The sequence below is a fragment of the Colossoma macropomum genome, unplaced genomic scaffold (assembly GCF_904425465.1).
Source record: "Colossoma macropomum unplaced genomic scaffold, Colossoma_macropomum, whole genome shotgun sequence".
NCBI lineage: Eukaryota > Metazoa > Chordata > Actinopteri > Characiformes > Serrasalmidae > Colossoma > Colossoma macropomum.
In genome coordinates, this window is record NW_023495761.1 from 273,625 (window position 1) to 345,713 (window position 72,089).

The 72,089-nt window shown below is 38.3% G+C and overlaps 1 protein-coding gene across 3 annotated transcripts; it reads left to right on the forward strand.

Annotated features, from left to right (window-relative positions):
- Nucleotides 1–1,409: 1,409 nt before the first annotated feature.
- Nucleotides 1,410–42,565, forward strand: lmo7b (LIM domain 7b). 3 transcript variants are annotated; one of them, XM_036563417.1, is made up of 32 exons: nt 1,410–1,568; nt 2,529–2,617; nt 5,476–5,546; nt 6,798–6,867; nt 7,683–7,789; nt 10,611–10,641; nt 11,931–12,044; nt 12,454–12,652; nt 13,842–14,013; nt 14,571–14,885; nt 15,323–15,643; nt 19,767–19,796; nt 20,418–20,610; nt 21,985–22,133; nt 22,502–23,144; nt 25,184–25,456; nt 26,668–26,782; nt 29,184–29,345; nt 30,807–30,979; nt 31,132–31,195; nt 32,787–32,828; nt 33,087–33,112; nt 33,203–33,310; nt 35,223–35,312; nt 35,980–36,176; nt 36,889–36,933; nt 37,115–37,170; nt 37,273–37,438; nt 38,096–38,362; nt 38,970–39,078; nt 40,390–40,495; nt 42,345–42,565. In XM_036563417.1, exons 2-32 carry the CDS (start codon nt 2,549–2,551, stop codon nt 42,365–42,367), a joined length of 4,506 nt encoding a protein of 1,501 aa, XP_036419310.1. In that variant the 5' UTR covers nt 1,410–1,568; nt 2,529–2,548; the 3' UTR covers nt 42,368–42,565. The 3 variants fall into 3 exon arrangements, with proteins under 3 accessions (XP_036419310.1, XP_036419311.1, XP_036419312.1); XM_036563418.1 differs by lacking the exons at nt 14,571–14,885; nt 15,323–15,643; nt 32,787–32,828 and adding an exon at nt 31,374–31,433; XM_036563419.1 differs by lacking the exons at nt 14,571–14,885; nt 15,323–15,643; nt 19,767–19,796; nt 32,787–32,828 and adding an exon at nt 31,374–31,433.
- The last annotated feature ends 29,524 nt before the right edge of the window (nt 42,566–72,089 follow it).

The following is a 72,089-nucleotide window of genomic DNA, read 5'->3' on the forward strand; positions in this document are numbered from 1 at the left end:
TCATGTCTGTAAATATCTTGCTGAAATGTTATAATTGGAGCAGTTTTATTTCAACAGTTGACAATGCTTTGCACAAAACCGTTTCGTTTGTATTCGGTTATTTTTGCTTATTTGTATTAGGAAAAACCTGGAATGATTGACTTTGCTTTTACTTAGTCTACATTTTTGTTGGATATCACACATTTGGTTGAGCAAGTTTGATTGTTGGTTACACTTAAATTTCTTTTTGTATATTTGCAGCTTTTGAGTTATATGTTTCTTTCTGGCACCTGATTAAATGCAGTGTCTTGTTCACACTTTCAGTTGGGCTTGTTTGGTGTGTCAGGTGGAGATTCACAAACATTCTGACAATCACGCTTTGAAAGTAGCTAAAAAGTAGTGCACTACTTTTCAAAAAGTAGCTAAAAAGTAGCCACTACTTTTTCTGGAAAAGTAGCTAAATTGTATATATTATATTGTATTATATTTTATATATTTTATATGTGTATATATATAATTGTATATATATTCATCATAAAGCTAGAATCACATTAGATGCTAGTGGGTGGACTGGCATGCCTTGACAGCTTTTTTATTATTTGAAAGTAATTTTTGTATGGATAGGGGCCCAAGAGCCAAGTTACACCTAGAGGTGAGCAGTATGATAATTGACAATAAATGACTATGTAAATTTTGTTGTCATAATAAACAATATGCAATATGCTATCGTCCACACTTAAACAACACTGATCGACTGTATGTTCCATTACAAAGAAAGCACAGTTGCTTCTGTTTAACTGGATTTAGTGCAGCACAGTATGTGACATGTCAGATAAAGAGACTCCAACTTTCAAATCGCCAAAACTGCATTTTGCCTACATTGTCAAAAATTTTGTTTTATGTTTTAAGAGGGAAAATTAAACCTAATAACACAGAGCTTGTGAACTGCCTGGAGAAGAGTTAGACCAATCAGAGGCAAGCAAACGTGTTGTGACATCACACCAGATAAAAATGAATATTCTGCTATTCTGCAGACATTTTTCCCAAATCGTTCAGCCTACAGCAGAGATATTAGCAAAAGTGGTTGGCTTCAAGAGGCAACTTTGGCTAATGCTCAGCTAAACACTGTTTATCTAGTTGGCAATATTTGAGTTCAGGAACTCAAAGTGTGAGTGAATCTGCTTGCAGCTGAACACGCATCCTACCTCATGAGGTCGTTTTCATGGTGCAGCCTATCCGGGCTGTGGCAATCTTTTCCTGCGTGGCTGTGTTTTTGTCGACATTGGCCCAACATGTTTTAAAATTCGTATTTGGCGCCATCTTCTGGTAGATCTCGGTGGTACATACTCAATTAAAATAGTCCCTGGTTAGACCTTGTCACTAGAGGGCGTGACCTGTGTATTAAAACATCTTCACTCTGGCAGGAGATTCAAACCCCACCTGCCGTCCTGTTGCTGCTGCCAGCGTTTATATCGATCACTTCTAAGCGACACTTCTTGTACTCGCGTTTTCGGCTCACGGGGAAGGTGGACTGTGCACTTTGCTGACACTTCGGCAGGACTGGACCAGGAGCAGGAGAGGTGAATCAGGTGCGTTGGCGGCAAAATCAAGGTGCTCCTCGAGGCGAGATGCGCGCGCCTCACTGTTTACTACAGCGTTCGAGTGAAAGTCGGAGGGGTGATTTCAGACGAAAATATCAGTCCTAAAAACAGAGTAATTTAAATATACGTTTATATGTGTCGTAGAGTTGGACCGTTTAGTGTCCTGCTGTCCAGACAGCAGCGGTGGGCTGAATTTGTCGTGAATGCGAGACTAAATTTGGTAACATTCGTTGTTGTTTACAGGTACAGAGTACCGTGCTAATGCAAGGGGAAGGAAATGAATCAGTTACTTACTTTCAGAAACCAAAGCTTTCTTAAAGAGAAATTCCACAGGTCTTCCAGCTTTTCTTCATATTTCAGTCATTAAGATGTAAACAAAGTCAGAGACAGAGTGGTTTGATGTGAAATGTTCGTTTCTAGAGAACAGAGTAAGATTTTTTTTTGTTTTTGTTTTTCCACAGTGGTGGTGATAGGAACCAGACAGCTGAAGTGTTTCATATCTCTAAAAGCTTCCTCTCTGAAAGCTATTACACCCAGTGGTTGTGAATGTGTTGCCTGATGTCTCAGACATTGTATTGTGAAACTTTTGAGATAAGCTCTTGGCCTAAAATGTGTTTTTAAGCTGTGTTCATGGTGTAGATACAGCTGTGAGGCAAAATGGTCCCCAAAGAAAACAAAATTTTCAGGTTTTCCACTGTTTCAACATTGTTAACATTACATCTTGAAGCTCAGGAGACATGTGTAGGTTCACTGGTGGTTTCGGATAGTAAATAAAAAGGTTATATTTGTGTTGGGGACATCAGAACCCCTGGTTCCTATCACCGCCACTGTAAAGATGTCTAAATGTCTCTGTATGTTATACAAATTTACATCAACTTGAATGACTTTGTTTATACCTCAATCACTGAATTATGGAGAATTGTTGGAATTCCCACTTATACTCCACAGGGACTGGAAAGCGTTTGGAGATGGAGTGGAGGGAGCAGTCAACTCTCAGCTGTGAGGTGGCCTTTGCTGAGGCTCAGCGCTGGGTGGAGGTAAGTGAGATTTTAGTGGTTCCTGAAGTCCAGTCCGTCCAGCTCATGAAGAGCTTGCTCACTGGCTGAGGAACTGGATTAGCTGTAATGGGGCAGAAATGAAACCTGAAATTGTTCAGGGAAGAGGGTCCTTAAGATCCCACTGACCACTTTCTGTCAAAGCTGTTATGTATTTACATAATGGTAGTCAATGCAGGTTTTGTACGTCACCTGTGGTCTTATGTGATGTCCATGTAAAACAATATGAACATACAAAGTGGAGGTAAGGAATGAGATCTTTAGTGATGAATGTGGTCACTTATGCTTTAATGTCTTGACCAAACATTTGCTTTGTGGCGGAGTTCTGATAGCACATCACTGGACAAATATGTGCACAAACGGCTGCAGTGAGTTTGTGCAGTGTTTTATGGTTTTATAGCCGTGTGGTAATTCTAATCGCTTTGAATAATGACGTAATGCATTTGGGCTTAAGTAAAGCCCTCATTTCCTGTTTAAACCCAAAATATTCTGTACTATCTGAGGTTTATTACTTCTTGTTGGCTTTTGTGGTAAGAGCATGCAGTATGCAGCTTGTTTTAATTTACGTAACTTGAACAAATGCGTTAAGTTAACATCAAATGATGATATTTATGTTTCTGTAGTAACCAGAGCAGGATGTGTTGAAGTGTTGGTATGGCCTAAACCACCATTTCCTGCATAGAAGTGATGCTGTTTCCTTTATCTCTACTTTCACGATTATTTTAGGCATGTCTTAGCTTGCTGTGCTGCATTGGCAAGTTAAAATGCACCATATCATTATGATCACTTGGATCACAAATATCCTAGTTGGTTTACCTGGCTTATTTTGCAGTGCACTTGCAAACTTGTGTAGTAATCAAGATAATTCACTTAGAGGTACTATGAAATACTTTTGCTATGGCTTTTTCTTACAATATACACACACAATAGCCTGTTGCACACTGTCCTTGTACACTGTCCTTTCACTATTTCAGAAAACCCTTTTATTGCTCTCATCATAGTGCCTCTTTTGAGCTTGACCACCTCCTGGTTGTGGAGAGCTGGTCATTAACAGGGCTGCATTCCATGTGCTCAAACAAGCTAATGCGAGAGGGCACAAGATGCGGGCATGCACTGGGCATGGATGCCTCAGTGCACCTCAATCTGAGCACAAAGGCCCTCAGAGCCGCATCCCGCAGCAGGGCTCCTTGTGTGCCTAATGTGCTAATGCCTAGTGCACCGTGTGACTAAGGGTCAAATGACTGCGTGGTTGGGTACCTTTTCAAACACTACACATTTGTGGTGGAGTGGAGGGGGTGTTGTTTGTGTGTTATTATGAATTGGGGCCGTTTGTGGTCTTTAGCTGAATGTACATTGGTTAATTTCAGCAGAGCTTGAATGGTGGGTTTGATAAAATGGTCCAGATCAGTTGATGTTGATGGATATGAAGTCTTTGCTACTGTCAATGTGTGTAGTCGTGCTGCACTTGGATGTTTTGGTGATGCTCTTTAGGAAAGGGTAGCTGGAGTGTCATTAGTTGTTGTGCATAGCGGAGTTTCTTCTGCAGTAGTTTTCAACACACTTGTGAACTTTTGATGTGACATTGCAGGCCTGCAGTAGCTTTATCCAAATTATTTATATTTGTTGGATTGTCTAAATTAATTGATTCGCCCAAAGAAACCTCACTCAAGTGGTCAGGATGCTCTTATCATGCAAAAAAAAAAACTTAGCTGAGGTATGCACGGATATGGAAACTGTGGGCTGGTGTGTGTGTGTGTGTGTGTGTGTGTGTGTGTGTGTTTCATGTACATATCTTTCAATGTTAAAGTTGTGGTAAAAAATGTAGTAAAATGATTACAATGCAAACATGTTAGCTTAGTACCCCAGTGTTACCTAAATGTTCTGCTCTTCCAAAGTACAATAAATACATCGTCAGCTATGGGTTTGAAATATATCCATCCTTCCATCCATCCATTCATTTATCCATCCATTTATTCATTCATTCTCTGCGAACACAAATAAAATTCTAAAATCATTTAGCACACCCTTATTTGTGCTTGGTTACAGGGCTTATTTGCATATCATCACTGTCCAGAAATCATCTCCATTTTTGTCGACAGTGTTATTTTTCTGCATAAATTGGAACACAGTGACTGTCCTTTACATCTTGTGACAGTTAATGTAATAAATGTTCATTATGTGAAAATGAAAGTGCATTTATAATGAACAAATAGAAACGCTCTAAACTCACTTGGAATAAATCTCTTTACATGACCTTTCATAAAGCTATGAATGTTTACAACCGATTGCAGCCCTTTTGCTATATCAGTATTGCAAATGCTAAAATTGCAATAACTAACTGAACTGAATAAATTATATATAAGACAAACCAAAAGTCAGTAGGCATCCAAATACCTGTTATATGTTATATGGAGGCTGGAGATGGTGCAGGGGTAAGCTAACATACAACTTAAGTAAACCCATTGGTCTGTTGCCTAATGGTAATGATTATTATCAATCTGACATTAAGTGTCTACCTTTGGGTGGTTATTGGGGTGGTTAATGAGGGGAAGTAATGTCAATGCAGTTTAAAAAGTACTTGTTGAGAAGGTATAATCTTCTTTCCGTTAATGAGCACTTTCGTTCCACCTATTTACTCATAAGCGAATCATTTCTGAGGGAATCTCAATTAATTTTATATGTATGTGTGTGTGTGCGTGTGTGTCACAGGAGGAGGGGGGCCCAATTTCTGTTCTTAGGGTTCAGTGGATGTTTAACAAGGATCTGTGTTCTGTCTCAGTGTCTTGTTTTGTGTTTTGTTATCTTATTGCTATTGTTTTACTGTTTTCTTTTCAAAACAGGAAGTGACCAGGAAAAGGTTTGGGAGTGGTAACTTCCGATCTGCTCTGGAGAATGGAGTCTTATTATGCGAGTGAGTGTGTTTGACTTTTTAACCCCGTTAATGAGGGAGTAAAAATTCAAGATCATATGTTCTTGTTAGGCCAACAATACACAAGTAATAGGGCTGCATGATATGAGTGAAATTTCATATTTGGTTATAATGCTACGTGCTGAGATCATAGTATTACCTACCTGACGTGAAAATGACTTGGCGGCAAAATCAGTTAGACAGAGGGGGACCGAATAAATTAGTGACATGGCACAGCTATCTTGGGTGATATTAGGATACCAGGCTAACCTTAGCCACTTAGCACTAGAGTTGTCTTGTATGGAGTTGAGCCTATGTTATACACACATACTCAGTGGTACAAAGTAATTAGGCAACATGGCAAATGACTACATCTATGTGGACTAGCATTAAGGAGAAATAACATTTATTGTTATTGGGTTATGAATGCAGTGAAGCTAATAAAATACAGAAATTTTAGAACAGTCGCCAAGTGTCACCTAAACATTTTGCCCCTCTGGAGTGCAATAACAGTCATATTGTTTGGAAAAATTGGTCGTATCTAAACATATCTAATAACAGTAATTTTTGTAATCTGCTGATGTTATGATTCTAATATTATTGTGCGTTGTACAATTGGACAGCCTACTTCATATAATGTGTCACTGCAAAATGGAGACAGAGTGCTGTGAAGTGAGACAAGCTCTCACAAAAGGCGGGGGGGGGGTGTTTTTGTTACAGCAACAATGTTAACTAGTGGATCCAAGTTAAGCTAGTAGTAAATTTCACGTTTCAAATTTCACAAGTATATGAATGACGGTCATGTAAGCCCTTTGATCTATCAGAACGCCCACAGAAAGACTTATCTGAGACTGTGATTGGTCAAAATGTTCATAGTGTACAGTAAAAAATTTGCTCATTGGTTAGAGGACTCATTTGCATATTGTAGCCTTCTGCGATGAAGTGTTAGGAAAGCCAGTGTTGTGATAACTATTAAGAAATGGTCCTTTGTGCAGCCCTAACAAGTAGTAATGTGTATATATAATCAACCAGAAACCTTTTGAAGAACATTTGAACCTATGCCCTTTCTTGTTTAGCATTTTTTCCTCCCTCTCACAGAGTAACTACTTTTATTTCAAGTTTGTTGTTTTGAAGACCAAAATCTACTGAAAAAACAACTTAAAAATAATAAAATGGGCTGTTGTGACACATATTTTATGTTTTATGTTATGATATTTATGTTCCTATTCTTCTCTCTGTTCACTTCTGGTGCAGTCTGATCAACAAGCTCAAGCCAGGGATCATCAAAAGAGTGAACAGGCTTTCTACACCAATTGCAGGCTTGGTGAGTATGATATAATTTGGTTTAAATAAAAAAAAAAAATATTTACACATTCACATAAGTTACTGTTTATTAAGAGCAGAGAGACGTGGTTGAGCAGCCATTCTAGTCATCTTTGTTCAAGTAGGAATAGAAATGGCATATTTGCATAAAGTTTTGCTTGCAGGTCAGTGCTATCTTTTCTTCCTCTCTGTAACAAGTTAGGACTAAAAGCAGTAGTTCAACTCTAGAAATTCAAATGTACACCGTTTTCTGCAAATGTGGTTGATCAGCCAAGACGTGTCTGAGAGAAACTTAGGTGACTAATATCTACTCCAGTCATATACTTTTTATTCATAAAAAGTATGTCATACAGTGTCAGAAACCACAAGTCTATTTGAGGTTACTTAACAACTCAACATAGTTTGCACAGTGCTAACTGGGGGGCATAAGGTTTATTAATTGTTAGCCACATTAGCCTTGAAGCACATTTCGGACACCAAACATCTCTTGATTGACTTTCTGTTTAGGGGTAAAGTGGAAATTGTATACATTTATTATAATTTATTATTATTATTATTATTATTATTATTATTATTTATTTTCTTTCTATAACCTTTACCTCCTCTGCCTTCCTCAGGACATGTCGAACGTTCACACTCACACAGCCTCTCCTTTCAAATTTTCATATCTATCTACCCCACACTATAATCTCATTGTACTTACAGGCTAAACCCAACCGTACATCCTCTATTGATCATCTTCTCTGCTGGTCTTCTTCTCTGCTGTTCATTCGTGTGGTAAGCAGCATTTAATTGTTGCCAGTTTGGTTTCTGCAGGACAATGTGAATGTGTTCCTGAAGGCCTGTGGGAAACTTGGGCTGAACGACTCTCAGCTCTTTCATCCGGGAGACTTGCAGGATGTCTCCACTCGTGTCACAGTCAGGTAAGCCAAAAAGTCACAGAAAATTACGCACTGTGATTTATCACGATAATGGTAACAGTTAAGTAGCATAATGTTGCTGTCCCAAAAAAAAAAACAAAAAACACGGAGGTGCTTTTTATTTTTCTGTATCTTTTGAACACGGCAGCTGTCCTTTACATGCTTTATAATTTTCATGAAGAATAGACCAATAGAAATGGTCCAAGATGACTTTTACATGAACGCCATAGTTTAGGAACGTTTTCACCTTCTCATGTGAAGTTATAGTTTTGGAGATGATATGCTTTTTTAACTCTGTGGGAAGTGAAGATTAGAAATGGGCAGTATGACCATTTTTTAATCATAGTGATGCATTGTATTATTATGATGCACAGTATGGTTTTCTGCACAGACTGCCTGTTTCATTAAAAAGTGAGCGGAATTGGTCCTGTTTGGATATAGTGCAATGTAGCATGTGAAATGTTGCAGTTTTTAAATGTGGCACAATGCGTACGTTGTCTATGTCAAGATATTGTTATATATATCATGTATTGTTCAGGAAAAAAAAAGTTTAATATTTGATGCAATATTTTTGCCATATCAACCACCCCTAGTGAAGATTACTCTCACCAATTCACAATGAAAGTTGTTCCATGCAAAGTTAAAACAAAGGTCATACTTCTACCTCGTCTGTGCAGGAAGAGGCCTCATTTGAGTACTGTTGGCTGGCAGCATCATTCGTACATGAGCTGGCAGGACTGTATTATGCAAATACTGTATCCACACTAGCTAGTGTAAAACCCAAACGATAAATCACCACCATATAAGGAAGTGGTCACATTTCTGCTTATATGCTTTTATGGATGTGACAGGATGTTACTGGATGACCCTGTGACTTATGACCTGTTGTTAAATTGGTCAAAATCAGTGACATACATCTAACAACTGGTCTGACCACAGAAAAATGAAACTAATTTAAACTGTGGTTAAAATGGAGAATGACTATGACCAGTTCCTCCCCCACAATGGGGCAAACAGGTGGACTTGGAGCTGAGGAGTTAAACCAAGTCAGCAGTTAGAGGGTACCAGTTTAAGAGGAGATAATGAAAAAGCTTTGCTTAGAAAGAATACCAGAATTATAAATGTAACCATTCAAACATGGTCATAAAAAGTAAACCTGTGCAAGAGAGTAGTACCTGGACACTTTTTAGGGTCAGTTGATCTATTTTTTTTGCTTTTGGAAAATGGTGAGCTTTGCCTTTACATTGTAAAGTTGTATAAGAAAAGTAAGGATAATTGGAGTATGAATTGGGGTATAAAGTCCCATGAGACATGGGGCAAAAAGCATCTTTTAGCATAATGCCCCAAAAATGTAGTTACATTTTCACCATGACACAAAGTTGTTGACTAGAGTTTTACTGACTAGCTAGCTTTAGCATTACATGCTAGCTATAGCACAGCTTTTTTAGCCATCTTGCTGCAGATGAGTTTGTAATAATGCTACCATTTATTTGTTTATGTAATATCATCCTGTAATTAATAGGATAATATATTTTAAGTAATACACACCCACATTTATTAAATGAAAACAAATCATTAAGATATATAAGTTCACAGAGGCCTCATTTTAAAATATAAAATATAATATATACATTATGAAAAACCTAAATGACTAATGGATGCAGGATTCACAAGAGGGCGTCTTGCCCCAGGTAAAGGGGTTGTCCTTTTTATAGATTTTCTTGTGTGTGTGTGTGTGTGTGTGTGTGTGTGTGTGTGTGTGTGTGTGTGTGTTTATTTTTTATTTTATTTATTAAAAACAATTGTTTGCTGCTCTGTTTTTTTAAATGTGTGTAGTTTTATGCATCATCCTGTTTAGCTAAACTTATACACACATGGTTCAGCATTAAAGTAAATAGGTATTGTTCTTAAGGGGGTATTCCTTGCCCCCCCCCCGGCCAAAAAAAGGCAAAGAGATTACAATATAATTTTGAAGGAAAGTTGGATTCTGCCGAGGCAGAACGTGTTAATGATGTACTTTTCATGAGTAATGCTTTACATTCTAGTTGTCAGTTTGCATGATGATCCATGTTGTAAATCCTTATGGTGTCCTGCTGCAACTTTTTCGAGCAATAAATTGTGTTCTGTAGTTTTGCTGAAAGCTTGATTTTGCAGTAATGGATGGTGTTTATATGTGTGTGTGTTAGGCAGTGTTTGGGGTGGGGGGTTGTGTGCACAGCATGACTTCCAAATTTAGCTGCAGTAGGTCACTCCTCCTTAAGGCTGCATGCTATAGAGGATCTGTCTGTTGAGCAGCTATTTTTAACTGACTTTCACTCGCATGCTTTTATAGCTTTTACAGCGCAACCAAATAATATGTATGTGCATTCATACGATACTTTATATAAGTATTAAATATTATAAATTATTAGGAGAACAGCAGGTCCTGGAAGTACTGGTACTTTCGATCTTGATTTTTACTGATTATGAACATAGTAAGGGTGTGATCTCCTTGTCTACGGTGTGTTGTTTATGATGGTATTTGTCTTTGAAAGCCCTTGGTTGGTCTTTGAAAACAGACATGTGGCTCATGTGATGTGTCCAGTGTTGTTTTAATGTTGTGTAGCCACCTGCTTTGTAGGTAAGTATGTGGTGATTTTTTAGTTTTGCTAGACTGTTGATGGTCTTGAGAGTGTAACTGACGTCCATTTAAAGTGATGACAGTCAGCCTGTGGTATTGGGAGGGTTTAGTTACTGAAATTCGCAGTATGGTAAGCTGCTGACCTGCTTTGCCCGTGTGAGTAGACCTCTTCTGTCAGACTGATCTCTCTTCTCTTTCATACAGGCGTGAAGAGACAACCAGGAGACTGAAAAATGTAAGTTTTTTTATTATTTTTTTTATATTTATTTTTTTTTAATGTGTCACTTCTACACACAAAGTTACGATCTAGTGTTTTTCAACCTAAAATCTCTGCCTCATTTGTAGCATGCAGGTGATTGTGACGAGGGGGCAAATATTTGTTTAGTCTAAATAGACCTAACTTACAATAGAAGCTAATGGGCAGATGCTGAAGCAGGGGATTGCTAGTTTCTGTTATTGCTTGACTACAGGTATGTGCGCTCAAATTGTTGTCTGTGGTAACTAATAGTACGATACAGATGTGGCAGATAAATTGGGTAAAAAAATGCCACAGTATTCCTTTAATTTTCCAGACACCAGCTAAAAAAACGATTTGAATAGTCCTCCTAAATTTAAAGTGTTGTTCATTTCAGGACAAGCCCTGCTGTGTGTGAATTTGAATTTTGAATAGCTGTATGTGAATTTGGATTTTATCTAGTCATGTCCTGTGCTTACAGAGGCGTGAAGGAGACTGTGAGCAAGTTCCTGTTTTGCGTGTTGTTTTGCATCATCACTTTGAATGGCTTAATTGCTTAGGAGTGATGGCTCTTTTTATTAGGATCTGTTAGATCAATACCTTCTGTCTCCAAAGTGGTAACTTTATAGAAGAAAAACAAATCTATTGGCCAGTTCATCGTGGCATTTTACACAGTGAGAAGGTCAGCTGGTATGTTCAATTTATGTCAAAATATTAAAAATTACAAAAATTAAGATACAAGGTTTTGTGCAGACAGCAACAGTAATTTGTATATGTGACTTTGGATGAAGTGACTTTGGTGGTTTTCTCTGATTTCTCTCAGTAATATCTTACATTTCTGACTGTCCACATGCTTCTTTGGAGCTTGTGGTGCTATAGAGGGGTAGGGGTGTGTGTATGTGTGTTCAGTGAGGGTCAGAGTTTTCTGGATGAGAAGAGACAAAAGGGACATTGGGACACAGAGCCATTCATACCACATGCTCTCACACACACGTACGCACACACAGAGAGCGCACAAAGTGGTGCTGGAGGGTTAGAGATCAGTTTGGGCTTTACAGCTTTATAAATAACAGCAATGTCAATTCATCATCATTGTATTAAAACGTAAGGAATAGCGGAACTAAATGCAGATAAATGAAAAGATTGGTGAGTACAGTTTATCTCTATTTATTCACCCCTGTAAGCTTTTCGGTAGTTGTATTGCTAACATTGGGCAATAACAGAGAATAACAGTGAAGTCATTTTGTGCTTGTTGACATCTTCTTTATGTATCTGTTCCTCATTGCCAGGTTCTTATAACTATATATTGGTTGGGAAGGAAGGCCCAAGCAGATCCCTCCTATAGTGGACCACAGCTCAACTTCAAAGCTTTTGAAGCACTGCTGGGTGTTGCATTGTCCAAGGTGGGTGAACCTGGGTATGACTGACTTATTGTGGTCATCTGATACAGTTAATTGTACAGTTTTTTTTTCTTCCCAAACTACAGAACTTTAAAGCTTGCATGACAATACAAAACTGTGTCCTTTTTTAAATTCTGTTAAACTCTCACAAGAAAATACAGAATATAGACTGTTTATAGAATATAGACTACATACAAAATATAGACTGTTTACAGTGCAAGTAAGTGCAATACTATTAAGTATTAAGTACTGGAATTGTGTTTTAAAAAAAACAAAAAACAAAAAAAACCTCTCAGCAGCCACTGAGCTGCAGTCCTAAGTAAACTAAGTTTAGTAATATTAATTGCCCTTTTTTTAAAAGTAATAGGACTACTGCTGTGATGCTGTTAGACATCTCTTTCTCCTCTTGTAGGCACTAGAGGAGTCTTCTTGCCCCAAGCCTAGTGTAAGGGACAGTGGATACGGAGAGAACTGGGACCCTGACAGGGAGGACCTGTTTAGCTCACAGCAGCCAAACTACAGGAGGGAGGATTCAGTGGAGAGCCTCGACTCTGTGGAGTCACGAACGCTGAGCGTAGCGTCAGACTGTACACTCATAGCAGGCAGTGAAGGTAGGTACAATGAGGGAGGTTGTATGTGTGTATTTCTGTGCTTCTGTTTGTGTTCTGTAAAGTTTGCTTTGATATAGAAATAGAAGTTTTTGTGTGTGCATGCAGGAGGATAGCTTGCAAGTGAGTGTGAAGTATTTTGAGTAGGCAATAGAAATAAGGTACAGCACTTGCATAAGAAACGGGAAATTCAAAGGAAAAGTGAGAAACAAAAGGTTCCAAAAGTGGAAGTGAAAAAAAAATTAAGATACAGAAAAAATGGGTCTCCTAACAATCGTGCAAGGTGTGGTAGGCAAACAAAACTGTCACCATCACACAAATAGTATTAAAAGCTTTCATCTTTAATAGATACGAAAAAAAATCAAGCTCCACTCTTACTTCAGATCTGAAAAAATCCACAGGTGTTTCTGTGCATCCTTCCACTATGAGTCTGAAAGGATGTGTAGCTGTCGAGAAGCTGTTACTGAGAAAAAAAAAATAAAAATGTACAAATCAAACAAAGATGCTGCTGGTGTTCTCAGACTTCAACTTTTAAGACGGAAATTTGGAGGTGTGGAAAAATGTCCCTGCAGATTTCTTTGAAAAACTAAAAACAAGCCATTAGTATAATTTGTGGATTCATTTTTAAGGAACCTGTATAGTTTCTTGCTGAAAGAAAGGGTATTGCTGTGCGTTTAATTAATTAATTTTTTTGTGTAGGTACTGTCCCCTAGTGGGAGAGTCTGTGAAATGCAGTTTAAGAACTCGTGCATATTATCTACCTTCTTAAATCCCCCCCCCCCTATTTACTTATTCATTTATTTAATAATTTGGTATCTAATCACCCTGATTGGATCAAACATACTTCAGACCTATTAAACTTGCTCTCCTGCTTGGCTTTCCTTCTGAAATGTTGTGACCATCAAACATGCGTTAATGAAAATTCGACACCTCATGCTCATTGCATCACTCTCACTGCTCATGTAAGTGTGAAATACCAGCTCGTTCCACATGTGTTTGGTAATGCGCAGCCCAGCGAGCAAACATAGGTGTGTAGCCTGGACAGTCTACATGGCTGATATTGCACAACAATCATAGACCCACTGTGGTCTGGGGACCAGGGTCTGAGCCTTTTCTTGACTTCATTACATTACATAAATTCCATCTTCCCTTTATTTTTTTCACCTCTCATCTTTTCTCTTCTCTGTTTCAGGATTTGGAAGTGACGCAGAAGCAGAGCACTGCTTCAGGATGTCTGAGGGCAGCAGGAGTGAAACCCACTCTGCACCCAGTAGAGAGAGAGCAAATATTCCCATCGCTCTGAGGAGGAAACGAGGCGACCAGTGCCAAGACAGTGGAAGAAGTCACGCTAGCCAGCTCCCCAGGTACTGCTGCTTTGGTTATGCTCAGAAGAGGGCTACTAGTGGTGTGTATGTATATATTTTTCTTTAAATATACCACTATCAGCCCTGGTGTTTTGAATCATGATTATTACAGTGTAAATGCTTTAAAAAAGCACTTCAGATGTATAGTATTTACTTGACATCTTGTTCACTAGATTATTCATTTTTTTCCGTTGAATTATTTTTTTTTTTTTCCGATTAGCAAGATGGCCAGTTAGCTGTGGTTGTATTGTTATCATGTTGGTTTTGGTTGCTTCTGATTATCATGTACGCATCATGTTGGCTGCTTGTGATTGGTCTAACTCCTCTACAGGCAGTTCACAAGCTCCATGTAATAAGGTTAAATTTGATAACTTAAAATGGTGGTAAGTTTGGTAATTAAAATTACACCTCTTGCAATTTTCATACTGAATATTGATATAATTCTTGGTGTTTTTCTAAAGAGACGTGAATATCTGAAATATTTCAATTATTTGTATGCACAAGTAATCCCGATATATCCTTGGCATTCTTACTTGCTCCCCGTCTCTTGGCTGTAGCGAAGGTGGAAGGGACTTTAATGAACCCTGTCTTGAACTCCCTCCTGCTTCTGCCTTCCACCAACGGGCACATTCTTACCAGAGTGACTCTGATTCTGACTCTGACCGACCAGAACCTGACATCGTGCAGGACGACCTCGCAAGTCGGCGTTTTCGCTCGACGACCTGCGTTGCTCCCGTGAACTTTGCTATTCCTCTGAACCCAAGGACTCCCAGGCTGTTTCCCACAGTGACCCCGTGTGCTCAGAGGTCATGGGTCACCGTCTGTGATGCCTCACAGTTGGCTACAGTGCCTCACAAAAGGTCACACCAGAGGTCAGAGTTTGGAGTGGCTTGTTCTGTCATGGCATCCTAACACTTGTGCTTCTGCAAATATGTTGCTGCTGTTCCTTTTGGGCAGTAGTGCTCCTCTACCCATCAGAGAAACTTGATAATGTGTTGCTTGTGCTTTTATTTGTCAAGAGCATAATTTAAAGAGCTGTTTAAAATTGAACAACACATTCCCTCCTTTCCAGTCATTCTTGGGGGATTGCTTTTGGCAAATATAATGAATTTGGCTGACTCTGAATGCACTAATCTACGTCTTGGTCTTTCATCTGCACTGACAGTATTAATACTGTTCCACTAACCTTTTAGCTGTGTAAGAAGTGGCTAATGTTTTTGGTACCTAACCCAGTACATGAGCGCCTGAATTTTCTCTGATCTGTTGTTGCTGCGTGTTTAAAGGAAATGTTTGCGTCTCGCGTGGACAGTTCTCTCCAGGACGGCAAAACATCACTTCCACCTTACAGAGTAAGTGGACGAGACGAGAAGGCCGCGCTGGAGAATGAGTTTTTGCTGCGAGCAATGACCGAAGATTCTGCCGAATCAGATGAGGGCCAAGGCTACGCCGACCCGGTTCAGGATGACCTCTATGCTCGTAGAGTGCTTCAGGCCACCCATCAGACCTCAGTCAACATGGACTCGGACAAATTCCTGCCCAAGTTCTGGACACCTGAGGAAGATGCTCACGTGGGACAGATTAGACTAGGCTCCCAGCGCAGACCCTGGTACAGGAAGATGCAGGGCTTCAGGTTGGTCCAAATGACAGAATGGTGGAGCCACCTGACTGAGCAACTTGAATTGCTTTAAAGTTACGGCTAGAGTGTGGTGATTCGTAAAATTTGTAATGCGAAATACAATTTTCATGCAATGTTAAGGGTGGCATATCTTTTCAAATGGTGAAAAGAAAGGAAAGCAACAATATGCTTTCTTTTTATATACACATTTTTATATGGAGGAATTATTTTTATTGCCTGATTGGATTTACTTCTAGTGTCTGCTCCAGGGGTACCCACTTTGGGTCCAATTCAGGCCAGTTGTCTGATTGTTCTGCTTTTGTGCCTACTAAACCTGGTAATTAACAGAAAAACTGAATTGAGTCTGAATTCTCCAAACTGTGCTGGATAGAGCTTTAATTGTGCCTGTAATTTTGATCCTAACTTGAACATAGACTGCCAAAATTTTATCCGAGTCTGACTCAACCCACAGCACCAAGTTTTGACAAAATTCTCTCCAAACCTTCATCAGACCGTCAGTAAACAGATAAAAAATGAGAAGCCTAATTGTCCACTTTCAAGAATGAGATAAACATTGCACTTAAACAAATGTATCTATAGATAATCAATCAATTGATCAATTAGTGCTTTCACGTCACAAAAATGTTTAGTCTGGATGAATCAAATAAGGTGGACCTCGTGGACCTGCAACAACATGCACACACATCTTGTTTATAAAACCGCTCCACCAGGTTTTCCAGAAAACAAAAAATGGTTCCTCTATGGGACAGGTCTTGAATATGGTATCCTGGATTCTGTATCTCTAATAGCTGTAATATTATGTGGTCGAACAGTTACATTTCAGTTATTAATCAGTGATTACACAATTCTGTGTGTAATAAAAAGAAAAAAGTTGGGGAAAAAAAACTAAAGCAGGTGAAAAGGCCAAAATCTGAGAGACATGCTTTGAGAAACCCATGGAAAATTTGAACCTGAATTATTCCCACCGAATGGTTGTGAAATTAGTAATTGGGTCTTGGACAAGTATTTTAAGCTTTAGTGCTGGACTTCGGCTTTCCAGGACCAGAGTTGGGTACCCCAGTGTAGTCTTTTTGACCTTTCTTTGACCTCGTAAATTCTTCTTTCTCCTATTCCATTGCCTTCTCTCTCTCTTCCTCTCTTTCCTGGCTTTAGCCGAAAGACGTCTGGCTCGTCTGAGGAAGACTCTGACTATGATGTCACTCCCTGGCTTGGTGCTCGTGCTCGCAATTTCGCACCTGCTTCCAAACCTCCACACACTTTTTGAGGCACTCCTTGAGGCACTTCGAGCACTTCTCTTCACCCTTTCTTCCTTCCTTTTAGTGCCTTAGTCTAGATTTTCTTGTAATACAGAGCCAAACACACCTAAGCTAACTCATGCCTGGTTAAAGTTGTTGGGAGGCTAAAGCAGAACCAAAAAAATGGACTTGCTAGGTAACCTTCAGGACTAAGATAGGAACCTCTGCCTTAGGCAAGATCTAAGCCATATACAGTAAAGCTAACAAACGCAAGTTTTGTTTGTTCAAAATAGATAGAACAGCTTTAATAAATAAGGTATTAGAACACTTAAAAGACATGTGTATTAAGAACAAGGAAAACATTTACTTTACAGTATGTTGCTATTGCATATTTTAGTACATTAGTGTATAAAGTGGCATGCGAAAGTTTGGGCACCCCTGGGCAGAATCTGGTACTGTGAATAGCAAAGCGAGTAAAAGATGACCTTATTTCCAAAATGCATGAAGTTAAAGATGACACATTTCTTTAATATTTTAAGCAAGATTACTTTTAAATTTCCATCTATTACAGTTGTTGTTGTTGTTGTGGTTGTTGTTGTTGTTGTGGTTGTTGTTGTTGTTGTTGTTGTTGTTGTTTTGATGTTCCTTTGCTGAAATTTTTTTTAACAAGGTTACAAAGGTTTTCTTCCGATGACTCTTCCATGAAGGTCATATTTGTGCAGGTATTGCTGAACAGTAAACAAGTGCACCACCACTCCAGAGTCTGCTAAATCTTCCGAAGGTTTTGCCACATTCTTACAGTCTTCTTCTGCTTTGCAGGCACCCATTTTCAGAGTGTTAGGCAGCTGTTTAGAAAAGCCCATGACTGCTGATTGTTGGGAGAAGGTTTGAGGAGTGTTTACAAAGCTTTGAAATGTGTATCACCTGGCCTTTCCTGATGATGATTGTGAACAAGCCGTGGCCCTAACGAGATGATTAAGGTCTAAGGTCTTAAGTAAACGTTTTTAGAGACCTCAAATCTCGTAGGATGGCCAAACTTTTGCATTGTGCTTCTTTCCTTTTTTCACTCTAAAATTGTACACAACAAAAATTATACACTTCCTTAAAATGTTGAAAAGATTGTTTCATCTTTAACAGTATGCCTTTTGGAGATATTTCATCTAATACTTGCTTATTAACAGTAACAAATCTTGACCAGGGTGCCCAAACCTTTGCTTGCCACTGTATAGGTAGTAGCCACCTCAGTGTGCAAGAAGTGCTTCCATTTTGATGTGTCTTCTTGTTTCAACTTGTCCTAAGCTGCTCAGTGAACATTACTTTGGCTAAAAACATGTAAGGTTGGAGCCTACATCTGCAATGTCTACTGTTTCCTAGACTGGAGCAAGCTTAAAATACCAAAAAGCATAGAGACTTTGACCAGCGGAAACCTGGACGATTTTAAAACTGACTGTTATACTACATGGAGAAATCTGGAGAGCTCCAGGTCCTGAAGGAGAAGAGACAGTTAGCAGCAGCATTTTGACTACAGTGTGATCATAGTTAAATCCCTTCCAGTTGAATTTTTTAGTGTTTTACTGGATTTTTATGAAAACTTACTTTGATGTATTGCCTGCAACTCAATATAGATCATATGGATGGAGTTCAAATCTAGACCACAGGAATGGATTGAATGGGGATTTCAATGTCACCGATATGGAATTTCTTGGCTGATAGGGTAGCTGATAATGCCTTATTATGGCTGATTGTTATCAATAACTGCATTTTTAGTATTATTTTTTAGGTCTAAAGTCCAAGTATGAAATACACTAAATGTAAAACAGGTTAAAACTCCTAAAGATGGACTTATGAAATATTTTATATTACTTTGCAAGTTTTGCTTAAACTTTGCTCCACACTGACCTCTTTTAATGCCCCATTCTACCACTAATTGTATAGCAATGATGTTGGATGGGAAATTGAACTTTGGTTTCTGTCCATTTGTGTGAGTTTAGAAGAAGCAAGCAAATAATAAAGCAATATTGGACTGATAATAAAAAATTTCTGCTAATATATCTGCTGCTGTTGTGCAATTTTTGTTTCTGAGATTTACACAATCAGGGTTTCCCAGTACAGTCCACGTTGCTCTTTCTCAGCTATTGGCTGGACAGCTGTATGAGGCGTTAACAGTCGTTGATTGCTTGGTTCAGGTTTGCCGGGAAGGAGCAAAACTATGCTGAGGTCCCAAAGGCTACAACGGAAAATTCAATTCTAGAGTTGACTGGACAGTAGTTTGTCTAGACATGCGTCTTTGTCCCCTTCATTATAGTTATGATATCAGCCTTAGAATAATGAGGTTGCTGTTAGCAAGTTAAACTTTACTGATTTTGAGGCTTACTGCCATGGCCCAATAAAATTAAAAAATAAATAAACACTGAGTGTGCATTGTTTGTGTGATAATATTTTGGACCAGTTTCTCTCTGATAATCTTGCTCAGGTGGGAGCAGGGAGGCCTACTGTCCTATGCTTGTGAATGTAGTTACAGATCACCTTTAAGCTACATAGTATTTAATTAAATAGTTCATGCTGAAGTTTTGTACTGCTACTCTTTGAACAGTTTGAAGTTGATTTTCGTAATATTCCTTTTTGTCTTCGTATGGAATGTTATCTGATTGTATAAAATCTTTAAAATATAAAAGTACAAATTAGAATGCATAGTAGAAACAGACTTCACACTTGGCCCTCTGGATTGGAAAAAAAGGTACATTTTACATTTTGGTAAACAAACACATCAGTTTCTTCTGATGCAAGTATACCAATTGAGTAATTGTGGTACATTTCAAAACCATCTACTCAAATTGAGAGTGACCAGGTTTCGATTTGTCATTGTCTTCCTGATTTCCTAGAGTGCCCAAGAGACGTTCTCGCCGTGTTGGGTGAGTGAGCATGTACGGCTTTTCTGCTTGCGATTGTTCAGTGGTTGCTTTATTCACCTGCTGTGTATATTGATTAGCAAATTGCTGTTGTTTGTGCAGGGTCTGCTTTTTTATTTTGTTGCAGGCTTTCGGTTTGCTCAAGGGGGTGTTGTCTTTTCTAATTAATATTGGGTGGGATGTAAATTTTATGTTCACTCCACCTAGCTTAAAGTGCTGTTGTTTTGCTGTAATGTCTGCTTGCCATGTTTTCATTGCTCTTCGACTGTTCCAACAATCATTGGATTTGCATGGAAGTGATGTTCTTCTTTGAGCATTATTTAAGCAAATACCAAGAGTAGTTTTGATGATGGTTTTTAGTGTTTTTCTGTCTGCTTACCCGTCTTTGCCCCTTGCTTAATTTGTCTGACTTATGTAAACTTTTGTTGCTTTTGTTTGCACGTGTACAGTCTAAAGCTTCCTTTGACTGCATATGAATGTGCACATTATAAGGTAAACCTGTAATAAAAAGAATTTGCAAACCACAGGCTTTGTTTTTTTTTAATGTTATATCTGAGTGAATTGATACAACTGTTATCACAATTCATTTCATTATATAGGTGGTTCATTTTCTTAACCTAACAGGAGCAAGTCCATGAGTGACATTGCCTTAGAGCCCATACCACAGGAGTCTGAAAGCAGCATGCCTTTTGACCGAAGATGCCAGAGTAAAGCTGGAGAGGTGATGCTGGAACCCTCAGCCATAGATCAGGTGCGGCCGAAGCACATACAACACATTAAGACCAGAGTGAAGGACAGCGAGGCCAGGTGGCAAGATGTGAGTGCTGCACTGCTACCCAAAATAATTTTATATAGCCCCTGTCATTGGGAGTGGGGGCACTCCACTGCACGGCATGGCTGCCCTGCTTCGTAAATGCCCAATATCATGTAGTTAACAAGGCCTTCGGTTGAAACCAGGTGTTTTGAGCAATTGTGTACTGCTGTAGTCTCCTGGGAAAGAAAACTGGTCACCCAGTATTAGGTCGCAGTTTCTCAGGAACTGTTCCACCAGAAGGGAACAGTTTACATCTTAGGCTTACAGAGCCGAATGTCATTGGTGATTGAGAAAGAAGCATAAGTTTTATACTCTTCTAACAAAGACATTGTATTTGTGTGTGGAGTCAAATCCTATAGATCTCAAACCAGTTATCAGGGTCCTCCCAGACGATCCCTATATTTGCCCCAATCCAACTTGCAGTGTGTGTGGATGGATCATCTGGACTGGTTTGAGAGCCACATATCCAGATGATTCACCATTGAATGTGGGTTGACTGTAGATCAGGAGCTGTGATGCATGGGCAAATGGTAGACCTCCAAATGAATAATGAGGCTATTAGAATTAATATAGCATCCTTGCTGAGACCAAATGTCGTCTAATTAACATATATAAAAAATAAGTTGTTCTAAAGTCTAAGTGAGCCAAAAAATTCAAAATCTAACACCCAGACAAATTTGGGATTCAAAAATAAGTCTTTGGGTTGGTAGGGGGGAGTTTTAACATATTTAGAGCTTTTTGTATTGGGCTCATCTAATGAGGGGCACAGCAGCATCCATATGGCACTTTATCTTCCGGTTCTGTGCACTTGCCATAAGGGGTATCAGTGAGCTATAATGGAAGGACTGTACTTTTTACTGCATCATAAAGGCATCTTAAAGTGATGACTTGATCAATGGAATCTAGTAGACACCAACTTGCATGATGTTAAAACATTTAAGTCTGCACAATATGGAAAAAAGCAGTATTGTGATTATATTGGAGCATCATTTGGTTATGATAGATCTTGAAATATATTAAAAGGAAAAGAGTAAATCCCAATATTATGGTAATGATTAACAAACTGTATTGTTTCGCTATAGTATTTTCATGCATTGGTTGTGAAATGTACACTTTGGTCTCCCTGTTCCTTTCACATTGGTCTTAGGCAGTTTTTACAAGGTGTGTAATGTGCATCAGGTGGTGGGTAATGTTTTGATTATCTGAATAACACATCCAACACATCTCTTCTGATCACATTCATTAATTTAGTGTTTTATAATTAATTCACTAAATTTGTTTATTGATTGTCCATTTGTTCCGTTAACTCGTTAACTTAACGAGTCCTTCAGCTCATGTCTTCATTCTCTCACTCATGTTCACTCTTGGTTGACGTAGGACCTGGACAGGTGGAAGAGCCGCAGACTAAGTGCAAACTCTGACTTGTGGAAGAAGAAAGAGGAGAGAGAGCAACTTGAGCTCTTCTCTAGCGGGGGAGGTGCTGATGGTTTGAGGACTGCTGTGCGCAGAGGGGTGCAGGAGGAGGGGTAATGCGTGTACATAAAAACGCACACAGTATTTATATGATAATATTTTTATGTTCCCCTTTAAGCTGTTTTCAGTCCTGGTCCTGGAGTTGTTTTTATTTTCCTTGCTCTGCCACACTTGATCCAACTAATTAGATAATTAACAAACCCTTCCTTAGTTAAAGTGTATGTGTGTGCATTAGAGATGAGAAAACACTGAAATGTGCAGAACAGTGGTACTGCAGGGTCAGGGTTGGGAACCAGTGACAGGACTGGGTGTGAGGGTTTTAAATGTGTCTGTGCTACACTTTTGTTTTGGGATGTGTGTGTGATATTTGATAGTCCCACCTGTTCTCTTTTTTCTTTCTCTCATTTTACTTCCATTGTAGTGATCACAACAGTGTCCTGGTGTTAGCCACATGCCAGCAGCATCAAGTTAGACCTCAGGAGCCCTCCTCTTCCCAGCAGCCCTCCAGCAGAGCTCTTCCTTCTTCCCAGCCTTCAGGACTGAGGGAGGTCCCCCAACTGGGTTCACTGGCTTCAGACGAAGCCTTTTCACCTTCTGAAGCCTCTCCTCTAACCACAAGTTGTAGCATGCCTGGGCCCATGAGTTCAGCTGGGTCTGATGCTGTTGGTACAACACTAGTGGACCCACTTCCTACACATGTGGCACCTCCTACAAATGGAGCTTGTTCTCTTACCAATGGTGCAATTGGAGGTGACTCACTGGTGACTGACCAGACCCAAGTGACTACATCTGTCTTTTTCAGCCCACCAGATTCCACTAACCTTTTGGAACCCTTATCACCCACTTTGAGGTCATCTGGCACTGAGCTCAGCCAGCAGGGTTCAGAACCTGTCCAGCGTGCTAAATCCGTGGAAGGTGTGTTTTCTGGGGGAACGCGGATGTCTGCCACCCTGCCCAGGGGCTTTCGGAGGTCAGAGGGAAGCTCCCGACTTTCCATGGGAGTCACACCAAGACCTTTTGGGACCAAGGCCTCCAGGGTGTCCTCTCTGCCCAGGATCTATTCTGTAAGTACTAATCAGTTGGTGCATTTTCAAGTCTTTCCATGGTTTTTGTGCATGCTTGCGTCTTGACGTCTATTATTCATTTATAGTTCTACTTGATTACTGTTTGATTACAGCTCTTTAACATTTCCACTTGAATCCCTAATCCTTCTTTTATTTAGTTTGATTATTTTTATACAATTATAGATAAAATAGTGCACTGAATACACAGATATCTTACACAGTAGTTGAGTATAGATGAAACAATACTTTTTTGCCTTCTGACATTCCAAATTCAATGCATTGCTCACTACTGTCAGATCAAAGCATGATGTTGCATTGTTATACATATAGCTATATGTTACGGTTCTAAAAGTTTTAATGGTGGTCCATATCTGCTGTAAGTTCCTCATCAAGACAATACAGGATTTAGATTGACTGCCACGTGGGTGCTGCTTTCTTTCCTCACCGTTGTTTACCAGAGGCTGGTCTTCATGTTGGCGGTTAATTCTAGACTGCAACCAATGTGTCTGCTTTGTCTTAGGTTTTCTTACTTCATCTTCATTCTGATAATATATGACTGTTTTGGAGATCTGTGTTTTTGTTGATTTAGCTCTTGATTTAGTACTACACACCCTCAACCACAAGTTATTTGCCTGGCAATACTTAACAGGTCATTGAACAGTATTTAAAAGGTTGCTGAACCATTGAAAAAACAACAATAAAACAACAGGTTTTTGGAGTTCCCAGTGATGACTCCCCTTAATTTTATCTGTTTTGTCAAGGAAGAGCTGAGTGTGTGTACGTCCTTCTTTTAAAGAGCTTTTTTAGTATGTGTGCGCACAGTGTTCTGCCTGTGAAGTTTAGTGTTACTCCTCTCTGCCTGATCGTCTTGCGAATCACATATGAATAATAGAACACGGCTGCCGTGCCACTTCATTCTCCTGCACATAATGAAACCCAAGCTTCCGTTCTAGTGCCCTCTCTCTGTTTGGACCAACTCTTTGGCTGCTAATGCCTAGCAGCCAAAGAGTTGCAGTTCTGGACACTAGGCAAAAAACAAGTTCCAAAAAAGTTGTGAAATGGTAATAAAAGCAGCGTTTAGTAAATTCAGTTTGACCTGTGTTAAATTGAAAATGGTTCAAGAACAAAATATTTTATATTTTACTTTATGGACTTCATTGTTTTTTATGTAAATATACATTCATTCCAAATTTGGTGCCTGTAGCTTATTCCAATAAAAGTTGGAACAGGAGCAAGTTTGCCACTGTATTGTATCATCTTTACTTTTAACAGCACTTAATAATTATTTAAAGACTGAAGAAACCAATTGATCTAGTTTTGAAAGCTGATTTTTTTTTTTGCCATTCTTCAGTTACACAAGTTTCAGCTGCGTAAGGGCCTTCGTTGTATTTTGAGCTTAATAATGTGACGTATGTTTTCATTCGGAGACAGGCAGGCCAATCTAGAACTCTCTTTACGCAGCATTGCTGTTGTAACACTTGCCGAATGTGGCTTGGTGTTGTCTTGTTGGAAGAAGCATGGGCATAGGACTGCATAGTACAGTCAAACAGTGTTCATCAACATTTCATTTCTTGCAATCCCTGGTTAAGATGTTATTTTTAAACTTTTTTTGGTTGTTGTTTTTTTGGATGCTGTTTCTGGTCTTAAAAAGCCCCTGTCCCAACATTTTTGGAATGTGTTCCAGGCATCAATTTCAGAATGTGCATAAGATTACAAAAACAATTAAGTTGATATAGTAAAACATTAAATATCTTGTCTTTGTTTTTGTTGTCTTTTGTTAAAATACAAAGTAGATTTATACATTTATAAATAAATCAGTAGATATCGCTGCCTTCTATATTTATTTACATTTTACCTATTGCTCCAACTTTTTGGACGTGTGTTTATATTTCCATGAGGACATTAAGTTTTTTAAAAACAGCCTAAACTCCTGCAGGAAAATAAAAGGTTAAAAACGTTTTTGCCTAAAGACTAATTAAAAGTTCTTTTTTAAATTCCTTTAAAGAAGGTTTTTGAAGTGTCTGCTAACCTTTCTGCAGATGGACGACTCCCATAATAGCCTCATCAAAGGTCAACGAGAGCGACCTCAGCTCCCTGCATCTTTTACCTGCCAAGACAAGGTCACAACCCCAGCTAACGAGGGGACGACTTGCTCCAATACCCAAAACGACAGCCACAGGAAGAAGGAAAAAGAAAATGAAGACATAGAAGAGAAGAATCACTCAGCTCCTAAAGTGCACTCCTTCATGTCTGCTAGCATGGTGGCCTCCTCTCTAAAACAGAGGGCCACATCTGAGAGCGAAGAGGCAAAGGTAAGGGGGTGTTTGTCTCAGGAAGGTCTTGATTTGGGGGCCATGGAGACACACGACTATCATTTCCCTGCTAAAGTGCCCTTCCGTTCTTTCCATTTTGTATGGATTAATATAATATAACCCTGATATAATTGAGATGTAATTGTAGTATACCTTAAGAACTTGGGTTTGATGTATCAGAGGTTCTTTGTGTTAGCATAGCATAGCTAACTAATATCACTCTACCCCTGGTCATGTAAACCAGTTCGATCACTGCTCTCAGATAAGCACTAATTGGGGTACTTGGGTATTTACTCACTGTAGATGAGGGGTAGCGGCAATTGTAAATTGACAAGTAATGTTTGGTGTCTGAAGTATGCTTCTTTAGTTTTGCACTGTAGCTATGAGGCTAACAATGGACCAATTTGGATAGTGGGAACCGTACAGAAAACGACTTTTGGATAATATAAAAGTAATAAAACAACAGTATTGAGAAGGCGTATGCCTATTCACAAGATTTTACTTTTTCAATTTATTAGCGCATTTAGCGTTATAAAAGTGCAAACGTTGTGCTATATAGTGTCCTGATTTAATGCTCTATCCCAGGGGTGTCCAATCTTATCTGCAAAGAGCTGGTGTGGCTGCAGTTTTTCACTCTAAATAAGCTGAAGCACACCTTATTCTAAGTGTTTAATCAGTAGATCTTAGTCTTCAAACATTTCATTTCATCAAACACTCCTGCTTTGTTGGAGTGAAAACCTGCAGCCACACTGGCCCTCTGTGGATCAGTTTGGACATCCCTGCTCTAGCCACAAGCTAATATGTTGGTTCTGAACTAATGTGCCAGCTAAAGTGCTAGTCACTGTACAATGATATAGTACAAATCAATATAATTCTATATGTTGTATTGTTATATTGTTATAGTCAGAAGCAAGATCTCTATTTTTATAGGTGGGTTGTTGATAGTAATGTGAAGGCATGAGTGGGTTTTGGTGACTATAGAGTGTAAATAGATCTCTATACTGTAATTTTAGACTGCTACTCGTGTCTCTTAAGCATAGATTAAATGGTGTGTGATTGTGGGGTTCAGAGCAGAAAGCACTGCATCAGTATGTCAGGCTACTCCGGTTTCCTCGCAGGATGCAGGTGACACAGTAGCATCAGGTGACGTGTGCATGTTTGTCTCTTGCTCTTTCTCTCTCTCGCTCTCTCTTGCTCTCTCTCACTCTCAGGTGGGTCACACTGATATGCGAGTCAGTCTAAATCAGAAGCCTAACAGTGGTAGGGACTTTGGCTTTCAGGCTCATTGGGATTCCACTGGTGCTCGCATCAAATCTGTCCAACCAGGTAAGAGACACAATTCATTATTACATTAGGCTGATCTTATCTTGCCTTATTACATAGATCTTATTTTCACAAAACCTGCAATGATCTGTGTTTTATTCAATTTAAGATGAGATGACTGTGTTGGAGTGATTGAGTCTGTTGATTTGAAGAGAATTTAAATTATGCAGACAGTTTTTCTGTGGAAAAATTCATTATTTGCATTATTTTAGCTGGGGCGTGTATGTTTCCCTGTACTTCAGAGTGTCGTGAATGTGACTGTTGCACTCCATTCATGCTGATAATTGAGTGGAATTCAATACCGTTAATGTATTAAGTAGTTATCATGATGTCCTGTTTATTTATTGCTCAACATTAACTATAATGTGACCTAATGGGAGACATAGCGCTGGCTTACAAATTATCTCTGGTGCATCAACTTCCAGTAATAATAATAGAAAAAAAAATCAAAAAGGAGAGGAAGGACAGGACCTGAAAAGGCCTTCTGGTGAAATGTGAGGTTTTTGTGAGTTTGTCCAGTTATTTTTCCTTTTTGGTAAATATGGACAGAGAAATCCTGAAGACTGCGATCCATGAGATTTCTCTCTCTTTCATTTTTAGCTTTTATTTAAATATAGAAATTCCTCTACTCCCGGTTATCCTGTCTGGAAAAAGACTTTAAACTGTGCTCCCTGTTTGTGACTTAGTATTCAAATGCAGACGAGCATGAATGATTGATGGTGACCAGTGAAGGTGTTGCTTACTGTGCATCAGTCTGATTAGTCATGCATGCTGATGGAGAGATGAAGCTCATGCAGTGTGGTTCTCAACTTAGAGCTAGCGTGCTGTAGCCCAACTCTGCTCTTACTTGTTTACTGTATATGATTTAGGTTTAGGCACACATGAAGGTTATGTCAAGTGGTGGAAGATTTATGATGTGTGAAAGATATCATATCAAGTCTATGTTAATAGTTTGTTTGATATATGTATATAAATATAATAAACTATGCTCACAGCTACCTTGTATCTTCACTCATTGTCCATTTTAGCGGCTCCACTTACCAGGTAGGTGCACTTTGTACAGGTACACACTGTAGTCCATCTGTTTCTCTGCATACTTTGATCGACCTCTTTCACCCTGTTCTTCAATGGTCAGGACCCCCACAGGACCACTACGGAGTAGGTATTGTTTGAGTGGTGGGTCAATTTCAGCACTGCAGTGACACTGACATGGTGGTGTGTTTTGTGTGTGTTGTGCTTGTACAAGTGGATCAGACACAGCAGTGCTGCTGAAGTTTTTTTTCAACACCTCATTGTCACTGCTGGACTGAGAATAGTCCACCAACCAATCCAGACAATCCATCCATATCCAGCCAACAACACCCTGTGCACTGTGTCCTGTGACCACTGATGAAGGTCTAGAGGATGACCATCAAGGTGGACCAACAAAGTAGGTCTGTCTAAGAGTCGACAGTGAGTGGACACAGTGTTTAAAAGCTTCATTTGTACCAGCGCAACACACACTAACATACCACCACCACGTTAGTGTCACTGCAGTGCTGAGAGTGATCAACCTCCCAGACAATACTTGCTCTATGGGGGTCATGTGGGGTCCTGACCTTAGAAGAACAGGGGAAAAGGGGGATAACAGAGAAACAGATGGACTATAGTCTGTAATTGTAGAACTACAAAGTGCACCTGTTATCAGTATCAATATCATTATCATTATTATTAGATTTTTTTTTTGTTTCCCCCATATAGGTACAAAGCACATTCTCATTAAGCACATTCAAAGTCAAACCTATCTACTAGGAGAAACATCCAGGGACTTTCCTTTTGGACTATCCTAACTTTGAGCTTAAGTCATCTAGCTTTTCTGAGAACATTTTACGTTTTGAAACACCCTATCCTAATTTAAAGAGCAGGTCTAAATATTGTCTCACTGTAATGAAACTTGTTGAAAGTGGTCACATTAATCTAAATTTATTAATCTTCACTTAGTGGCTTGATATCCTACACTTTTTTTGTTTCCCCCCTGAGCTCTTCTTATGATGTTTTGTGTGAATTTATGTAACAAAACTGTATGAAAAAGCTATTTATTTTTTTGTTTTGCAACCTGGTTATTACTGTGCCTTTAACTATGATATGTGTAAATGACTTCTGTTCTGATTAGCTGCCTTTCATTGTGCCTCATTTATAAAGCAGCTCAGAATATGTGTAAATGTAAACAGGCTGTTTTTGCAGCTTGGTTTTCATATATGGACCCTATAGCAACAGATTTCTGTGGAATTTTTTTCAGCATTCTTGAGCTTTGCAAGATTTGTTGCTAGGTTTCATCAGTTTAATGTTAGAGCTGTATTGGCCCTGTGTGGATTCTTCAACATTTTGGCTTCTCTAACTCTTCGTGCTTTTTGCTGGCCCCCAGGCAGCCCGGCTCAGCTGTGCCACCTGCAGGCGGGCGATGAGATCGTGGCTGTGGGAGGGCAGCGTGTGGCCGAGATGAGCTATGAGCAGTGGAAGGCCAGCATGGATGCTGCACTGAAAGAGGGCAGCCTGCTGATGGAGATTCGGCGCCACGGGCAGAACGGTGAGGCAGCGTATGGGCATGATTTGCGTGTCTGCTCATTTACACTGCAGTGTTTCTCAAGTCACACAATCATGAACTGTAAAATACAGTAGTACTCCTATTAATTAGTTCAGTGCTATTTTTGAAATGTACAGTCTAATTTCCATTACAGGAATCATAGCTCAGTGGGGTTTCTGTAACTGCCTAAATATATGCATTTTCTGTGGCTGCTACTGTGCACTCATCACTCTGCTTCCACTTTCATATGGTTTTGCTGTCTCTTGTGTTGCCAGTTGATGTATTTAAATACAAAATTTATGTAATATCAGTGATGCCACAGTGCACTCTAAGTAATTGAGCAGTGGTGGTGTTTGTTGTTTTGGCTTGTTCTCCAGAACATTGCAAATGAAAATAAACGTGGACGTGCAGAAAATTTTGTATTTTATAGTTGGGATACACAATGATAGAGAAATCAAATTGGTATTGAGAGAGAATTAAAAAAAAATGAATGGCTTCAGACAGATGTTTAGATTTGATCAGTATTTCCAAAAACGTGTAATGATATATTGATTGTTCTCCTAAAAAGCAGAATGTTTAGGTAGTTCAAGTAGATCTAGACGCAATTTCTAGATTTTATTCATGTTTATGTATTGCCAATGGTCTGTATCAGCATCAGTTTCCCCACTTCGGGAGGAAAAACAATATTGTATAAGAACTGCTGATATTCCTATGTGGCTATTTACCCTCATTTCATATCCAGTTGTCAGTTGTACACAGTCAAAACAACAAGAAATGCTTACAAACTACAATGTGTATCTTCAGCTTTGCACTGATCCACTAGCATGTTTCACAGTATGATGCCATGGCTTGTTTGGTTTTTTTTTTTGTTTGTTTGTTTTTTTTTCTTCTATGTCACGGTGGGGACGGTGGTCTGTCTGTCTCTGGGTGTTTTGTCCACTGCTCTGTTCAGATTAATTACCATGAAAGAGAGACACTAATGTAAAGCTTCTGTCTGTTGGTGTTGTGGCTCACTTCAGAAATAGTTCCTGCAAACAGATTAAGAATATGGGCTATTCAGTAAATTGCAGGGTGACTACTGGCAAGCTTTTTGTTGTTAGGCTCATTCCACTGCACTGGTATTTTCTCACTCGCATCAGCTTTGATGGTATTGAGATTTTCAGCAAGAGAGTTAAAGTCTTTTGTGTTCATTTTAGCTTATTGTGAATTACTATCAAATCAGTTGCTGAATTTCTTAAAAAATTGTGTGGTGGTTCAAACTGGTTTGGCATATTAAGCTCTATATTAACAACAATAACGCTGTCCAGCTGCATACTAATTTTTGGACTTCATTGTAATCTTATTCCCAAACTGTGGCTAATTAATTTCATTCAGTTAACCCCAGCAAAGTACAATTGACTTGAGCAAATAACATCAGTAGTCAGTACTCACTTTCTCTGATTCTGTTCCGGACACTGAACTCAGCCTGGGGCAGCGACCACCTATCCCTACCATTTAAAAGCCATAAGACCATCAATCTGACCAGTATGGATTCAACACTTATAGGTCATCCTGAGCACTGCGTCACGGTCAGCAGCTGCTCCAACTTGCCTGCAGATAAGGTGACTGGAGCGAAGGTTAACGGCCATACTGTTACTGTGAGTATGCTGCAAAGAATTTTTCGCTGAGCTGTTCTTTAAATGGCTGAGTAATGGGAACATTTGTCTGCTGAACTTGTTTGTGAATGCATATATGGCTGTTTGCATGTGTTTTGCATGTAATAACACTATCTGTCTTGGTTTTGACTCAGGGTTTGCCAGCAAAAGCTGTAAATAGAAACTTCCGTGACATTCCGGCTGTAACCAAAAACAAAGGTAAACACTGTGTTTGTGCTTATTTGGTACATCAGATGAGCCTTGATTTTAAATGTGACATTGGTCTCATGCTCTTATTTGGAATGCAGTGAAAGTTTGAAAGTTCAACAGTACAGAAAAAAGAAGTTTCATTTAGCATCCCATATTTATTGTTGCCCTCTTGTCTTAATTTGTTTAGAATATGAGCGCATAATTATGAATAATCGCAAAAGGAGATTAGAATTTTTCATGCAGAAAGGTAAAATGCTACTCAGTCCCTACAGGCATCAACTAGCTTGTGCTTTGTGGGTTATTGGCTGCTTTCAGTTAATCCGGTTATTTGCAGAATGTGGTTTTGATGGGGTGACTTTCTGATTCATGTTCACTTTTTTTTTCTTAAATGGGCCCTTCTTGTTTTATGTAATAATTATGTGGAAGCACTCTCCTTTACAGTCCTATTGAAGCAGAGGAACTTTTTTCTGCCAGAGTTATGGCACTAAGAGTAAAAGCATTGACCATAAATCTGTTCCTAAGTTTTGCATGGCTGCCTAGCATAAGAACTTGTTTGAAAATAAATCTTCTTCAACTACATGTTTGAAAAAAACAAACAAAAAAAAGGTGCCATAAGGGCTTTTTGATGAACCACGCTTGGTTCCCTAAGAAACCATCAATGGATGCTTCTTTAAAGGGCCCATATCATTGAAAACTGATTTTTCTCTCTTTTTCTTTTTAAATAAAAGTCTGATGCAATATGTAAACATTGTTAAGGGCCCATATCCTAATTTTTTCTTGTAATTTACTTCTTCCTTTGAGGTCCACTTATTACATTTTTTTGTGATTTTATGTACCAAAAGCAGTTGTTGCTTATTTTTATGTGACCATTTTCCAACCTCTCTTTAACCCTCATAGTTAAACAGTCTGTTTTTGTAACTGTGCCTTTAAGACTGATATAAGATAAATGAGCTCTATTCTGCTTAGCTGCTCTGCATTGTCACTCATTCAAAAAGCAGTCAGACCTGAAACACCCCTTAGAACTTCAATTTAAAGGAGTGGGACTAAACTGTTGTAGGCTGAAAGGTGAATGATGTTACTGAAGTCGGTTCTCATGACATCACAGCCAGGTGTTTAGCCCTGCCCATTTATGCTCTAACTTGAGTTTTCCCCTAGAACCTTTACATTATATGGAGGTTCTTTAAACTTCATTAAATATTCTTGACACTTGCAAACTTTTACAAAACTAGTTCTTTAAAGAATAACCTGTTTGAAGGTTCTTTAGAGAAGCAAAGGTGGTTCTTCTATGACATTTGCTCTGACAACGCTTTTGGCACCTCTTATTTTTATAGGCAGCAGAAAACTAGTTTTCAGGGATGTTACACCAAAACAGTGTTCTTAAAGATTAGCAGATAAGCAAAAATACAAATTGAAAAAATTGAAGGAGGAAACCTTCTTTCTTAGTCACCACAAACTTAAGTTCAAGCAAAAATAAATAAATAAAATAATCATAAGAAGAAGAAAATCAGATTTGACCCAGTAGGAGCCTTTTGTAATCAGACAATATGGCTCCTTTAGGTTTGTTTTAAAGGATCATGATGCAAACCTTGTACCTCTCCAGGTTCCTCTGGTTCCACAGTGGACTCTTGGGTCTACCTCTGTGGTAATTGAAGGCTATGTGTGCTGTGTCTGTGTGCTGTGTGCTTTTTGCAGAATCTTAAGACAATCATGAAAGCTCTTGACAGTAAAAAAATTGGCATCTGTCATTTTTAATGAGGTGTGACATTTGCATTAATCCGTGTGAATTAATGTTTTGCGAAATGCCTGCATGGGTGTTATTTCATACTGCTGGGTGGTATATAAGCTGAAAGCCATTATTCTATTTTAACTTTAATAATTTCTGCTTTCTCCCCTTCCTCAGGAGGCTCAGAGTCTGCCATTTCAGATGTAAGTCGATACTGATGATCATCCTTTGGATTCAATGAAAATATCCATCAATTATTCATTTCCTAATGCCTCTTTTTTGTTCTCTGTTAGCTGCAGGTTCCTTCCATCAGTGCAGCGTCCTCGCGATGGTCATGGGACACAGAGGAGGAGAGGAGGAGACAGGAAAAATGGCAAATGGAGCAGGAGCGCCTCCTGCAGGTACAGGCAGAGAAATGCTGAAATGTGTACTTACTACTGTGGTGTTGTTTAGTCTGAAGTAGTGCATTTACCGTGAATAGCTGAATGGTGTATGTTTACATGTACAAGATGATTGGATAACTGCAGAAAATCAGATTTTGACTAAGTTGTTATAATTGTGTTTACTGTTTCTGGGCAACTCTTCTTTATCTGGTTCTGACTGAACAGATGTAAGTGGGGGAAAAAGGTATCAAATTAGCTGTATACATGTTCTAAATTACCCAATTACTGAGCTAAAATCAAGGTGTCTTTAAAGGCTTTAAATTAAATATTTTATAGTACAATATTTACATGACTACTGATAATTAGGTAACTGCAGAAGACAGATGATTGTATTATTAGTGTGCATATAAACAGACAGTTATACATTTGTTAATTTCCCTTGTTTGTCAGATTCATATACAATGAGGGTAACAAATATATACACTTCTCCTATTTTACCTGGTATTTATTACAAAATTTGAAAATGGCAGTTACCCTTTATATTATGTTAGAATTTCATTAATAAAGGACCAGTAGAAATGGCCCAGAATTACTTATTCTATTAAAGGGCTCATGTCCATTTTTCTCTTATTTAATTTTTTATGCTTAAGGTCAACTTATAACTTTTTTTGGGGCTCATGTGTCAAAACAGTCATCATTTATTGTCACATGACCATTTTCCAGCCTCTCTTTATCTGCTAGAATTGAGCAGATTTTTGTTTTATTACTGTACCTTTCAGACTGATACATGCAAATGAGCTATGTTCTGATTGGCTACCCTGTATTGTACCTCATTCAGAAAGCAGTCTGGGCTGAAACACTCCTTATAATTTCAGCATGAGTGGGTGGCGCTAAACTGCTGTAGGCAGAATAGGTGGATGTATGTAAATGTGTTGTTTGTCATCACAAAAACAGTGAATTTAGGCTGTTTTGCAGCTTAATTTACATATATAAACTATGTAGTGGAGAACGAACAGTGCAGTTTGGAACTTCTACTGTGTTTACTTACTACTTAAACTCAGCACTCAGATGTTGCCCTTAAAAAAGGAGCCAAAGCAAAAAGTTTTAGACATTTTAGAGATATAAGGTTTTGTTTTGACAGGAATTGTATGTTTTAACTGAGCAAAAGCAACTTCTAGTGGCTTCCTAGCACTATAAACACAGTACTGTGTAGAATGTAATTGAATTTAAATGAAAAATAGTAGGGCTGCAACAAATGACTATTTTTATAAAAAATTAGTTGGTCCAGTATGACTTCAGTTAGTCAGTTAGTTGGAAAACGAAAACCTGCAGATGTTAGTTTGGCAATACTGTTTCATGCGGATTAAAAATATGAATAATAATATGAAATTTTTCCTATATTTAAAAAAAAAATACACCTACCCTATCTTCTTATTTATATTCTATTGGAGACACAGCAACAGATTTTCTGCATTGCTTCTGAAAACTGTATTTTTAAAAGGTGCAGAAACAATAAAGGAACAACACTTACAGATCTTATATGGCAGTCCAAGAAAAGGGGTTTTCCTCTACTTTTCCTCTAATGAGGAAGCAAGCTTTTGTGTGTCAATAACATGCAATGAAATATGATATGACAGATCACACACTAACAGTCCAGTTATCAGCCATGTCACAGGCCTAAAGTAGCTAATCACATGTAGAACTGCAGTAACCATGCGTGCCATGTCAGCGTTTTCAAACATATCACATATCATGGAGTCACATGATGTAAATAGGAAAATGCAGTCAAGCTTATAAATTGATAACATGATTTGTTGCCAATCAATAAATTCACAATTCAGAGTTGTCGCAACCCTAGAAAATATTATGATCTATTATATAGCTTCTTAGCTAGCATTGCAGTATATTCTGTTCTCTGTGTGTGTGTCAGGAGAAGTACCAGCGTGATCAGGAAAGACTGGAGGAAGAATGGAGGAGAGCGCAGCTGGAAGCAGCAGGAGAGGAGTACAGTGGCCCTGAGGTCAGACAGCTAGATATCGCTCAGCACACTACAGTCTTACTATAGTGCAGTGTTGTAAAAGTACACAGGCACTTAAGCACCTGTTACATGTGCTCATCATACTTGCATAATCTGCACAAAAAATAATTGCATTAAAACCTATGTTTAATGTAATTTAAATTAAAAATAAATTATGGAACTGAGATCTTTTCAAGTTAACATGTTACTTTATGCACAGTGTCCTTTAGAGTGTATAATGTTAGTTGGAAAAGTTATTTAAGTTGGCAAAATGCCATTAGGTCAGAAACAATGGAGAAGTTATATTTTGCACAGTTCATTTGTTTTGGAAACGGATAAAAACGTTAACACTGTAGGCCTGTAGACATTTGTAGTGCAGATCCAAAAATGCTAGAACTAGAAATGCCTTGCAGATATTTATGGCAGACCACTGCAGATTTTCAAAACGCATTATATTGTTATATTTTGTTCTTGTTATGTTCATATTTATTTAGTGTAATATTTTTATAAGTTGATATATATGAAACTCAGGAAGGAATACATTTGAAATAGTTAGTTTCAAGGTAGCAGCAAACATTGTTTTAAATATGTGTTCTATTAACTGTAATTCATTCATTTATTCATTCATTCTTTTATTTCCTCCTCTTACCTTGCATATCTATGGCAACAGAGACCTTCTTCTTTGTCAAATGGAAACACTACACCTTACACCCCACCCCCCTTCCACTACCAGTCAACTTCCTCCACTTTTTCAAATCAGCGGGCTGCAGAGGTCAAGCCACTGCAGAGCAGGCAGGTGACTATGCAAATAGCAACAAGCCATCAGACCAAGGAGGAGTGTGATTCATCCGCAAAGGCTAGTCAACGGTGAGAGAGGGGAAACCATCTGTTCCTTTAAACATTAGAGTTGTGCTGTAAGCATGAAAGTTGTTGCTTTTGCAGGTCTGCTGTTGATGTGATTTGAATCTCACCTTTCTTTCCTTATTTCATGTCTATGGTCATGTTAAGCACAATTAATTATATTTTACCATTTAAGAGACAAAATTCTAGTTTTCCCCTAATTTTGGATCAAAATATAATGACTTTTTCCTGCTTCAAAGATGTCGCATGATTTTTGACTACGTGACTGTGCACCAACAGGCAGGGAAAAATAATATTACCCAGAAATACCCCATGTCATCAAGCAAAAACGCTTAGCTATCTTAGACACCCTCACTGACACTGCAAAATCTGCATTTTCATTCCAATTTTTGTTGACATTTATAAGGAATACTTTCACTGTAGTCAAACTTGATAACATGGGAAATAAGAGGAAATAAGAAACAATTAGTGTCATTTGGATTAAAGAACATAAGGACTATAGATTTTAAACACCTAAACACTAACATTTTGATGTATCTCCACCTTTTAACACTGTGTATGTGCATTATGAAGTTTGTCAAAATTGTTGTAATGAAAAATGAAAGCAGTAATCAGGAAATTACTAGTTATAATAAGAGATCTGTTTTGCTGTGTTGCAAATATAACTGCTGTTGTATTCTACATGTGTGCTGCTTATTGCTGCTATGCTGCATGTCAGGCCTAGTGAGTCCTGTGGATTTGCCAAGCTTACAGCCTTGGACAGGTTAGTCTGCTTCTGCGCTTTGGAACAGTCCTTTGAATGTAAAATGTTTGTATACATCTTATTACCAGACTGTATACCCTGAAGTTTTTTCCCCCCATAATAAAACGTCTCTGTATGAGAAATTTCAGTAAGCACTTGAATGTGTTTTTTACCAAGTTACCTAATTACTTGTTTTTAACAGGAAAAAGTCCAAATCTACACCTGCACTTGACAGCAGTCACAAGCAAGACTCCAGAGGTATGACTGTTCTTGACAGTTTATATTTTCCCCATGTGTCCTAATTAGTCCTTGTTATATCTCCCGTCCATTGCTTCTGTTCTCTTTCTTCATTGGCTGCAGTGAGTGTTAAGAGAAGAGGGCGGCTGTCTCAGGCAGAAAAGGAGCGTCAGCAGATCCTGGAGGAGATGAGGAAGAAAACTCAGCTCAACACTGACAGCAGCTGGATCCGCCAGCGCAGTACCTGCACCATCTACAAAGAGCCCATCAACGTGGCACCAATGAGAAGGTGTGCGTGAGTCATGCAATCCTCTCTGACTGTGTTGATAAGCCTTGCAGCAGCTGACTGAGTATAACAGTGTACTTCTACCATGGATTCAGAAGGATCAAATTTAAAACATGTCCCTTGTAGGACAATCCCCTCACTCATACCGAAGAGCAAGACAGGTACAACACAGAAATTATTGAAAAAGTCTCCATGTAGGTGCAGCCAACTTTCTCTAGTTTGTGATCATTTGTAAAATGTAAAGATGATTCCAAGAACTTTGCTGGTAAGCTCTGCAAACATAAATTTACTTAACCATTACTTTTTTATCATTACCAGTTTTTTATTACTGCCATACTTAAAAAGTGTAATAAAAATGTTCTCAGTAATGTAAAGTGAAATGGAGGCTTTTATTTAAGACATCCTGTAGTCCAGTACTATTTGCATGTTCTGTAGTCCAGTTGCTTTCAATGCTGTATTTGTTTTTAATTAAAAAGGGTTTTCCAAATGGTAGTGGGGTGGGGGTGGTTAGTTGACTTAGCTGAAAGCCATATATTTGATCACCTAAGAAAACCTTTAGTTAAGGTCAGCTCTAGTATTGATATGAATGGAGGAAATTGGCTCTCTGAATAACCTCTAACCTCACTGATAATCATGCTTGCTCCCCCCTTTTAATTACAGATATGACTCTCTGGACAACCTCCACAGCAGCAGCTCTTTGTCTAAGCAGTTCTCCACAATGTCTAACCCAGCTCGGCCTCACTCTGCCCTGGGCAACATCACACCTTACAGAGGTTACTCGGGTCGCTGCAGCCTGGGCCCTGGGGCTGCCATTTTCTCCAGCTCTTCAAGACAGAGCTCCTGGTCTCGCCCATCTTCCACCTCCTCCACGCCACCAATCACACCTGGTGCTGATGATATACACCCCAATTCCCAGCAGCATGGCAGGTACGACCTAATCACAATATGTGGTTGATTTTCCTGTTTTAAGACAAGTGTAGGTAAACCTGAATTAAAAAAAAAAAACTAATAGTGTATGCAAAACACATCTAATGCACTAATGCACTTTCTTTTTTAAATGTATCTGACTTTTCTTTATCTTAAAGAAGTTGCTAATGTGTTAACATTACGAGCACCTGGAAAATCTGCTGGGGTCAGTAAGGCAAGTGAGCTCATCCTAGCTGCTCCACATGTTTTCAGTCACTGCTGGTCACATTTTTGTTTGAAGTACAGTATTCCATTAAGGCAGTGGTTCACAACGCTGGCCCTAACGTATACTGCTTTGCACATAGTGGTGTTTTCACTGCTCCAACACACCTGATCCAGCTAATCACCTCATTAGTAACCCGTTCCTGAATTAATGTTTGTGAGAGCAGGGAAAACACTAAAATGTACAGAGTAGGGGTCCTCCACAAAGATTCAGCAGAACCACCGCTTTGAACCCAAATCTTCCGTGTGGACGTTTTGGCTCCCTCATTCATCCCCCTCGTTCCATGCTGTCAGACCAGACAGCAAACCTTGTGCAGCCTAACTCTGCCATTGCCGTGTCCCGTAGGCTGGTGAGTGGCAGGCGAATTTGCTCGCGCTGCGATCACCCCCTGGGTAAGGGAGCAGCCATGGTCATCGACTCTCTGGACCTGTGCTTTCACATTGGGTGCTTTAAGGTGAGCCTGGAGGTCACCTGATTCCTGAGACACGTTCTGACCTGCTGCTTGTCACGTACAACTGGACTGGCTGGAGCAGCACGTTCCGCATCACCTAATACTAACAGAAGTTCACTTTGTGTTGGGTCAGGCATCAAATCACATGCTGCTTTATGGGCTGAAATGATAAAGTATTAATTAGCAGTAGAAGTCTTTGTGAAAGTAAATAGACTTATGGCCTGTTCCTTGTTTTAGCGTTTTCTCAATGCATAATAAAATATGATCAGCATCGTGATATGATTTTCCACAGTATACACACTGCAAAGGCAATGATAATGGAATGGCTCAATTTACATTGCCTTAGTTTCATGCCACATTGAAGCCAACGGTTCAGAATTCAGCTGAAAATAAATTAACTTAATAAAAACTGTTATTTACCCAGTTTTAGTTCAAAGATGCTGCATGTGGTTTGGTTGCCTCTGTGTCAAATCCTCCCCTACTGTAGATTCACAACAGCTTCAGCAAATCAATTGCTCACCTGCCTATTCCTGGGGAAGTAAATTACCTGTCATGCTGTTCACAAAGCTGTATTTCCTTGGACTGCCTAATTATTTCTTCAGAGTGACTCTTGATAACCTTGCACAAACCTTTTAGATTCTTACAGTGATAGCTGCCGGCTCTTGCTGGGATGCAGGTGTTTTTCCCCTCTCACAAAATGGCAGATATGTTGTAGATATTTACATTTTAGACGTATTGGTCCTGCTTCAGGCTTGATCTTCTCACAGTAGAGGATCTTCCAGTGTTTATTTGGTTGCATTATATATTCATATGGGTCTTGGTGGAGGGTCTATTTTATCTGATCTTGCTTACTGCTTGTGGAGTTTGCTTTTGTCTGTGTGGGTTCAAGGGTAGCAGAATGGTCACTCAAAGTTAATTCTATTGTATTGACATTTATTTGTTAAGGCAGAAGTGATTAATCGCTGTAGTGAATAGTGGTAAATAGGTTGTCACCAATGACAATTGTGCCAAAAATATCAATTAGTTATGTTTACAATTCGCACAGTCCTTCCAACAGATTGCAGTATACTATAGCCTACAAGAAGTGTAAGGGGTGATAATGTATTCCGTAGTTTTATTGAACGCACGCACTTACTTTATTTATTTATTTATTTATTTATTTATTTATTTATTTATTTATTTGAGGTTTTATATAACATGTAGTTGACCAACAGAATAACCTTTCTGGTTGAGTCATGGGTCTATTAAATGATTATCTCAGGCTTGGGTCTTCCACTGTACTGCGCCTCACCATGTACTTTTTCGGCCTTTCAGTGCGTCAGCTGCAGGAGTGACCTCAGCAGAGGCTCTGAGTCCAGAGCTCAGGTGCGAGTCCGACACAGACAGCTCTTCTGTGACACCTGCTACAGCAGACTCCGAGGTGAGTGTCATCTTTTCATTCCAGTTATCCTCAGTACTACTGGGATAGGTTTTCTACACACATGTCTGTGATGTCAGATTACCATGGGATTAGGACTGTGTATAAGAATTCAAGACTCTTTATTGTATCAACTAAATTAGTTCAAAACAACGGAGTATCAAATATTCTGTGGCATTACAGTGTCAGTAGTCAGTTTTAGCAGTTTAAACATGTTAACATTGTCCTGACAGGAACTTTTGGTAATGTATCCAGCAGTCTTGGAGTTCAACTCTTGGAAAAGAGTTTTCTGACTTATTTTGGGAAAAGAAAAATAATTGTACGTCATTTAGTAAAAATAGATTTTTACGATAGGTATGGAAGTAATTATACACAGTCATATGCACAAGTTTGTGGGCCCCTGGTCAAATGACGTTTTGTTCATTTTCTAAGTGAAAATAAGTTAATACTTCTACAGAGAGCACACTTCTGCAATTAAGTCTGATTTGTATTTGGAGCTGTGTATTTGCTAAATTAAATGTATTTGGAAAAAAATAACGTGTAAAATGTGGTCTGTACATAAGTTATGGCACATTTTCTATTTCAATTAAAATATATGTTTTTTAGAAAGTTTTATTTTTTAATTAGTGCAACTCAATAATTTGCATATTAATAAATAATAGAAATTGTTCGCTAAATTTTGCTTAAACATTTAAGTTTTTCTTGAAGAGAACTTGTTAACTTATTTTCACTTAGAAAAATCAACACATGTAGTATGACAGGTTCAGGAATCGATCAGCATATTGGTATTGGTACTGGGAATATCCAACCAAATAAGTCACAAAATACTTTATTAAAAATTACATTACTGCATTACCCTGTGTAAAACTAGCTGGTCTGTTGGTGTTATATTTTAATGATAATAGTTATATGGTACAAACAGTATTTCTCTGAACACGCTGTTTACCACATAGCAGTGAAGTGTTGTTACAGAAATGCATTTAGAGAAATGCAGTTCTGATTTACATAAAGCATTTAACACATGCAACATTGTTTAACTGGAACAAAGTGAGTGAGATGGTGAGAAATTGGTTGAGTCATTTGACAGTCAGCTATTAAAATTGCAACAGAGAAGGTTGTAAACATGTTCTGTGAGCTTTTGGATGCTTGGTTGCCCTTTGGTTTTAATCAGAATGTAGCAGAGCCCTTGACTAACTCGGATAATCAACTAAGATGCAGAATAGATTATCGGTTTTGGGTCTGAAGCAACATTGATTTTTAAATGTAGCTGTAACACAAGTTTACTTAACTGCACTTAGCTGTCATTTCCTAGGTGTTTCAGATTGTTTGGGGGGAAAAATCTCAAGATGTGTGAAAATTAAATGTGGTCAATTTGGTGTCTGGTTAACGTTTACACTACAGTTTGTGATTCGCTAAGGTGTAACTTTAACAGAAGCAGAACAAATCAGACCAGTCAAAGCAGGTTTGTAAGACATTCTTTTATCATAGAATAGCAGGTAACGAAGCATGGGGACATGAACTGTATTACTGCTAATACCTGATAGCATGATATTTGAAAAATGTTTTAAAAAATTGAGAACATGGTGTGTAATTTTTTATACCACCAGCACTAAATGAAAGGATAAAATAAATATGCTTGATATGAAATTTATATCATATCCTGGCCTTTCTTTCAAAAAGAATGGCTTATGATAAGAATGGCTACTCCATTCCTATCTTTTAATGATGAGATGTATGGTTCAGAATGTTTTTCAGTAGTGTGATGTTTTTGTCAAACTAGGAAGCCAGCAGCCCTGTAAGATGGCTATTATGCCTTTAGAGATGTGTCATTCATTAATCTGTTTCTTCCCAGTCCGTCCCGGCATCCCCAAGTGATCACAGCACATTCCTGGAGATCATAGAGAAGGCATCTCTTGAAGATGCTTCTGAAGAGGCCGTAAGCTCAGCCTAATACTAACCCTAACAACAGCCTACTACTTGTTACCTTTTACATTAGTCATGGAATAAACGTTAATATTCATGTTTGTTTAGGTCATTCTGTTCTGCATGCGTCTTTGTGAATTTAGGACCTGTAATTTTCTTGAATTTCTTTTGAATTTAATTTAACCACACAGCTAAACTAAATATCTTAAGAGTCTGGTTATCTACACCATAATACTCAAGTTATATCCTTGTCTATCTTAGTAATGGGTTGATTTGAGTAGCAAAGCTTAACTGATAACTGATATCTAGGAAGTGTTTTATGTTATTATTTAGAGATATATTCTCAGAAGCTTTCTGCATTACAACTTGGAACATGGGCATCTTTTTGATCTTGCTTTTTCTCTCACAGATTGGTTTAATATATTTATATAGAAGCTAGTAAGTATATATGTAAGCACAGGATATAAGCACTTTCTTTTTTCTTGGTTTTAAAATGCACAAGGTTTAATTTTTGGGGAGAAAATTTAAGTCTGATTTGTATTTGTGTCTAAGAAGAAATAGCAATGTATCTGTCTCTAAATTAACTGCCTTATATTTGTAAATAAAAGAATCCAATATGCATTTTATTGAAATGGGTAGTTTCACTGATGTTGATTTCTAAAATTGAGTGTCTTGTACGATCCACTAGATGGCGCAGTAGGCTTTGTTTTTCTGTGGTAGCCAAGGAGTGCTGATGGAAATCAGACCTGTACGCTGAGTTGAAGTCAGTGCAGGTATAAACAGATGTTGAAATGATAGTTTTACATCTACAAAGCCACTACCAGTGAACAACCCCTATCATTATGTCCCCCAGAAAAATGGTTAATATTACTCCCATTGGAGTGGCTCCATTTAAAGTTGGTTTCTTTGTGGCCAGCTAGATTTTTCTATTCCACCTTAAATGCTGCAGCAGTTAAATTTGTGCAGAATGTAACAGCTGCACCAATTAAGGTGCAGGAATAAGAACCCAACTAAACTCAACTAAAGCTGGATGCCACTGTTCATTATTCTTCAAAAAGTACATGTAATTTGATCATCTGCTGATATAAGATGCTTGCATCAATTGTTTTCATGCACAAATGCTCCACAATTCTTCCATAAGGATTTTAAAATGTGATTTTGCACTAAATAGGATCAGAGGTGGGTTTCAATTTTTCAAACCACACAATACACTAAGCCTCTGTGTGTTTTTTGTCAGCCTTTATCATATTTGTCCTGATGGTGTATTGAGTCATTAAGCTAAAGAGAGAGTATCTGTTTGATCTTCATTTGAGCAGTGAGGGAGTCGCTGCAGAGCTTTAACTGACATTGCTGCTTCATATTAATCCAGAAGCACACTGAGATATTCACGTCTGCATAAAGCGCCTGGCCTCTATAGGGTGGGCTGGTCAATGTATGACTTTGAGTGTTCAGTCACTGACTGCTGTAATGACTTTTACCCACATCTTCATTTTTCCCTGCCTGGTTTCTGTCTTGCTTGTCTTAAACACTAAGCTGCCTTTTCTTAGATCCTTGGTCTGGCCTTCTGAGTTCCTCTCCTTAAAAGGCCCTGAAAGAAACAAGACAAGATTGAAGTTGACTGCTGTATCTGCTCAGGCCAGTCCAGCCTTTTAACTAAATGAAGAAGTAGCTGTGGTTAAATGGACAACAGTGCTCTTTTCTTTCTTCATTCTTGGTTTTATCAGAGGACTTCCCCGCTCCATCTCCCCCGGAGGACACTTCTTCCTGTCTTCTCGTGCTCTTCCCAGAATCAAACTCTTTACTAAAGCTGCTAAATACTTCTCACTCCCATACTCCCTGTCTGATTAACTGTATTCTTTGAGGCACTGACACAAAATGGGCCTTGTTTTTGAAGAGTTTGAGTGATCTCATGAGCTTTGACCAAAATTGCATGCTCTAATGTCTATTAGTAGCATTCCAGAAAGATAAGTAAGTTTGAAACCATAGCATTGATCAAATATGTATGAATATCAAACTACATGCATATATAACTCCTATAATTAACTGTTGTGGATACCGATGGGATCATTCACCTTTGAAAGTGTTCTTAGTAGCACAATATATATACTTTGTTATAAACTTATGAAAATGTACTGAAATGTTTTTGCATTATAAGTGTTACATTACAAAAGTTCTTGATTAAACTGCTAACAGGATTCATATTAGCATAAGCTAGATTGCAATTTGAATACTAGAACAGTAGGAGGTAGACCAAAATCTAAATTTAATAGCTTGCAGGACATTTATTATCAAGTTACAAGGTCAAGTTAACAACTGGCTGTGGTGGTGTTGTCTTAAAAGTTCCTCACTCACTTAAACGTCAGAGACCACCCTTCATTTAATTTCTGGTCAGAACAGCCGTTAAGTACATGTTATTCATTTTTCAGGAGATATTTCTGAGGAGATTAGGTACAAGATAATCCACTTGCATAAGGAAGGCAAAAGTCAAAGGAAAGTAAAAAAAAGTTTTCAAAACTGGAGTTTAAAAAAATGATTAAAAGATACAGAGACAATGGGACTCCTAAGAACCATACAAGACCTGACAGACCACCAAAACTCTCACCATCAGATAAGCAGTACTTAAAGCTTTTATCTTTGAGAGAGAGGAGAAAATCAAGCTCCACTCTTACTTACAACACTAGTCTGAAAGGATGTGTAGCTGTTACTGAGTAAAGAAAACAGACAAAAAAGAAGAGAATTTGCAGATCAAACTAAGCTGCTGGTAGTTCTCAGAACAATAGGCTGACCACCCCAGATTACTTTGAGATTATTTTGATTGTGCGAATCAGAAAATGCAACCAACTTCCAAGACTGAACTGGAAAGTGGAGGAGTGGAAAAATCCCTTCAGATTTCTTTGAAAAATTGAAAGCAATCTCAGAAGAAGAATTTAAACAGTAATAAGGCCAAAAGTGAACACAATTACTTAAAATTTGAAATTATACTTAGTTGTTGAGGCCTCTGTGTAATCTTCTGTTAAATATGTTTTCTGCTTTTTTATTCCAGATGTTGAAAAATGAATAGCTTGTTTTAACTGGACATTAAATAAATGAAAATAAATCAAAAAGCTTTTGTACAGTGCTGTATACCAAGTAAGCTGGAGAATAACATGTACTGGCTTTGTGAATGAATGTGTAGTATGTACTCACTTTCAAATACAGCATTTGTTTGATGTGTATGTATAGATTTCTTCTAAACTTAAGACTAGGCCCTGCAAACATATGTCAGAGAATGAATTCTCCAAATGTAGAATATTTCAGCAATTGAATTTAGTTTATGGTGACATATAAAGGAATCCAGAGTCAGCTGACGCTAGGACTTGAAAATCGGTCAAATTGAATCAAGGCTCTCTCTCTTTCACATGCCTGCAGGCACCAGCATCACTTTCCCCATCACTGCCAGGTGTCGTCAGCCCAATACCCTTTTCATCTTTGCCTTCCTTACGTCCTTTCCACTGGCATTTAATCTTCTCCTTTATCTACGGCCCTCTCTGCTTGTGCATTTTTATGTGTTCTTTTCCCTCCTGCTGGCCTAATTCGGTGCACATGGCCTTTCTTAAGGGCATACGTAGCACTTTCCTACCTCCTGCCATACAGCGGAACAACATGAAGGTCACATTTTCATTTATTTATCCTCTTCTACCCTCTGTAGCAGGGATCCAGGTCATTCCAGGTCCAGACCCTCACATCCTCAAGTTACACCCACTGGGCTTGTAGTGGGATGTTCATTGTTTATTTTTTATTACGTATTCACACTGATCAAACTCAATGAATAGGGATATTTTAATTGTTTGTTATCTAGATGCAGCCCTAAGAAATGGCTTTGCTAATGGCTTGTATGGATTTAGTTGCCAATGATGAATCACCACTAGCTTAGATCTAATCTAGGTCTGGAAAACTGACCCTATATGGACTTGGTATTGTATCTACAACAAAATATGCCCTTGGGCTCCATCTGTGTTATTTAAAATTTAGCTGTAAAACCTTTAACTGTTTAGTCTCATGGAAAACACGGTAAAACTCTCTCTGGCTCCATTGCCTTTTTGTCTTAAATGAACAGCTATTTAAACAAATGTTACGTGCTTTCATACTGTAGTAGACATTTATGTCAATTCATTTTGAATGTAAGTGAAAACCTGTTCATGAAGCCCATTTTGGAACAGTCTGCCTCAGTCCTTCATGTTTTGGTGAGCTAATCCCAGCTTAACTAGTTCACCTTAATGACTATTAGTATATACCGCGACCCTAGCTGGACTGAGCGGTTAACGATGATGATGATGATGATGATGATGACTATTAGTATATACTGTAGTATATAATTATCATTATGTAACACCAAACTCATCAAACGTTGTCTTTATGAGCCACGCTTTATGCACAGGGGCACAGTCTTACTGGAAAGGGAGGGGGTCTTCCCTGATCTCTTGTCACAAAGTTGGAAGCATGTAATTATCTAAAATGTCTTGGTATGCTTTAGCATTGACATTAACCATCAGGGGAACTAAGAGACCCAAACCTTAAAAAACAACTCCAGACCATTATCCCTAGAGACCCAAACCTTAAACAACTTTAGACCATTATCCCTCCTCTACCAAACTTTGCTTTTGGCACTGTGCATTTCAGTAGGTAACGTTTGCGTGGCATCTGCCAAACTAAGATTTATTCATCACACTGCCAGATAGTGAAGTGTGATTCATCACTCCAGAGAACATGTTGCCACTGGACTCTTAGGCTTGTGTGCAGCTGCTGGGCCAAAACCTATTCCATGAAGCTCCTCCTGCACAGTTCTTGGGCTGATATTGCTTGTGGTTTAGAACTCAATAGCAAGTGATGCAACAGGCAGTTTTTACGTGTTACGCGCTTGCACTTGGCGGCCCAGCTCTGTGTGTATGCGTGGTTTACTGCTTCATGAGCTGCTGTTGCGCCTAGGCTCTACTATTTCACAATAATAGCACTTACAGTTGACTGGGGCAGAGATAGTACTTCAGAAATGTCACAAACTGATATGTGGCAAAGGTGGCATCCTATAACATTGTGTATGAAACTATGTTTAAAGTCACTGAGCTCTTCAGTTGGATTCATTCTATTGCCAGTGTTTGCCTGTGGAGATTGCATGGCTTGTGCTTGATTTTATACGCCTGTTAGCAGTGAGTGTGGCTGACTCACTTGAACTCTGTTGAACTCAGGAGTGGTGTCCACATACTTTTTGCTGCCATCTTTTTGCTTTTTTTCCATCTCTCGTGGCTATGGTTAGCCTATAGCTTGGGAAAACTGAGGCTATGAGAAAATGCTGAAAATGCTAAATACCATGGGGAATTACACAAAGCATGTAAACACTGCTCGGTTGGCTCAGCTTGGATAAAAGAAATAGTTCTCTTCAGTGAATGAAATGTCGAGGCTGTATTTGTCAAGGGAGTTGTCTCTCCTTTCAGCCATGAACCAACTAAAAATACGCTGGGCGTATTTTTGTAACATTGTGTAAACTGTAAGTACATTACATTGTCAAACAAGGTCAAGTACACATTGCTGAGCGTCCCATGGGGGGAAATTGTTATGGAGCTTGTGATTGAGGCACAGAGACTTTGGACAGGTCATGTGATCTTGTGTACAAATTGCGGGTGGAAAATAATAGTAATTTGAAAAACTACTGAGTGAAAGTTTTGCTACTCGAATGCACCAAAGGTGTAAATCCACACAGTACAGGAAAGTGAATTGAAGATACTGTGGACCATGTTATCTGCATCATGGGGCAGTTTTAATTTACTACATTGTTTAATATAAAGATACTAAAAGCGTTCTTTGTAGTGATGCAGTTAAAGAACCTTTCAGTGGAGTCCTATTTTTAAAAATATAAAGATGTGAGTACATTTAAAGTGAAAATCCTGTAGTAATCTACTGTAGTCCTTAAATGCAACACATTGCTATAAAAACACAAAGCTTTGTCAAAAGGATAGAACATCTAATTTTACAGTAATGAGCTGTTCTTTGCAGAGCATATTGGGAAAGAGACTTAATTTGTGCAGTCTTGAGCATCCTGTCTCTAAATATTGCAGCAGTGGGGGTGGTCGCAGTTTTGTTTATTTCTGTTCATAGGCTCATTTCTTCATCTACAATACAGGTGTTTTTTACATTATTCTTACCCTTATTTTTGAATGCATTTTACACATTTTAGAATTCCAGGCATGATGCTGTTTTGTTTTTTCAGTTACATACTTCATCCTGTGGAGTCATGTTTAAGCAGACATTGAGTTGCTACCACATTGTGATCTTAAAGGCCCAATATCCCACATTTTCCTTGTATTTTAAAATCTTCCCCAAAAGTCTATGTATAATATTTGTGTGCATTTAAGAACCAAAGACAGACATAATTTGTTTTACAGGATTATTTTCCAACCTCTCTTAATCCCTTAGCATTAAACATGCTGTTTGTTGCTGTGCCTTTAAGATTGATGTATGTAAATGACTTTTCTGATTGGCTATTGTGTCTCGTTCAGAAAGCAGTGTGGTCTGAAACACTCCATATAACTTCAACCTGATGTAGGCTGAGTAGGCAAATATATGACATCACAAAAACAGTGAATTCAAAGCAGGCCTTTTTTGGAGCTTAGTTTCCATATACAGTCAGGTTCATAGATATTTGGACGTTGAAAGGTATTGTTATATTCGTTAGATATTAGTTATATTTACCACAACATATTGGAGTTCAATTTAAATAATAAATATTAATAGTAGTATGGTTTGCTTCACTAGTTCTGACAGCTCTTTGGACTTCCTAAGATTCACTCTAGACCCTTCATCTGCTTAATTGCAAGTGTAAATAAAGAGTGTGGAACAGCTGAGCAGCCTGTTGTCCAGTTATTTTTGAGTCCCTAAAATGGGGGGCTATATATATATATATATATATATATATATATATCTATAATATATATATATATATGAAAATGGTTATAATTGCTACACTCTTTACCCAATTTAGATATAAATACCCTACCAGCCTGCATATTGAGCTCATATTTGTTATTTGATTTCAGCTACCAATATGTGTGGACTAGAGAGTGAATGGTATGATTTGAAACTTTACAAGCTACATCAAACAAACATTTAAAAAATGAAAAAAATTGTTTTTCAGTGATATATATAAGTGGCTGTAAGTGCTATTATGTCTTGTACATGGACCATTCTACTGAATTAGTTGAAACTGCGGTCCCACAGTCAACAAAACTACTTAAACAATTATTAGGTTTTCAGATATTTACCAGGATTATGTTATGATCTACAACTCCATTTCCAAAAGGTTTGGGACTTTGTGAAAAATGTAAATAAAAACCAAATGCCATGATGTGCAAATCATTTAAAGCCTATATTTAATTGAAAGTGCTTCAAAGACAACATATCAAATGTTGAAACTGAGAAATGCTATCATTTTTTATAAAACATTTGCCCATTTTGAATTTGATGCCAACAACACGTTCCAAAAAAGTTGGGACGGGGGCAACAAAAGACTGGTGTAAAACAAACAAACAAAAAAAAAACTGGTGGTTAATTGGCAACAGGTCAGTAACATGAATGGGAAAAAAAAGATCATCTCAGAAAGGCTAATGAGGAGATGAGGAGGAGTTCACCAGTCTGTGAAAGACTGCACGATCAAATAGTGCAACAATCCAAGAATAACGTTTCTCAACAGAAAATAGCAAAGAACTTTTGCTTTTCATCATCTACAGTACATAATAACATTAAAAGATTCAGAGAATCTGGAGAAATCTCTGTATGTAAGGGACAAGGCCAAAAATCAGTATTTGCTGGTTGTGATCTTTGGGCCTTCAGGCAGCTTGGCATTAAAAACAGACATGATTCTGTATTGGAAATCACTGCATGGGCTCAGAAACACTTCCAAAAACCACTGTCTCTGAAAACAGTTTGTCGCTGCATCCACAAATGCAAGTTTAATTCTTAAATGCAAAGAAGAAACCATATATAAACAGGATCCAGAAACACTGCCACCTTCTCTGGGCCAGAGCTCATTTAAAATGGACTGAGGAGAAGTGGAAAAGTGTCCCATGGTCCGACAAATCAACATTTGAAATTCTTTCTAGAAATCATGGACACTGTGTCCTCCAAGCTAAAGACCACTCAGCTTGTTATCAGTGCACAGTTCAAAAGCCAGCTAGACCCTAAAAAGCTAGACCCTAAATTTTAACATGTGAAAATAATACTTAAAATTATTATTATTTTTTTTTATTTATTTATTTATTTTTTTTACATTTTTGTCCCTCATGGCCACATGGTGAGCAGTTAGATCCTATTGTTTTAAAGTAAGTGTGTCCCACAGTCTGAAAATCAGTGTGTAACATTTAAGAATTGTGATTACAGAAAAACATTTTTTACAGTTAAGTAAACTTTTTTGTGCTTTACTAAAAATTTATAAATTTATGTTAGTACAACTGTATAAGGCTGTGTTTTCTAGTCATGTAGGCTTCTGGCTAGGGTTTTTGAGTTATGCTCAATAGTAGCTAAAACTGTTTTAGCCAATTTTGAGCATAACTCAAACCATAAATAGTGCTCATAATTTTAAGAATTATTTTCATAAAATAAACATAATTAAGGTATTGGGTCCTTCAAAACAAAAGGATTCTAGTCTAAAGTCCAAGTCAGTTAAAAATCTGAAATGTGTTCTCAGCTATGATTTTGAGCCAGTTTGGCAGAATGATCCATATAGGGTGAGCTTGCTAAACAGAACTGCTGCAATTAATTTCATGGTCATACTGTTGGTTTTAAATTACTGTCGCTGAAATTCAACCATATATATTTCCCTCCCTAAAACTTTTGGCAACATCAAAGTATTATGTAATTAGAGTATTCTGTGCATAGAAATTACAGAATGGTGCAGTGGTGCTGTATAGAGACTAGGGGTGCGGGAAAAACTTGATGCTTAGATGCATCGTGATGCGGACGTGAACAATTCTGAATCGATTCATAAATGTCAAAAATCGATTTTCTAAATCTTTAATTTATAACGTAATGTTGACGGAACGTAAAATGCAGAACTTGGAAGTGGGTAAGCGCCCGGACAGTCTGTAGCGGCACATAACAAAATTACAACTGGATGAGTGAGAAATCCGACTGGCTCCCTCTGCATTAAAGCCAGGTTAGATCAGGAGTCACAACACAAAATATAAGAAGAGCCATTTTGTCCTTTAAGCAAAAATCAAACCAGCTTGGGAGCCACAACATTTAATGTCTAGTATGTCTCAGGGTGTGCTGTCTTAGTATAGTCTAAAATATAAACAAGAGCCCAGATTTGCTTTGCTCCGCTTTAAGCTTTAGCTCAGCTTTAGCCGCTTTCCTCCAATTTCCGCCAGAAAACTTTTCTTCAAAATAGATCAGTTTCTTGTAAAATGTCTCTCAGCGTTCAAATGTTTTACGAGGCTGAAGTCGCTTCTTATTCTCCAGCTTCTCGTTTGAATTTTCCCGTTCCACCTTAAATTCTGCCTGTGGCGCCGAATGTAACTGCTGCACCATTTAAGGTGGAACGAGAAAATACTAAATACTTTGGAGCCGAGACTCAGCGAAAATATTTTACTGACACAGTGACACCCCCCCCCCGCCCCCACTACGAGACCAAAACCGAAGTTATAAAATCACTGAATTAAACGGGTAGGGCGGCTGTATCGTGCTACGTGGACATCCATTACTGGATCTTATTTCACCATAACAGCGCATTTTATCGCAGATGAGTGGCAGCAGCGTCTCAAAAAAGAGCAGCGAATGAGTCTTCTAGATCACTTCCATTTGCTTTATTAATAAAAGATACTGGAAGTAAATGCATTATGGATCATTACAAATACTTTGCTTTAAAACTACCGAGTCCTCACACAGTGAGAAAATAGAAATCCTGTATAGAAAAAAGATGCATCGAGATGCATCGATAATCGTTTTATAATCGCATCGCAGCCCTCTGAATCGTAATCGAATCGAATCGTGAGGTGCCTAAAGATTCCCACCTACTCCCACCTAAGATTCCCTAACTTCTGTAAGCAAGTAAATAAATAAATAAATAATTGTCGTATTACTCCTGTATATATTTATATAATTATGCTACAGAAACTGATTTCAGTTATTGTTATTTTACAGATTTTACAGGTTTATTATTTTAGCAATTTGTTGAACCCCTATGTAATGCAAATTGTAGAGCAAATAAAATATTTTTCTAAAACCATTCATCCAAACTAAGAACCACATAGAAACTTCTGTTCTCCAGAGTGAACATTATCTGTGAAATAAAGGGTCAGGAAGAGAAAGCTGAATTTCAATCACTATTCTTCTTGCAAGATCCTTTTGAGCACATTGGCCTGCGCGCTCTTAGATATTGATCCTAAAGTGGATTGGTTGTAAAGCAAATGATTCACAAGCTTCATCTCCACTGTCAGAAAAAAAACAGGCAATCACGGCTCCTCTGAGAAAAGTGACAGAGGACTGAAAAACCCAATAATAACAGTCATTTCTCTCAGCACCTACTCCCACTCCATCCATATTTAAAGACAGCTTTGACAAGCCATCATCAGAACAAGCAGTTTTTACTTGGCTGTCTTGTCTGTTCGGCTGTATAAGGGAGAAAGACAGTGTTTTTGTCTTTGGATCATTGTGTACTTCTTGTTCTCTCAACAGGTGGTTCATTACACCCCCAAAAAAAAGGAACGCCATCACCCCCCCACCCCCATCTCTCATTTTCCATTTTCCTCTCAAAGGCTTTCATATTGTTAACCTTGAAAGCGTCTAAGCTTTGAATGCTCTGCTGTTGATATGCAGATTAGGAAAGCTAAATGTCAAGGAGAATGTTTTTGAGGAAATTTATTAAAATATATGGTGCATTTTTCAGGGTTGTTATGCTTTCGTTTGGGTTAATAAATACTCGTATCCATAATTCAGCAGAACATTCCTACTCCTGTTGGTCTACAGTGTTTTTGCTGTGACCATTGGTTAATGCCCTATATCATCCTTCCTGTAAGAACTTCTGTGGAATCTCTGACCCCAGGCAAGAGAGAAACATGGATACGTTTGTAAATGGAAACTCGTTTTGTAGGATTTACTTTATCGTTAGTTTTATAGGTTTTATGGGCTTCGCTTGTCCGCTTGCCGGATCAGAAAGTTAGTTTTTATATTTGGAACATGAGGCTCTAAATTGAGACAGTTTATCAGTAGGAGTGTGCCTACTCCAGCTCAGGCCCAATGACATTTTAGAGTTGTTAAATGGTCATTGGCCACAAGGGAAAACGAGTGAAGGGTGAGATATAGAGAGATAGAGATTTCACCAACCAAGTGACAGAGAAGGTCAGATAGACCTCTGAGGTGAACCTAGAAAGACCCTGAGAAAGAAAAGAGAAGGGAGTGACGTTGACTGTGAATGAATAGTTTCCTGAGTTTTACTTCACTGCTGTGAACCTAGTGTTTAAATACAGTTGTGAGGAAAAAGTTCAGGAACCCTTTAAAGTCATTTGGATTTAAAAACCCAAACGTGATCTGATCTTTATCTAAATAATAATGAATAAACACTCCAGCCAGAATGTGAAATTTAGTCATGTGTTGTAAACATGTCTACTTAGCTCCTACAGCGTTGCTGGAGTAGACTCTAGAGCAGTGATTCTCAAATCGGGTGTTAGAAAAATCTCAGACATTGTATCTCTGCTTAAGTTTTGATTTTATAAGTTTGCTAAATCTGCTTTAGCCATATCTCAAAAGTGGCTGTTTAAAAATGATGTGACATTTATTAAAATTGAAAATACATTATTAAAATGAATCACAATTCACAGCCTTAGTACAATTCACATACTTAATGAGTTGTCTGTAATATAATAGAACAGGGCCTTGTCTCTTGTATGTGCAGGTCAGTGACAGCTGATGAGACAGCTAGCAAAATGGACAAGGGTCTATTGCTGAGTGGCATTTTCTATCCACAAAGCGAGACTTAGATTTCTGGCGCATTTTAGACTTTCTGGTGTATCTTGAAGGCGGGGAGAGCTTTTGAAATACTACAGCTTTTTCAAGGTGGATTTGTAGGGGCAGGCTGTTCGGTTGCTCATTAGCTGATAAATGCAGAAAGAAGCCAGACAGCTACCTCTACTGCTAGGAAGCCTAATATCTTATTGTAACCGCATAACTGTAGGCTTGTCAGATGAGAAGGCTAAAGGAACAGGCTAAAAGATAAAGTTAGCTAAAAGCTAAAAGATAAAGTTTATGTGATGTATTTGCATAATGCATGCTGGGTATTGTAGTGAGAGAATGCTGATAAACAAATGTATGAAGACGAAATAAAATTGTGAATTCTGTGAGGCTGAGGGAGATGCAGTACACAGCTGCACTACAGAATATTTAATATGAACATATTAAATGCTAGTTTTAGGTTGGAATGTTGCTATAGCAGACATTTATCCATGAACATTTTACATCTTCAGTGAACAAATCTGTCTTTCTTTCTTTCTTTCTTTCTTTGTGTCTCTCTACTTCATATATTGTATAAAGTTCTTCAGCAATCCATTCTTCTCTTCAGGGACGTCTCCAATAGCTTATTCTTAAGTTACATTTGTCCCCGTCAGCTTGATGGATGGAAGAGTCAAAAGTTTACCACAACCATTAATATAGACAAGAGCACTGTATACATCCCAAGGGTCATATCAGTGATCCATCAAAATTCCGATCCATCGGAAATGTTTAATTGTATAATAACTCTTCCCATAATGAAAACACTGTCGGTATTAATATCCAGTGTCCACAGATTATGGCCCAGCTGTCTTCAAAAAAGGCTGTTGCATATACATAAATAAAATTTTGGATTCATGTGACTGAAAAGCCTTTGAATTGCACTGATCTGGTTCCATTCTAGAAGGAGCTGATGCTAAAAGTAAGTCGGATGACTCATCGCGCTCGTAGGTGAATAGACTGGGAAAAACTGTTTCCGTCTGGCCGTCTTCATCATAAAGTCTGAAGCCACCTGTTTTTTTTTTTCCTGCTTTTCACCAAGTCGAGTGTTTTGAAATGTGACGTTGGCTATGTGTATTTGGAATGACAGATTAAAGAAGTGTTTGGTGCTGACCTTTTGCCTATTGTTTTTTTTAGGGACCTCCGTTTTAGGAAACTGCTTATTGTCCTGTTTCTGGAGGTATTTTGGATCATAAGTTCTCTCTGTGAGAGACTGAGAGCGGAGGTCAGAAGTGAAATAGAAAACAAATTTCTGAGCAGAACCAATATGTTAACATTTTCTGTTCTTGCATTTCAAGTCCAAAGTTATTAAAATGGTTAAAACACAATTGTTGGTTAATTCTGTTCCTTTATGTTGGCTACACGTAGGCCTAATATAAATATAGTGGGTTTAGCTCCAGCTGCTGTGCTTCTATTGATTGTTTTTTACAACAATGGATTTTTTCTCTTTGAGAATCTGTAATAATTCTTCCAAAATATAGCTATGAAATATAATAGCCCAGAAGTATTAACCAGAGGTTGTCATGACACAATAGTGTTGCAAGGCTATCTATTCTATGCTAGTCAAAAAATTGTATATCTGTCTACAACAACCTTTTAACTTGAAATTTATGACACTTATGTTGAGAAAATGGTTTATTTTGAAAGAAAATAATCTGTTTCACCTCAGTTGTGTACTGATGGTGGTCAAAAAGACTAGAGTCACCATGACATACCTACAGTTAACTCCTTCAGTTACTGAGTCAGCCATGAAGATACTACAGTGTGCAAAAAATAACACATTGAATGACAGCATATAAAAAATGCTGCTGATCCAAAATTGAAGATGAGGATGGGCAAAGTGATGATATTTATCATAATTGTGCTAATTTGTCATAATTGAACACTGACGCAGCAATAACAGCAGTAATAACAGCAATAACAAAACTAAAACTGTTATAACAGAAATAAAACAGTAACAAAACGACATTAACAATACATACTCAACACACCACACACACACACCAAACTCACCCCACATTTAACACAAAACACACACAAGCCTCGCACACCACACAAAGTACACACACTGAACAGACCACACACACTTTACACACCATGCACACTCAACAGACCACACAGAACACTCACACCACACATTCAACACACCATACACACTAAAGACAACACATGCCACACACACACCACCTACACATACATGTAATCACCGAACCCACAGACAACCACACACTCAACACAACACAAAGACCACAAACACACGCAAATTACAAACACACCATACACACACCACAAATACACCACACATCACACAAAAAACACCACAAACATACCACACTCACTCTACACACGACACACAAACACTTTCTACGCACCATAACATAGCAGTTTATTCAAAGCATCGGATATAAGTTTGTTTAATTAATGGCAGTAAATTTAAGGTGGAACCGCATTTAAGGTGGCAGTATTTTAAAGTTATCAGTAAATTTAAGGTAGCACTGAATTTAAGGTGAAATTGCCTTAAAGGTGGCACTGAATTTAAGGTGGATCTCCATTTAAGGTAGCAGTTTAAGGTAGCACCTAAAAACACATTACCTTAGACACCGTAGCAACTGCATAGCAACATCTAAACAACACTTTAGCAACCATCAACAGTCTTTAAAATGTTAACGTTTTAATGTAATTAGCTGGCTTTTTCAAGCCAACTTAAAGTTTGTTCACAAACGTTTTTACATCCTCTAAAGGTAATTTATCTATTTTTTCCAAAAAAAGGTGATTGTTTGGTGGAGCAATTTTCATTTGTTTAGAAAGGAGCAAGCTTGACAAAGCCTGATGAGAACAGCTGATGTTAGATGTCTGATCTTACTGGAGTATAGTCTGTGTTGTGGGAGTAAAGTTTACGTAGTCAATTGAACCTCATTGTGTTTTGATCTCATCAAGTGATTTAACTTTGCAAACTTTAATTTCTTCAATGTTGGCACAGTATGATAAATTATAATCTAAAAAAAAAGAGAGCAGTGATAAGTAATTTCTGTTTGAATTAAATCAAATTAATTAAAAAATGAATGGAATTGAATTACATAAATGAAACTGCTAAATGAAAACAGTACCAAAATGATTTGTATTTGTTTGTGGCTTAGTATTTGTTTGAATGTTTTAAATATACATTCACTAAGTTTGAGGCTTGCAACGTATTCCAAAAAAGTTGGGTTACATCAGTGTTATCACCTTTTCTTTTAACAGCAGTTAATAATCATTTGGGGACTGAAGATACAAATCAGTTTTGTATAATTTTTTTTGCCATTCTTCCTTTACACGAGTCAGTTGCACAATCATATGTGGCCTTCATTGTCATATTTTGCGCTTCATCATGCACAACATGTTTACAATGTGAAACAGGTCTGGACTCCAGGTAGGCCAGTCTAGCAACCGCACTGTCTGATTTCACAAACATTCTATTGTAACTTGTGCAGAATATTGTTCTGCAATGTCATCTTAAAGTAAGCATGGACTTCCCTCATTAGACATTGTCTAGAAATCAACAAATGTTGCTTTCAGCATTAATGGTGCCTTCAGAAGATGTGTTAGTTAACCCAGGGCATTAATGCACCTTCATACCATGTCAGACCCTGGCTTTTGAGCTTTATACTAGAAATAATCTGGATGTGCCTTTTCTATTTGACTCAGAGAATATGAAGCCTGTTATTTTCAGGATGAGGCATCAGTAGACTGGTTTAGGCCTGGTTAACTGGATTGAGTGCAGTGCAGTATATGAACATTTGTATGAATAAATCTTTTAGACATTGTATAAATGTTGTATTCATAGCTTTCCATATTTTTGTAAGATGTGGCACCACTGGCTCCTTTTTTTTCTTGATTAAAATATCATGATTCATATCATATATATATAATATTGTATATTGTTGATGTCCCCTTTTTTTGGGGTAAGACGAAAAGCGTATTAAAATTATAGTTAAGTTGGGAGCTACACAGAAATAAAAGCAAAGCTATTTATGGGTGAAATCTCTGTCAAATGAACGTTTCTGCTCCGGAACAGTTTTTTGTTCCTGGTAAAATTCTGTTCCTTTCCAGTTTTGATCGTCGTACCTAGAAACGGTTTAGTGCCTTGATTATGTCAAAGAAAGACAGGAAATGTTTGCCTGCAAGTTTCTATGAGAGCGCCAAGTGCTCTGCCAGTTTAGTAAAGGCAGCTGCGGCTCAGGGTCTTTTTCTTGAGTTCCTGATATTCAGAGCCTGATTGTGTCTCCTTGTTCTCGCATTCATATAGCAGTCGCTCTAATTTCATCAACTGTGTGTGTGTGTATGTGTGTGTGTATGTGTGTGTGTGCATTGTGCTCAGAACAAGAATTGCACACAGTTTGAGGCCTTTTGTGTGGCACCAGGCAGTCGAGTCATACCCCCCCAGCCCCTTGCTGTGTCTAATAGCTCATTTCTTTTCTTCTCATTGCTGTTCGACTCTTTCACATCTCTGGCTAACAGTGGTGACACTTTAGTGGGCCTTCAGAATTCCATCAACACGCAATCTGGTCTATTCATAGAGCAGGGGAGACTGAGAGAGAGAGAAAGATAAAGGAGGGGGGGGGGATTTGAAAGAGGAGATAGGAGGTAAAATTAAAGCATTGGCCAGTTCTTCAAAATTGAAGGATAATCACCTCGACTTGGGTCATGGCACTGTCAAGGCTTGCCCTTCACCTTTGACATAAAAAGGGGGAGAAAATAGAAGAGAAGAAAGCACATTTAGAAGGGAACCTCTCACGTCTCTCCAATCTTAGGCTCTTTTGCACACCCACAGATGCCGTGATTCCACACAGTGAACGAGTTTGGCTGAATCTGTAAAGAAAAAAAAAAAACTCATCTGACAAACAAGCCGAGCAGCTTCTCCAGGCTTTTGGAAGCTAAACCAATCGGAGGGTTTTCCAGGAATAACGCATACTTGGCCCTCGCTCCCTTGTTCTCCTTGGCCAGCTGCCCAGAAGATGTCTTGGCAAGCCAAGAGTAACTCAAATTTCAGCCAATCACAATGCGATTTATGGACTTTGTGGGAATTCACAACATTTTGCTGAAGTAAACAGAAGTAGTAGGTTGTGGCTGGACAGCTTTTTGACCCATAGCTACCCTCTTTTACTCTCTTTAACCTCTTATGCTCCAGGGTATATTTTGGTTTGTCCATCTGAATTTACATGACCAAATCATAAGGCAAATTATTCAGTAACTGCATGAAATAAATGCAAATTATTATTTTATTTTATCATTATTATTTTTTTTTTTGGTAAAAGCTCCCCTCAAATTAACAGAACGTGTTTTACCATACACGTTATACACATATTGCTATATGCTTACAATTTACTGCTGAAAGCCAAAAATCTTAGACGCTCTTTGTATTATTGTATAAAAATAATTTTTACAGAGCAGATCACTGAAGAGACACCATCTGTTTATAGTTCATAGCCCAGATTTGTGGAAAAATGGGTCGACTTTCAGTAGACAAAAAAAATGATGAGTTCAGCTTCTTCTATTATAACGGTTTAAAATTACATTACCCATCTATTTGACTGGAAAGAAGACAGTTACAGCTCTCATACGACCCCCACTTTTTGAATGTAGCTTCTGAAATATGAAAGTTATGAAGAATATGACGAAGTGCGTTTTGGAACCATCAGTGGTTCCAAGGAGCATAAGAGGCTACAAATTGATAAAGTTCACTATAACAACATCTTCCAAATATGTCGTGGTATCATGTTATGAGATGAAATTTGTTTTGCATTAATAAAGTTAATGAGTCCAGTCTTCTCATTCTGTCATGTCAGATGATAGATCACTGCATTGCCTAGCATTGTACTGAGTGATGGGGAGGGGAGAGACAATTAGTGAGGCCAATTGTACTCCCAGTCACGGATGGCTGTGGCTTCGCCAGGGATCAAAATTGTGATCTCAGGATAGGGCCAATGCTTAGATGTGTGTGTCACTTGGAAGCCTGTTAATCCGATGACCCTGATGAGCTCGGTACCAGGCCCTCTAAAAGGAAAGCCTCTACCTTAAATCTACCACCAGAGGATTTCCATTACTTGTAGGTCCCTGTTGACCACAGTAAAATAATTGTATCAAGTTCAGCATGTAGAGGCACTGCTTTCTGTGCACTACTGTTTTCTATGTCTGTACAAAAAAATACCCAAGACTGCCTTTATTGTTGGATGCACTGTGATTTTTTTCCAAGCATGGAAAGCGTGTGAGCTCATTGAGAGCACAGTTCAGATTGGTAAGTGCTTATTTTTGTTTTGTTTAAACAGAGTAACAATAAAGTGTGACCGATGTTTGATCTTGTATTCCTATTCATGGAATTCTGGATTTAGATGACATTCTTTATAATCATGTTTTTTAGAAATCAAGTGAAAAATGGAGAAGAGCAGATTAAATATCAGAAATAGACATTTTTTTGCATCTGGATTAAGGAATTAACTATGTTTTTGTTGTGTATCAATGCCAGTAAAATTAAAAAACAATATTGTTGAGCAGCACCAATGCTGGTATATCAGTACAGACAATGTATCCTCCACACTAAAGCACAATTGCGTCTTACTATGTGATAACTATTGCTTGACTTGTTTTGATTTATGTTTATGATTTTTTTTAGTTTTGCAGATATGTGCAGCAAAAATTATGACCAACTCTTCCAGAGGTCAAAAAACAATCCATTTTCTGTGACATATAATTATCTTAAGGATTCATCCCTCATGGTCATGGCAATAGTGAAGCTATAAATTATGCTGCTTTTTGTTATAATTGTAGAGGTTGCTTTTGCTTTTCCAAGCCACTTAATTACGAAACCACAAACTGGGCCTTCCACCCAGTGGCACGCTGAATGCATGAGCTTCGAGTTTAGGCTTGTGCAGGCACATTCTTCCTCCAGGACTAGCACAAAAGAGAAAAGCAGTAGCACTGCTTAGGCTTAGGAAATGACCCAAATCCCTATTTAAGTTTGGCAGTCCAGAGTGTGGCCAGTTGGGTTTGGGATTGACTTGGGGTCAGTGACCCAGCCAACCACAGCCTCTTAGACGGTCGCCATAGAAACAGCAGCTATGGCAAAGAGGCAAGTCAACACACAGAGGAAGTTGATGTCGGTGAGAAAGGTACATCGATGAGTCACCAGACAGAGAGAGAGAATTTATGTGTGTGTGTGTGTGCAAGTATTCCTCGGGGATCTTTTTTATCGACCATTCCAATAAAGATTAAGCCTTTGTTTGATTAGAAAGGGTGCGTCTCCGTTTCAAAAGGCAGTCTTAATCAAGCAGCAGGAGACCTGAGCAGATGTGACTCTTTCCATCCACTAAGATATGACTAAAATCCAAAAGCAAAAGGAAACTCACTTTTTCCTATTAAACTGAGCCAATTCAGCTCCATCAAATGGTCGAGTTTGTTTATCATGCCCTTTTCGCCTTTAGTGCACTGACAGTACTACAAAGACTTGTTTACAGCGACCTACTGCAGTATAATATGCAGCACGGAGGAAATAGCTGGATTCTATTTCATTAGTATGTCTGTTTTGAACGCTGACGAAATCTAATGTAATTCTCCTTCCAGTATCTGCCCATTGTGGTGTAGTTGCAATGTCTGTCATGCCTCCTGAAGTATGACTGAGCTCTTTATGATGTCTGATGGTAATTCTGGATGTAAAACAAAGCCAGAGTCTGGATTTATCAGGCATCTCTTGTTAGGAGTACAGATCTAGAATCAGCTTCTCCACTCTCGTCCATAATATTGTGGTCATTAGTGGGGGGCAGTAAGGGCCAAAAACTATGTCCAAAATGCTGCCTAACACTAGCCCTAAGCATGCAGCAGCTTCTCTGGATCCAGTAAAAGCAGTGCTAAATGTTGTTTCACGTCCAAATTTCTCAAGTCATTTGACACTTACATCTACGCATCTACGTCTACGACCATCTAAGTTCCTGAGACCATAGTGTTACCTAATGCAGTTGACTCAGGGAAGCCATGCCGCAGCCAGTGCAAGAGGAAAGCATAGAAACTGGTCTGGTGTCCATACTAGGCTAAAGGCTAACTCCAACAGACTAGGTGTTACTTCCCTAAATTGCTCGAATGTCCTCTGCCTCAAAAACAAACTACATCATGCTGCAACTGGGAGGTGATCAATAGTCTGCTGCATTTTTATTTTCATGTTGCAACTCAAACACTCCTGACTTAGCCATTCAGCTAAACTGGATAAATCTAGTATGTTTTGGCCTAAATGCATGTTGTATTAAGTGCACTTATTTGTGGCATTGTGGTTTAAAGATTATGGCAATTAGAAAAAATTTCAACTGATGTACTGGATGAACAGGTAAATGGCCTAAACTAGCATTCTAGCCAGGTGAGCTCACAAATACAGTTTTTGCTACTCCGATTACTTGTTAGCTACATTAGTGTCATACATTCACTGCAAAACTAAAGAAGTGAACTTTGAAACACACAACACACTACTTTTGAGGAACAGGAAAAAATTAGCAAGGGAATGAATGTAGTCTACAACTAGGCCAAGTGGTCAGGTTTCCATGTGTGCTTAAGTACACTTAGGAATGATCTACTTATTAAAAAGCTTTGAGGATTTGGATGTCTCTACTGTATGCGTGACAAACTGGCTTCTAAAAGAATCAAAAGTCTTTTGATTTTGGTACACAGTGTCTTCCTTGTTCTGACTTTCTGAGCTGGACGCTGTATAGCCTTTGATAGTGGGGGAGGAAAATCCCCTCAACGTTGGGTTTTTCCTCATCATGTCAGGAAGATTGTTTTCTCCACTCCCATGCAGAGTCTGTGACCACCATGCTCTCTTCCTCCTCTGAGACCACTGTGGCAAGACAGAAGGGAGACTTTCGTAAGTCCTCTGTGGTCATGGGTTGGAGACTTGGTCTATTCCAGCTCTGACTACATTCCAACTCCTGATTCACAGCGACCACAGTAACTTGGGCGAAAAATCAAATTCATACAATGTCCTCTTATCCCCCATGTAGTCAGTCAGCCAGGACACGTTTGATTTCCAAAGTTAATTTCCATCATGAACTGGAGCTATGAAGATAATATAGCTAACAGCTAATGGAAGCTTGTAGCAATTGGAGGCTAAAGAAATCAGAGTTATTATAGTTAACTAAAATTATTACTAAAACGAAAACTAGTGGTAAAAAATGTGAGCAATAACTGTAAAACAAAAAAAAATTATAAAATTTTTCAAAATCACACAAAATGAAGTTAAAACTACAGTATCCTCTGCATAATTAACTAAAATGAAATACAATTACTAAGAAAACTTGAATGAGTGTGAATAAAACTTTAGAAGCAGATCCCTTCTGTGTTTGGCTGTGTTTAAGGAAGGCTGGATCCAAACTGGCTACTGTTGTGCTAATTTTATTCTACTTTTATCAAATACCTACAATCTCAGCCTTCATTACAATGCTAAAAAACAAAACTGAAACTGAAACTTCAATACTAAACTAAACTTATTACTTTTCACAAAATAAAAACAAAAAAAAAATTTTATTAACGTACCCTGAAACTGAACTGAAATCAAAAACCAAAATAAAAAAATCAATAAAAATAAAAAGGAATAAAATTTCAAAACTATAGGAACATTGACGCAACTAGCATTGTGCAAACTGCATGCTTAAATCATCCCAAGCTTGCCTCAAAGTGTTTCATGTTGTTAAGCAACCTCAAAAAGATTTGCTTATGTGGACCAAAAAATTGGACAAAGGCTCAGAAAAAAAATCAGGCTTCATGATAGTTACTACTTTTACCAAGCTATGTGCTTTTCTCCATTTATATAGAAAACAGAATGTCATGCAGTATCATAAACCACATGAAGTCTATTTCAGACTCCTTAGCTCTGTGTGGGTTTGGGGAGGAGTGTGAGGATTAAGGAATGCAGTTTGCATAGTAAGCTTCCATTACTTGTTAGATACATTAGCCTCATAGATCCAGTACAAAACTATATAAGCAGACTTTAGACATCAAATATGGCTAGACTGATGAGCTACATTTGGGCAAAAGGGAAAATGTGTAAGTTTGATTTTTTTTTTTGTTGATTTGATCAGAGAGATATGTGTACATACCTTTGAACAGTAGAGTATGTAGTCAATGTATAGAAGGAAGAAGAACACTAACAGGTCAGAAAGGTGCAGGAGATAAATGACAGAAGCGAAATGTGTTTTGATTCCTTTAGCACAAGCACCAAGTTGTAAACCAAAAACCACTTCCTGTTCATGACTTTACCAGCATGGGTGGAGAAACAGTGTCTCGCAGACACTTTAAATTTGCTAGTGAAGAAAAAAGAATGAATCACATATACAGTTGTGTACAAAAGTTCACTCCTATCAAATCACATTTTACAGAGAACACTCTTAAGTATGGCATTTCTGCTAATTTTGTGTGCAATTTTGATTTATTTGCTGAGTTTAACATGTTGAAAAAAAACACCCAGAAAAAAATGTGCCATAACTTTTGCACAGGACAAGTTTAATGCATTTTTTTCAATATGTCAAATTTAGTAAATAACTTCATTTTAGGGCTGGGACAGCCACCTCCCAATAGAAAATATCCCATTAATGATGGTTTTGTGGATATTTAGCTTATTAGTATCTCAGTTAAGGCCTTGGGTTTAAATAGATCATATATATGTATGTGTGTATGTGTATATACATACATATACACACACACATTTGGGGCTTCACTATATATTTATATAGAGCCCAAAATTATTCATGCCAAATATTGATTCATAGTGAATTACATTGTGAGTTACAAAAGACAGTAAGAAATTGTGATAGACAAATGAAACAATCAACTATTTCTATGTTTGTTTAACATTTCTACCAAAAATGGCAGGTCTAAAACTATTCATACCCTTTCTCAGTTATCAATGGCAAAGGCTTTATTTGCCTTCACAGCAATCAAAAGGTTCATATAATTGCTACCAAGCTGTTTGCATGTCTCCACTGGGATTGTACAACACTCCTTTTTTGTTGACCAGGTCTTTGAGGTTGGAAGGCTTCCCTGCCATCGCTCTGGTCTTTGATCTGCTCCACAGATTCTTGATGGGATTTATGTCTGGACTCTGGCTGGGCCACTCCAAAACGTTGATACTGTTTTCTGTTAACCACTTCTTGACCACTTTGGCCGTTTGATTCAGATCATTGTCTTGTTGTAAGGTCCAATGCTGCCCGGTGCCAAGTTTTTCAGCAGACTGCCTGATGTTTTCCTCCAGAATCTTAATGTAGTCCTCTTTTCTCATGAAGCAGTTTACTTTGATAAGCCTATTGGCTAAAAACCACCCTGAAAGCACCAAATTTCTACTACCATGCTTGACCCTGGGGATGGTGTTCTTGGGGTTGAATGCTTCTCCTTTCTTTCGCTCAATGAAAGCCACGTCTCAGTGTCCAAACAGCTCCATTTTCATTTATTCCGACCACAGAATTGATGACAGCTTTCCTCTTTGTCCATGTGAGCTTTTACAAAGGCTAGGCAAGAATTCTGTGCCTATGGGAGTGCTGTGCCTATCATTCTATGGGAGTCCTCTTTGGTCAGCGTCCATGGAGACCTTGTGCAGTGTTGGTAGCAGAATTGCTCAGATTCATCAGGATGGCCTTTGTGGTGATCCTTGGGTTCTTTTTGGCCTTTTGCACTACCATTCATGCCAGTGCAGGGGTAATTTTTTGCTTCCTATCACAGCCTTTAAGATTTTTCACAGTGTGGAACTCCTTGTATTTTTAATCATGCTTTTCACTGTGGCCACACACACTTCAAAACACTTAGCCTTATAACCTTTCCCTGTCTTATGAGCAGCCACATTGTGCATTTGCAATGCAAATAACTAGTAACTGACTAGAGAACTACTGCTTCAGCTGTTCTCAATTTACGGTGATTAGAATGTTCTAGATCGTGGTAGAAATTAACAGGGCCATTTAGGAGTGGTATAGAAGCTTGCGTTTTGTTTTGTTTTTTTTTTTCTTTTTTTTTTAAATGTGGCCACTTTAAAAGATGCATAATGCTCTGTGTCTCCCCAGGCAGCAGGTGCTGAACCAGAGAGGGCACCCAAGAGCAATGATGCTTGTGGAACCTGAGCTGACCCTCTACCTCTTTTCCTAGAGTAAAGATGAGCCAATAATGTCTCAAAACATGAACAGTAATGTAGAGGCAATATAACACACAATCGTTACACATGTTGACCAGGAGGACTCCCATTCCCCCCTCCAGAGGTCTATCTGTCCCCATTCCTGGTGTCGATGAAGATGCAGTTTTTATTTATTTGTTGCCAGTTTCAACTAAGCTTAAGTACTGGGACAAATGAATTACATGTTATGTGTCACATAATCTGGTGTTCCATGATTCTGCAATTGTAAACACACCAGAGAGCTGTGATGTGTAAGGTTGGTTGTAATCACTGGACATTATGAAAATGCAAGATGAAAACTAGACAATTGATTTGATGGAAATGGAAGCAGTTTTGAACATGAGATTGAAGCAAATACCAATCAGAACCACTGCAGAAAAACTGGGCATTCTAAAAACAACAGTATGAAATATTTTTTTAGAAAAATGGAGAAAAAGATCTTCCAGAATGATAGTAATAGGATATTTTGGATGGATGGATGGGTGGACAGACTCATCATTATAAGGAGAAGTATTTTCAGCTGGCTGAAAGCTGGCAAGCATTTGTGCTCAGCTGTCACTTCCTGCTGCTATATGTTCTGAGGAGTGAGAGATTCCAGTTTAGATTACAGTTTGGTTGCCTTAGAAACTCCCCAGCAACACATAGCTTGGTGTATGACTCGGAATAGAGGCCGCAATTTTATATGCGTCAAGCCACTATAACCCTGCTAGCCTCCTGATTCTTTGACACACTGCTAGAACCTGTCCCAAGATGAACAGTAAGTAAGAAGGTGATGAATATTTATGGACCACTTCCTGTTGTGCATCTCAGTTCAGATTAGATTATTGTAGGCAAACACAAGAAACAGTGGAAGCAGCCCGACTCAGCGTGGAGGAATCAGTTACCAGCAAAAAGAATATATTACAGTGTAAACACTTTCAAATGATATTCATATCCTATTGTATAATATAATATGTTTTTCCTAGCCCACATATGTAAGAATGCACAAGAATGGCTTGAAATCTGCCTGCAATATCCTAGACTCAATTAACCTGTACAAAAAACAAGAAAGTACATCAAATACAAAGTCTAAACCTTGATTAATCATAATCAGTATTATGCAAAAGTCATAAGCAGCCAAGAAAGGTTTTAAAAAGTTATTAATGTCTTGCTTAGAAGAATACAGTTACAGGAACACAGGTTTGGTTCCTAAATCCTCTCTGCACTCAAGCCATTGTGTGGATTTGTTCCATCAGCAGCACACAGTATTTAACGTAATGAAAATGGTTGGAAATGATTAACCTAAGACACTGACAGACATACTGCGCACGTAAATAGCTTCATGTGATTTTGTCTTTTATATACACAATATTGAGCAAACATTTTAGGTGCCTGAAAAAAATAGTATTCAAAAGCTGTTTATCTGGCCAGCAAGTATTTATTTGCTCCAAAAACACTAATCTAAGAATAAATGCAAACAATATTAATACAGTAAGTACTGGTTTACGTATGCCAATCTGTCTGTTAAACCATTCCCAAACCCCAGAGTTATTTGCAGTCATTTTCCAATACCTGGTTTAGCTAATCAGTATTTCATTGCAATGCTGAAGTGGGTAAATGGGACAGTCGAGAGAATTCCTGGTTGGCCAGTAGCGTTTCGGTCTGGATATTGAGAGCTAATGCATAAACTCACATATAAGCACAAGAATGCTCAGACAGAGATGGAAAGAAATGGAGAAAAAGATCATTTGCATGAAGACAGTGCAGTGTGTACATGTGTGTGTATGTGTGTGTATAGCAGTTAGACTTTACAAGTCCCACTCTTCATTGCACTGCTTCACTGTGTTAAATCAAGTGTGTTGATGATGGAATTTGACAAATCTAAGCAATGGCTGGAAGTGTTGAGGAGAAATCTGGAACAAAACTTCAAACTAGCTGTCAAGATATCAACTACTTTGTAAAAATAAAAAAAAATGTCACTTTGTATGGTGTTTATGTTTATTTTAATTATACATTTTTTAGCACAGACACACTCATTGCCATGATAAATGGTTTTAAACATTGTGCGTAAGACTGCACAGTACTGTATAAAAAATATACCTGTATTGAATACCCTGTTCCCCTGTAGACAAAAATGTTCGACTGGGAACTGCTAAATGTTCATCCAAGGTGTAGCTACAAAATTTCATCACTTCCACACCAATCACAACAAGCTCTGTGGCATTATTTTCTAATCATACTAAATTTAGTTGACCTGAATCGTTTAATAAATGAATTATAATCTAAAAAATCCCTGTTCATTGAAAAATGAAGTGATTAAATTCAAGAAAGGAGGGAAAAGGAAACAGATAAGCTTCTGCATGTATCTTTGCTAAGTGGTCTTGCATCATTCTTGATGCGTGGTATTGGTGACTAAGTTGCCGTTCCTGCACTGCTCCTGCGACCACAGTGTCTGGGGACTGGCGCTGGTGACAGATGGAGGGCCACAGCTGTCATTCACTCTTGCCCTAAGACACACACACCCACACACTTTCACACACACATTCACGCACTGGCCAGAGGGGTTAAACTCTGAACCCTTATGTCTCAGACCCAAACATGTCATATCTGATATGTCCCCAGTGCTGTAAATATACTGATTAGTGCAGCACTTCTTCTTGGACATCAGAAGCGATTCTCTTAAAGGGATAAATATAGTTTGTGCAGTGTGGGTGTTGAAAGGGCCTCTTAAAGGAATAGTTTGGCAAAAAAATCTAATTTAAATCTCACACTTTCCTCAGAGTGCCTCAAACAGTCCCAAATAGTCTTGCTTATGTGGTTTCTGACACTGACATACTGTTATCGGTAAAACACTGTGTGATTTAGAGATATGGTCTGCATAATGCTTATTAGTGTACACAAGCTTCCATTGCCTGTTAGCTACATGAGCCTCGTAGTTCCGCTGCAAAAGTAAAGAAGCAAACTTCAGACAACAAACGTCTTGAGTAATTGATATTATCTGCGGTAACAGTGAAAGCTGTGTACATATGGTTTTTCTCAAACTATCTTTTTAAAAACACTCATAGTGTTTTGTATATGGATAGACCTTTAGAGGCCTGTATCTGTGTTTTTCTTGCTTTTTTTCTTTTCCTTGTGGTCCACTTGTGGTGTTTTTGTGGTTTTACGTATGTCTCTATGTGTCTTGAGGGTAAAAGGTCTGTGTATGGACTAGTAATACAGTTTTGTGGCAAGAATCGTATGCACAAGCCTGTGTGAATGTAAAGCTAAATGCGCTATGACAGTGCTAACATTAGCTTCCAGTGTGCTCCAGGAATACCCAAGACTGGCTTTTGTCAACAAGCAGTGATCCTATCAAGTCTTGAAGAGGCGGGTAGAGGCTGCTGCTTGTTATCTTCAACAAAATCGGATTTCGGCCCCGCAAACAAACAGCTTCTCAATACGGATAAGCGCTGGCAGGAGGCTAGTGAACAAAAGCAGCCCGTGAGCTGCTAATTAACGTTCATATCAATTGATCTTATGATTATGCAGAAGCTGTCGCGCTCAACCTCGCACCAGGTCGTCGGGCGGCTGCTTCGTTTTTGTAGCGCACCTCATCTGATCGTGAAGAGCTTTCATCCAAGAAAAGGGAAAGGAGTCTTGTCACTTATCAGTTCCGGCTGGAGGACTCATCTCTGCACTGATGAGCGTCTGCAGAATGTCTGGCGTACTCCAGAGCTCAGAGCTGGATAACACTGTCCAGAAACAGGGGACTGGAAAGATACACAGGCCCAAATGACAACCAACTTGACTTGTAGTGCACTATATGTATAGTATACTAACTATATATGTACTATATATGTAGAGTTTTTTTTGGCCCTGTGTGGTGTGGTATAAGTCAGCCTTAGCTTCAAACAAAACTGGGAATGCCCATGTCAACATACAACCACTAGAGGTGCCATGGACCTTCTTGTATTCTCTTGGATAGCGACTAATCAACTGATTTTGGCTCTTACAACACTAATAGGGGTTTTCACATATACGTATTTTTTTCAAATAAACTCGTTTCTGTTCAATTGAACTTGTGTCAGGGACCTAATTGTGTTTCTGGTCCTCAGTAGCACTGAACTAAACCAAAACCTCTTTAGAACTCAGATCCCAGCTGGATAACCCTGAATTAGAGTAGTATAGTTCAAGTTCATCATTATCATTGCTGTTCAGATAAAACACATATCACATAAATTGTAATTTTACATGAGAAGGCAAAATGTTTATTCCAAGCAATTTTGGAGCATTTCTGTCGGTCCTTTCATCAGGCAATTTTTTACACAGTGTAAAGGACAGCTGCTGAGCTCAAGTGATGTGGAAAAAGAGGCTAATGTTAAAGGTTTACCATCACCCTTTATCCATAGTAAACTACAACACAGCTTCTCATGGTTTATTGCTTTGTTATGCCAGTGCTGCTATCTCTTCATGAGACTGCACAAAACTACAAGTTGCAATATGCACAGTTGTAAGTAACAAATTATATGTACTCTTGTTACTGTACTTGAGTAATGGTACTTTTTGGAGTAGAATTAAATCATAGTACTTTCATTCTTACTTGAGTTCATTTTTAATGAAATACTTTTACTTCGCTACTTTACTGTAATAATGTCCAACTCTGTATGCAGTGATCAGCATGATTACTAGTGAAATATATTACAGTAAAAATCAAAGCTGGGTAAATTCCTGATGTTCCGGCTGATTTTAATGGTGGAAATGTTCTGAACAGATACAGTGAAAATGCACAGTGTGAAGGCTGTGAATGTGTTCACTGTCTGTAGAGGTTCACACCTATTAACGTAAGTCCAGGGAGCTGATGGGCAGCAGGACTCTCACTAAGAAAACATTATTAATCAATCAATCAGATCATAATTTTGACTTTTTAGTTTTTCTCTTCGATAAACTTAATTAAACAGTAACAACCTCTGCACAGCCTTTCAGGGATTCTAAAATTCTTTGCTGGAAACAGATAAACTAGGAATTCTTGCAGTTTAATGCAGTTTAGTGTAAACCTTGTTCCTTACAGTTCACAGAAAGGTGTGTAAGTGTGCACTAGCAGAGCGAACTGTACTCAGGCTCAGCTTTCAGAACTTTTTTTCCCATATTTTTCATGTTTTGCTTTAGTGTTTTTCTGTACAGATTATTTTCAATGATGTAGCCGAGTCAGCTCAGAAATATTTTCAGGTTGTGACAGCGGAAATACAAAAAAGTAACTAAGTAACTCAGTACTTAAGTAGTTTTTCAATGAACAACTCATTTACTCTTACTTGAGAAATTTTATTTACTAATACTTTTACTTATACTTAAATTATCACTACAGTAACAGTACTTGTATTTAAGTAGGTATATTCGGTACTTTTTACACCCCTGGCAATACACAACAAAAATTGCTTTTCTTTCATATCGTGGATCGTAAGTCTAAATTGCCAGTACTTCAAAACCAACAGCATATTTCATTACAAAGAGAGAATAACTCGTCCTGTATAATTTGACGTA

What these genes read in the sequence shown, in the direction of transcription:
- lmo7b (XM_036563417.1), top strand. Translation starts at nt 2,549, where the DNA reads ATGGAGTGGAGGGAGCAGTCAACTCTCAGCTGTGAGGTGGCCTTTGCT. An exon ending in CTGAGAGCGAAGAGGCAAAG is followed by an intron (nt 25,457 to 26,667) that starts GTAAGGGGGTGT and finishes TCTCACTCTCAG; the next exon opens with GTGGGTCACACTGATATGCG. An exon ending in CATCAAATCTGTCCAACCAG is followed by an intron (nt 26,783 to 29,183) that starts GTAAGAGACACA and finishes GCTGGCCCCCAG; the next exon opens with GCAGCCCGGCTCAGCTGTGC.